General features: G+C 47.4%; 4 protein-coding genes and 1 pseudogene across 4 annotated transcripts in view; 3 read left to right on the plus strand and 2 right to left on the minus strand.

Annotated features, from left to right (window-relative positions):
* The first annotated feature begins 13,878 nt into the window (after positions 1-13,878).
* LOC104837522 (olfactory receptor 52B2-like) lies at positions 13,879-17,989 on the plus strand. Its single transcript, XM_010576713.1, is given in 4 exon segments — positions 13,879-14,068; positions 16,442-16,591; positions 17,003-17,587; positions 17,589-17,989. Coding segments are annotated over 2 exon segments (930 nt in total). The 5' UTR covers positions 13,879-14,068; positions 16,442-16,591; positions 17,003-17,039; the 3' UTR covers positions 17,971-17,989.
* A 3,672-nt stretch (positions 17,990-21,661) lies between these two features.
* Positions 21,662-30,483, minus strand: LOC104837573 (olfactory receptor 51V1-like). The gene is given in 5 exon segments (XM_010576780.1): positions 21,662-21,786; positions 21,789-21,846; positions 21,848-22,142; positions 30,127-30,372; positions 30,374-30,483. Coding segments are annotated over 5 exon segments (810 nt in total). The 3' UTR covers positions 21,662-21,685.
* Positions 30,484-37,211: 6,728 nt separating this feature from the next.
* LOC104837574 (folate receptor gamma-like) lies at positions 37,212-39,399 on the plus strand. Its single transcript, XM_010576782.1, has 4 exons — positions 37,212-37,408; positions 38,053-38,241; positions 38,618-38,753; positions 39,026-39,399. Exons 1-4 carry the CDS (start codon positions 37,271-37,273, stop codon positions 39,397-39,399), a joined length of 837 nt encoding a protein of 278 aa, XP_010575084.1. The 5' UTR covers positions 37,212-37,270.
* Positions 39,400-45,245: 5,846 nt separating this feature from the next.
* LOC104837575 lies at positions 45,246-46,200 on the plus strand (annotated as a pseudogene).
* A 24,239-nt stretch (positions 46,201-70,439) lies between these two features.
* Positions 70,440-70,975, minus strand: part of LOC104837576 (olfactory receptor 52B2-like) — a 960-nt gene continuing 424 nt past the window's right edge. The window contains exon 1 of the mRNA XM_010576783.1: positions 70,440-70,975. This exon is cut by the window's right edge and continues 424 nt beyond it. Within this exon, the coding sequence (XP_010575085.1) occupies positions 70,440-70,975 (536 nt within the window).

A 70,975-nucleotide genomic window follows, 5' to 3' on the forward strand; every position in this document is an offset into this window, starting at 1 on the left:
TGTGACCAGGGATGTGATGAGTCTCCATCGCAAGCTTCGCTGCTGGACCGTGCTGCACCATTGCAGCACCACTTCTCCCTGCTCTGCCTTGCTTTGCCATGCTTGGGCTGGTGTAGCATCCCCGGCCGCAGCAATGTAGCATGACACCCAGCTATCAGCCTGACAGAGGCTGGTTGGGACCCCACCTCCCTGGCCATGCCCAGCTCCCCCTCTATCACCTGCGGGCAGCCCACTGCCGCCCACACCCTGCAAGCCCTGCACCAGATAGCTCTTCGCCACCCTCACTGCAACCCGAGATAAAAGCCAGCGCCCGGTTGTGCTCAAGATGTGACAGCCTGTTTTCTGCCCCTGGATTTAGCAGAAACGGGCTGCATTATTAGTGGGGCTGGGGTCCGGTTCTGCTGCATGCTGGTGTATGGACAGCTAGCTGTACAGGCATGCCTTCTCCACACATCGGCTGCTGCCGTTTGCTAGTCACGCCACTGTGCAGCCCTGCTATCTATGGGGTAAATTCAGTTTTCTTATCATTTTTTCTCTTAGGGCAGGTGAGAGGTGTTACAGGACAGGATTTCAGGATCTCCTTCATCAATGCCTAGTGCCCAGAGGCACTCTGGTTCATGCCAGAGCAAAGTGTGTACCAACAGAGCTGATCAGGAGGATGGGAACCGACTCTCAGTCATTGAGCCCTCCCCTTCTGCTCCTCTAGCGATGCGGGCATCCCTAAATGTGTGTCCCCCAGGGCCCCTGGGCAATGCCAGAGGAGGAGGTGAGCAGAGGAGAGAGGAAGGGATGGAAAATCAGACCCACAGAAAAGGTCCCTTCTGGGCTCTCCTGCCCAAGCAGATGAAATAAGTGATTTTAATAACACGGGATAACACAGTGCCATGAATTATAGTGCCCTGGTTAGGAAACCTACACAGCAAAAAGCCCTCAGGCATTGATGCAGCCCTGCCTGTGACACCGTGTCCCTGTGGTCACACACTAAAATCCTGCAGTGCAACTGCTCTGCTATGTCTTGCTGCTAATTCAGTTGAACTGTGGCTAATCCCAAAGTCCTGATCCTTGGTGGTTTGCATTATCCCTGTGGCTCTGTAGGCAGAAAGAGTGTCTGGAGTTGGGGGCTGTCCCGGTGTCTCTGCACTCTGACAAGTCAGCTGCAAATGCAGCTCTGCTGATGCAGGGCTTAAACTCACAGTTGTCAGTTCAGGAGAGCAGAAAGTGGCCAGAAAGACCAATTGCGCAGGGCTGGACCCTGGATGCTTTACAGGCCCAGGAAGGGAAGAGCCGAAGAGCTGGATAGGTGCTGGCACAGATGGTCAGGATCAGCCCACAGAGCACAGAGGGTCTGGGCTCACCTGCTGTGGGACAGGCTGGGGCAGGAAATCCCTGTGGGAGGGAGCCCAGACATGCCAGGCAGGTTGGAGACCATCCTCAGGACCTTAGAGAAGAGGCGTGAAACCTCTGCCTCTGAAAATCTTGGGGCTTTTGCAGTGTTCTCAAGGCACACGTGGCACCAAATCTCAAGAGCAGGCACCAGCTGCCTCCTTGGCTCCCTTAATCACAGACACCCCCCACCCCCCCACCCCCCGAAAAAAGCCCCCACCAGTAGATGGGAACCATGAGAGCTCTGTCCTAGATCTCACAGTCCCACGGCACTTGCTAATGAAAAATGTCCCTGTGAGCAAGCAAGGAGGGCTCCTATGGGACCAAGAAGTGCATTGCTGAGCTCAGACAAGGACTTTTCTCCTCCTGTTTGTGGCATAGGACCAGCTGGATCAGGAACACATTTTCTGTATGGGTTACATTCCCCTGATGCCTTTCAAGTAGTTAATGCTGGCAATGGACAGAGCCAGACCTGTTCCTGTGTTGGGACTTGGTTTTAGGAAGGCAGAAAGGGAGACCTCACTCTAGCTTGGCACCCACTACTTACGTAGCAAAAATGGCTCTGAAAATGGGACGGCACCTGAGTGGCCGTTTGAGGGCTGCCTATACTGTGTACCCCTCATGTGGGAGACCAGCCGCCTGCCCTGAGTGATGCACCAAAACCCCGTGCTTGGGGCAGCCCTTGGCAGAGCCTCTCTCCAGCTGCCCTGCCAGAGGCCCTGGTGTTCAGCAGCTCATCCCAGCACCTCTGTGGTCCCAGGACTTGTGGGTGAATCAGGGACTGGCCTGAAGGTTGTTACTAATTTTGCTCAGCTCTCCACAGCACCAAGCCATCATCCCAGCATTGTGCACTAGGCAGATCCCCTTTCTCCTAAGGAGTCCCAAATAACAGCCTCTCTGTGGGGCTAAGCTGAGGATGGAGGTCAGGGAACGCCCCACAGACCCTGTTTCACCCCAGTCCAGAGGGACACTTTATTTTGAGGGTCCTCTTCAGACATCCAGGCAGAAAGACAGCTCTGAAACCAGCATCGCCTGCCTGGCAGAGCCAGACAGGGCTGTCATTCCCGTGCCCAGGACTCAAGCCCGTTTTCTGCAGTGGGATGTTTTAGCTATTTCTGCTGTATTGCTGTGGCAGGCTCTCCCATCATAAATTGAGTGCAATGAGTTCGCACTGGCCCTGAGCACCCACAGCAGGGTGCTGAGTCACGGCAGCCTCTCCCAGCCCGGCTGCAGCACGGGGCTGCGGTGGGGCGATAACTCAGACGGCACAAACAGGAGCCCGGCTGTGCAGAGATAAGGCAGCCCTTGGCTGAGGAGCAAGCCTTCCACTTTATGCTGTGTCAGAGTTCTGACACGGCAGAAAATATTTCTGCTGAGGCAGAGTGGCAGCCAGCTGAAAAATACTTAGTTTATTTATTTATTTATTTTTCTTAGCAGTACCAGGAGAGAGAGGGCAGCCCTGGATTACTTGGAGAAGCGCAGGCTGCTCACCCCTGCGGCAGCGTGGGGTTTGTGACTGCCCTCCATCTCTGGGGCAGAGCTCATGGCAGGCTTAGCTGACTCCTATTCCCAAGGGACGGTAGGACATGTCCTAACAACCAGCCCCTCTTCTCCATCCTCCCCTCTTGTCTTGTTGCAAGCCTGTGTGTTGGCAGGGAGGAGTGAAATGTGCTGGCTGCTTTGGAAACCTTTCCTATTTCCACAGGAGAGGGAAACACACCGCCTTGCTCTCCCCCCTCCCCCACCAGAGAAAGGCTCTCAGGTCAGACAGCTCTCCTGCTTCCCCCAGCACTGGCCAGCAGGCAGAGCTCCTTGTGGGGAAACTGAGGCACCGAGCAGGGCAGCTGCACCCAAAGTGTCACGAAATGCTGATGGCAGGGCAGCATCCCCCTCAGGAAAGGGGGTCGTTTGCTGTCCCACACCCTGCTCCTACACCAGGGGTACAGCAAGATACAATCTTCCTTAGCCAGGCTTTCGATGGCATTCCGGCTGGGAATGGATGCCAGGCCTGGTTGGTGTTTGTGTAATGCCCTCCGACTGTGCTGAGCATGACGCCGTGCGGGTGGGCACTGAGCCTGCTGTGCTCGGGGCGAACTCTTGCATGTGCTGTAAAGCTGGCCTCTTTCACTGGGATTGAGGAGCTTTTGGGTAAATGTGGTTTAGGGTGATGCATTGCACAAAACCTTTGTGTTTGGGAGCATTAAGCTGTCCAGACTGAGCTCCTATGTATCATAAGGCACAAAATTCACCTGGGATCTCCTGTCATCACAGGAGCTGGTGTTTTGCACGAGCCCCTTCCTAACAGGCACACAGTCAGGGTATGAAGACCCCGTCACTGCCCTGGGAAGCGCCTTTTCCTTCGTGCTTGGCACTCCTTGGGGCAGCCTCTGTGCCGATTCACACACGCAGTGCTGGGAAGAGGACCGACAGACCTTCAGGCTGATGCAAATGAAAGCAAACCCTCTTTTCCAGGAGGGGAAACTGAGGCACGGGTTTAAGGAAGGGAAGGGGAAAGAAAAGCAAGGCTGGCCAAGCCATACTGCAAGAGTGGCTGGGGCAGACACAGCTTGTTCCCCCCGGGTCCCCCCTGCGGGTGCAATTTCGAAGGGCACAAACCTGCTGTCAGGGGGCCCCAGCGGGCATCCCACTGCCGTGGGAGGGTTCCTGCTCCCTCTAGTGTCGGTGAAACCCCGCGGCGTGCGGAGGCCACAGGATGGGGTGAGAGGGGAAACTGAGGCACAGCCCTGGACACCCGGTTGTGCTGCCAGCCTGCGAGCATTGGGCAGGGGGATGCCCAGCGGTACGTGGGCTCCCTCCGGACCGTGCTCCCATCAGTAACTGGGATTTCCAAAGCAGGTGCTGGGATTCAGATACCCCAAGCCCTTCCCCAGTTTGGGTGCTGGTTTTCCAGCTGGGCTGTGTTTGGTGCTAACCACTATTACTGTGGGGCCTGCTCCAAAGCTGCTCTCAGAAGTACCACCCAGGATTGGTTTCCTGTGTGATGAAGGGCAGAGGAGCCCAGAGCAGAGCTGGGGGTAAATGAACTGCCCCCCAGCTCCTCCAAGGCTTGATTTACCCCATTCTTTTCTAGAGATTTTTTTCCAAAGTGAAGCCAGAGCAGCAGCACGGCTGCTCTCCAGTGCTTTGCACTCTCATGTGCACACAAGCAAGGTGTGTGAAAATACCTTGCACCCACCACCTCAAGTCACCTGCTGCAGGTCTCCAGCCCACAGGATCGATCCTCTCATGGTGACAAAGCAGCATCAGAAACCACCGGCAGAGGCTGGAGAGGGAATGGAGAGCCTTGCGAGGGGCTCGCTGCTCCCTGTGCACCCAGCAGACCATCCCACTGGGGGTGAATTTTGCTCCTGAGCGGACCTTGGTGATAAAAAAAATGGACCTTGAGCATCAGTGTGAGGCAGGTGTGGATGGCCACCAGCCAAAGGGGCAAGGACAGCGTCTCCCTGTCCCGATAAATGCCCTATTCTGCACCGTTGCCTGCACAGCATGAAGCTGTGCTTCTCCAGTGAACCCCCTCCCCAATTCAGTAATTCTGCTAGCAAAACCCAGTTTTGCCTTCTCAGTGGCTGACTCCCGGGGGGAGGACCTCACCCTGTCTCCATCAAGAGCAAGGCATCTGGCTGCTGTATTTTCTGGGTTTTGTGGGCTGGGACCAAGTCCCTTCCCACACCTTCTGGGTCTGAGGGGATGCGCAAGGACAGACTTCGTGGGTCAGTTTCCTAGTTTCTTCCTTTTCCTCCTCTGTACCCTTTTCATCCTTTGTTCTGACCCTATAGCAGCACTCAGGGACTCTCCCATACACCTCTTTTTAATGGGAATTAGCCACGTGCACAAGCATTTGAGAGGCTGGTGCTTTCTCATTGCACGTTTGGGCACAGAGGCAGCAGACCCGTTTGGAGCTGGTCTGGACTGGGAAGGCTCTAACATCACCTCCAGGTGCCTGGGTTTACAGAAACGGGCTCAGCTCTGCTCTGCTGTGGGAAAACCCCTGTACCGGTTTTTTCCCCTGATGCAGGTGGGGTTGTGCCTGCAGAGAGTTTATCTGCCTGCCACCCCTAACCATCTCAGCTGGAGGAACTGGGAGCGAGGTCCATGCACTGGGCTGAGATCCTGGTTCTGTGTAGTAACCTGCTGCAGAAGTTACCAGTGCTGCAGCAAGTCTGCAGTCAGCCTGCACAGGCTGTGCCTCTGCTCGGTCAGGGCAGAGGGAAAGGGCTGCGAACGGCTTTGCTGTCCCCCGGGGTGTGCGAAGAGTCAGCGCTCTGAGCTAGCGGTGAGCAAAATTCCCTCCTGATAGTCCACGTTGACTGCAGCTTTTGTGCGTAGCTGTGGAAATTAAACCCAGGTATCCAGAACTGGAATATGGTCTGCTTATCTCAGTTCACTCTGAAAGTTAAGGCACCTGCCACCACTCCTGGGCCACCAGCCCAGGCAGGACTTGCTGTGATCCATCTCATGGTCTCGGAGAGCTCAAGCTTGGTGCTCAGCAGCAGAGCTGCTGCGGCTGCTGCCTCCAGCCCGGCTTGTTCCCTGTGGTCAGCCGGGGGGGTTGTGATGGCTGAAGTAACAAACCTCCATCAAAATGACTGCACAAACACAAATGGTTTAGGTCTTTAAGTTAACATTTCCCTAATGTAATTCCTCCTTGCAATAAAAATGCATTCACCATATCCCTGTGCACCATATTTCTTCATTACTGTTTTACCAGTGGGGGAAGACAGGACCCAAAGAATACAGTAATAAATATAACTGTAGATACTGAAATCTGACCATCTTCATCCACTCTGAGGCTCTTGAGCTACAATGTTCAGCACTAAATATTCCATTTCTCCCCCTCACCAACAATGGCCATTAAAGAATTTTGCTCTCATAATTTCCTCTAGTCAGATGAAATCCTCCAAGGGCATTTATTTTATTATTATGTCGTTTTTAAAACACTTCATCCATCAGTGCACCAAGTGCTGCAGTAAAATCCACTCCAAGATTTAGGAAGACCTCCATGAACCTTCTGCCTCTCACAAGAACCTTTCTGAGGGCTGAGAGGAGATTTAAATCATACCTAGACATGCTGCTAACCTTCTGAATTCAAGTATAATTGCAACACTGCAAGAGCGTCTGCCACCACACGATAAGGGCATAGCAACAGGCCTGTGCAGGGAAGACCCACAAAGAGCTGATGGGGATGGAGGTGGCTGTCCCAGAGCATCTCTTCTACTCCAGCCGAACTCAGCATGTCATCCAGGTGTGTGCTCATGCCCTGGCCCCCGAGGACCACCTCGCAGCACTCACTCGAATCCCATTTCTCTCTCACCGCTCCAGTGGCTACACTCAGCGGCTCAGATGCTTCACACCCCAAAGCATCCCAATGGGAGTACTAAAAGCTGGGTGAGTTGCCGCAGGACCTTGGAATGACCCAGGGCAGCTGGAGGGAGCTGGAATGCTAAGGGAGGCATTTTGGAGAGAGCAGAGAGTGGGAGGGGGAGGCTACTGAGTCCAGGCTCATCTGGCCTCACCTGCCAGAGCAGTGCTGGGCTCCAGGCTGCGCTGCTTCTAACAGAGCAAGCCAAACACCCATGCCCACATCTGCTTGGTCTTCACCCCATACCCAGTGAGGCTTATGGTCTGCATGGTCCAGGCTGGCCAGCAGGACATGGACAGGGTGGCAGATATTGGTCCTGAAATGGTGGGTAAAGAAGAAGAAATCTGGAAGGTGGAAGAGGACAGAGATGCAGATGTGGGACCATGCAGATGTGGGTCCCACGGGGACCAAAGAGCATGAGACAGATGTTCCTGAAAGGCAACCTCAGCACATCCCAGCAAACCAGGATGTATGACCTGACATTGAAGATGGCATGCAGCACTGGTCAGGAAGGCAGCTGTCACACCATGGACACTGCTTTTGGCTGTGTCAGCACAAGCCACCTTTGAATGGCTCTAAGATGGGTGACAGGGATCAAGTGTACACTGTCTCTTCTAATACATGAATTAGGAGTCCTCTAAAGAAGTGTTTTCGGAACAAGCATAAAGTGGTAACTCTAGATCTTCTTGCCATTGTGTGTTGCAGTTACCAAAATCCAAATTCAAATGAATAGTGGAATGAAAAAGTCCTTCCTAGGATATTTTGTATATATGAACCAATTTTGGCTCGGGAATCCCCTAGACCACAAACTGCTGAGGGCTGGGAAGGTGCCTGAGGAATTACTAAGCATTACTTACATTATTCTCTTGGCATCTGCCTAAGGCCACTTTTGGGGACCGGACACAAGGCCACATAGCTCTGGTCTGCTCCAGAGACCTGTTCCAGGGTTTCCTTCCAGTTCCATAGAACTGAAGTGGGGCTGGAAACAACCTTTAGGAATCATCTATCCATCACCCTGCCACAGAGCAGGAGCTCCTTTAACCCAACCATGTCTGGCCTGATCTCCGGGGAGAGGGAGGCCAGGAGGAAAAGGAGGGCATCTCTGGAAGGGGTCTCCAGGCTGCATCCCCTGCTGCCATCATGGTTCATGCCAGGGTGGACCTGGTGCTGTGGGGGTTAATACATCTACTCTAAGTGCTGAGAAACCAAGAGCTCTCCTGCTCCCATGGCAGGGGGGATTGCTCGGTGTTTTCTATAAATCCTCTGCTGCTGCAAGCCCTGATGGTCAGGAACAGGCTGCTTCCTTGCAGCGGAGCTGGTGGGAAGCTCAGGATGGTCGTGAGCGAGGCAAGTGAGTGGGCTCTTTGCTCTGTCATGGAAGATTGCACTGTGCCGCTGAGGAGGGCTCAGCCGGGTCCCGACTCCTCGCAGATGTGGACAGGGTCCATGATGCTTGCACCTGCAAACACCCCTGTCACCCTCCTGCGGGCCAGCTCATTTCAGCTACCGGAGGTGGGGGTTGCTCCAAGAAGCTGTGCTCTGTCCCCTTTCCAGAGGGCTGGCACAGAGATGGGAGACCTCTCAGAGACCCCCAACTCTCATGTTTCCCTGCTTGCAAAGGGGAATACGGAGCCCTGCATCTGCTCAGAGAACCACTCTTTATGCTAGAGAAGGGTGCAGCCTCTTTTCCACTCAGAGCTTTGTGAGAACACTCATTCCCAGTGAAATCCTAGGGTGCAGCTGTGGAATTTGTCATTTTCTGGAGTACATCAAGCTGTAAGAGTTAAAATGAGTCATCACTTAGAAAAGCAACCAAAAGGATTCACCCTTCTTTTCTGCTTTTCCTGACAGGCTGTGACAGGTGAGCACTCGGTATGGATGTGATCTCAAATTTGGGAGGGCCTTGTATTCTGCCAGCCCAGTCCCAGCTCACACTCTGCCTGCTTGAAGCAGACTGCTTGCTCCAGTGCGTGCTGCAGTGGGGAGCGTGCTGGTTTGCTGCATAAAAGGTGGATGAGACAGGGGACTCCCCCAGTTCTTCATGCATGCAACTGATGCATCTAGCACAGTATGTGTAAAGCATAGCCAGAGCTCTGGAGGAAGAGATGGGGCATACCAGAAATTTAGGGCAATTAAAAACGACCTCTGACAGTTCCTGTACTCTCAGGGTGGAGACTGAACTGGGAATTATGACTGCTTTAACTGATCCTGTCAGCTGTTTGTGTCTGAAGATAACTTTCTCCTGTAACTCCTCCTCCTTCCCCTCCATGCAATGTGGGGGGTGACCTTTGATAAGCTTCTTGTGAGGACTAGAGAAAACTCCCACACATTCAAGTCTGCAGCTTTGTGCGAGCCCAGGTCAATCCGTGGAACTTAGTCTGTCTTTGTAGTTATCCAAGGGTGCTGCATTGAGCCATAAACCTGTGTACTGAGACAGGGAAGGGCAAAGAGAGATGCTGTGGCTTAGAAGCCTCATGAATTTGAGGAAAGAATGGCAATATTTCTGCAATTTTCTGAACAGATAGATTAGATATTTTTAAAGGTAATGGTTTTACAGTTATTTAAGTAATTTCAAAAACTCTTCTAGACTTACAGGTGGATATTCCAGATAAGGTGACATAAACCTCTATAACAGATCTCACTTAGCTGTCAAAACCACTCATTTCCAGAGCATTTTCTTAAAAACCCTCTTATGCACTCTTTCAGTCCCACTGCCTCCCTCTCTCTTGCTTTCCATGGGATGTCCTTATAGGAGAGGGGGGGGAAACCTCTCTGGAAGATGTTAGAAAGCTGATGTGGACCACACTGAGCTGACCTGGGGCAGTGGAGACCTCACTGATACATGCTAAGGGTGCATTCACTGGCTTTGCTCCCTACAGCCCCTGAACAAGCACCCAGGGGAGCCTGGGAACCCCTGTGGTAGATGGTCCTTCAAAGCCAGACATGAGGACCAGAGTTAGGCACACAGAGAAGCCTGCAATTACCTTGGGGAGAGGACTCTAGAGATTACAGTCCTGGAGTCCTGTCCACATCTTTCTTGGCAGCATGAGGCAGCATGAGTTTACAGAAAGAAAACTTTCTGTAAAAGCAGTTCCGTCTTTCCTCCCTGTATTTCTAGTGGGAGGATGTTCAGAGACATTCTGCTTTTATATGATGTCCTTGTAATTTCCAGTTTACATTTATCCATGTACAATTTACACACGTTGCTTTGTGAGTAATCACTATCCTCCAGCTTAAGTAGATCTTTTTCCCTCCATGTGTTTGTAGATGGCCTGTGTTTTGTTGGTCTAAAAAGGCCAGGCTCTACTGGTCTCCATTCCTAAGAAAGTTGTGCTGTCCGTGATCCACCGGTTTGGCAAACACGTGTCCCCCCAGGCCTACGCTTTCATAGCCAACATCCATTTCATTGCCCCACTCATCCTGAATCCTATCGTTTACAGCATGAAAACCAAAACGATGAGGAGATGGATACTGAGGATGTTCTGCCAAAGAGGGGTCTGCAAGTCCAGGCCTGCCATTTGCCAGTAAAGCCAATGTGACGGTCACTGCCAACTGTCTTATGCAAGGTTCAAACCCCAAGAAGACCAGCCAGGAGAGGGTAACATGCCAAACACTTCTGCTGAGGTAAGGATATAAGGAAGGTAAAAGGTATATGGAAGGTAAAGAATACATAGATACCTGCGATGTAAGAACCATGGTTTATAAGAATATCTGGTTAAGGGCTCTTCAGCAGGTAAACAGAGGCCAAAGACAGGAAAAATAACAAATCATACCTAGATACACAAACCCAAAACCCCAGGAGATAACAGAGACAATAACACAGACCACAGCCTTCAGTCAGTGATCAAGGGGCGGCTGGAGGAATCAGGAGGAAAGAGGTTCAAGCAGAACTGCTGAGAAGAGGGAAAGAAAATGATCATGGGTCCTCTGGGAAAGGGCAAACTTAGTGCTGGATATTTGATGGGGCTTGTGTAAAATTTTAGGTGGGATGATTTAAGGGGCTTGTGGAAATGTGCAAAATATATTATGGACCAAAGGCAAAGGAAAGGAGGGATCTAGGTGTATCAGGAAGGAACCAGCCTGGGAAAATGTAGGGAGACTGGTAAAGGGGCTGATCAAGTGTAAACAAGTTGCTGGCCAATACGCTCTCCAGGCGATGCACCTGATCACCATAGCCTGTCCTGTCTGCTCATTAAACTCACTTCTGGCTCTTTTCTGAGTGACCTTACTGTCTGTGTACAGGGGTATTACAAACAAACATTAAGCTGGACTAACTGATGAATGGGAGGAGACCAGAACCGAGAAACACCCAAGGCTGGCACCGGAGAGTGGGCAAACAGGGCCCAGGGTCTGGGCATGGATCTGGACAGCCTTCTGGTCTGCTCCAGGGTTCAAGGGACCCACGGATGCAAGAGTGTCTGTGAACCAAGTGGGCGAGGGTCGTGTTTTGTCCTGACCATCCGTCGAGGAGGAATGGGGCTGGGGGGTGCTGGTCATGTCTACATGAGCACTGCTGGTGTCAGTGTGGGTGCCAGGGCAGGCACTGTTCTCTGTGACCACCCTTTTGCCCACCTGGGACACTCTGTGTGGCCCCAGGGAGACCAGGCTGGTCACTGGACATTCAGACTTGGTCCATTGTATGTGAGGCAGAGGACGAGGGCGATCAGGAGCAGGGGGGGCCGGGTCTGGCAAGGTTCAGCCCCTACAGACACAGCTGGACTGGTGTCCCAAACGGGGGGCTGATAATAGAAGCAGCCCCCCAGGTCTGCAAGGGGAACCCTTTCTATAAAGCAATGACTTTTGGACTCTCTGACATTAACTAGAAGTGTTGTCTTCTCTTTAAAACACAAGTGTTTTCCTCTCTAGGTTTTTCTTTGTTTCATCTGGAGCATTTTGCCTGGGTTAGGCTACAACACCAGATTTCTTGAAATAACTGTCATTCCTGAATTAGCATGCACTAATTAGTATGCTGGAGTTTCCATAAGGCACTGCAGCACAACGCCTCCTCAGACTGGCTCATTTAGACTTAGAAGATTGATTTCTTCCCACCTAAGCTGGTGGGGTAGAGCTGTTTCAAAAGGAGCTGTTCTCTTCCAGCTGACCCAGAGGTGCAGGCGCTGTGTAAACTATCTGTGGACGGACGTTTTAAAACAGTTCAAACATTTAAAAACTGGTTTTGTGTTTCCTGACAGTGTTTGTTATAAACTGTGCACCCAGCACTGTAACAAGTAAGATCATCATGTCCTTGGGAGCACTGTTATTGGGAACTATAAATATTTTTAAAAGTGGTCCAGTGGATTCCCCTGGCCTTTCCAGGCTCAGACCCCTTGGCACAGACCTATACAACCCATGAAGACACATATATGCGTCCTCCCATGTATAATGAAATTACAAGCCCCAGCTAAAGACCCTGGAGACCAGTAATTCTGCTTCTTCCAGTACTGAAGTTTTGGGTTGTTCTGGTGAGAGCTTCAGCCAGACAATCTTTGCCCAAGAGCTGCTCGGCAGAGCCAAATTTTTTCGCCAAAAAATTTCTCTGGTGGCAGTATCTTGTCCCCTCACCTATGACAGTCTGAGCAGAATGACTATTTCTTCTGGCTCCCCTCTCCAAGTAGACAAAAGGTAGTAAAGGAAGAACAAGGAAATGGGGAAAAGAACAAGGAATGATAGCAGACCACAAAGCCAGGCCAGGGGCTGCTTACTTAAACATCTGCTCTGCAAGAACTGGGCCTTGATGGCATGTGGCAAGCAGGTGTCAGGAGGACCACAAAGCTTCCTGGGGTGGTTTGCAGGGAAACTGCTGGACAAGGCTTTTCTGTGCAATGGGAGAGCACCGACTGACGGGGCCAGGCTCCCCTTTGCCAAAAAGTGGCATGTGTTTTTATGTGGCATGGAAGGAGTTCTCCACTCCTCTTTTCTTCCACGGAAGGGAGCAGCTTTCACACAGCACATGTCAGGAGAGGACAGGAGATAAAGCCAGGACCACCACGCATTGCAGCATAGCCCTATCCATAGCTAAGCGGGGCCGCATCCATTGGGTCCATCTCACGGGTGAGACCCGCTGCCCTCAGCCTCAGGGCTGTCCTCAGACCCTCCCCCTCGGCTGAGAGCTCTGCAGCATGTTGTGGATGGCAAAGGCTTCTACAAGCTCAAAAGGCAGCGAGATGAATTCACAGGACAGCAACCCTTTGAGACCAAACCAGCCTCTCTGGCTGAGGAGCCCCGCTGCTTTTCTGCGTCGAGGAGCACCACGGCACGTTTGCCTTGTGCTTAAGCTCTTCCCCAGGGACCTGCTGGTGGTCAGGCTGTTGGGATGCTCAGAGCTCGGCCGGGCTCCTTCCAGCGCTCCCACGCTGGCGCAGGCCGAGCCCAGCCCCGCGGCCCCGGAGGGATTCCATCCATCGCGGCGGGGGAGGGAGCCCGGGGGCATCGGCTGGGGCCGGGCCCCGTCCCGCCGGCTGGGAGCGTCGCCAGCAGCACCGGGCAGCTGCCAGCTCGGGATCCCGCGGACTTCCATCCCCCCTTTCCGCGGGGGGTTCTGCCGCGGCTGGGGCTGGGTACCCCGGGGAGGCGGCGGGCGGGCGGAGCGCGGCTCGTTGCTTCCCTCTGCTGGCTGCTGCGGGAGGTGGGATGCGGTATGCGGGAGGTGGGATGCGGCATACGAGATGCTCCCGGCCCCCGCCGCTCCCGGGCCCCGCTGGCCTCAGCCCACGGTGGGGAGCTCCTCATGTTAAACAAGGACGGGGGGGGGGCATATCTCTGCTTTGGGGACCACAGATGAGAAAGCAAATCCCTGGGGTCACACAGGTTGCCCCATTCCAGATGCACCCCATAGGTTCTTTATCCCATGTCAGGACCTTCACTGAAAGGTTGTTTCTCCTTTTGTTCTTCCTTTTCTCATTTTCCTCCTTTTTCTGAAGCAGGGAGACAGTCCAGAAGTAAAGTCTCTATGACAGGGTCCTCACCTGAGTGGCTTACTGAAGGCCTTTTGCAGAGGATCCCCAATTAAGCCTCTGTCAGAGAAAGGATGCATGCGCACAGAGACCTGCACACCACACACACCCCGAATACAGCTGCTGCATTCAAAAAGTGGCTGTGCTTTGATTTTGAGACTTTCAGGTTGAAAACCCAAAAGCTGAGGAACTTAAACCCTATGCCTGCTTTCCAGACCTGAGCTGAAGCTTGCCACCAGCGTGGCACAGGAGAGAAGAATCCCTGAAAGCTGCTGGGCAAAGACAAAACCTGCTGTCCTGGGGACTGCTCTAGGTCCAGGTGCCTGCGTGCAGGGTGAGAGAGAGAAATGAGGTGAGACCAGCCCCCCCCCCCCGAGACCCCGTGAGATCTATGTGCCACTGACTCACCCACAGGGAGGGATACCCAAGTTAGGTGTGGGCCATAGATAATTCCAACTTTACCAGTATAAAATTCATTTTCAGGCATTAGAAAGCAAGTGTTTGTCTGCATATGCCACAGATATGTCAAGTGGGCGACTGAGGCTTGGGGACCTTATTTAATTAAAACCATGAATACTTACACTAGAGTCAATCTGAGCCAGGGGTTATATGTGCTACAATATCTGTGCTGGCGCTGGACAACCATAAGGCATGCACATGCCAACAGCTGGTGACAATGACTTTTTGCAAATAACCCAATTTTGGGGAGCTTGAAAAATCTAATCTTGAAACATTGATTCCCAAGATGTCAGGTCACAATTTTCCTGAGAAAGAAAAGGAAAAAAGAAAAAAAGGAAGAAGAAAAGGAAAAGAAAGTATCTGGCTGAAAAAGAAAATATCTGGCTAAAGTCAATCTGTCTGGGTTCATTTCAGCAACTAAATCTAGATTTATTGCTTAATTTAAGGTACCCAACTTTTATTTTCTTCACAGTTTTATTAGTTTCCATTCCCTCATGACCTTTCTCTCTGCTCACCCACTTGTTGACCATTCCTATTCTTTGTTAATATTGTATTTTCTTTTTATGCCCCCAAAGAGAGTCCTAACAGAGTACAAGCCAATGCTGACCACTCAGGCCAGGAATGGCAATGAAAGCCTGCTGCAGAGAGCAGACACATTTACTGTATTAATCACCTTGGTGCTTGAAGCAGCAGAGCCTGAACACCCACAGAAGCAGGCAGAGCAAGGATAGAGGCAGTGATGGCAGCAGATCCTGTGTCATCTCAGTAGGGTTGGCTGGAGGAGGTTAGCATCACTCATCTGTGTGTCTTCAGCCATCCCACCTCATCCCAACCCCACTGTGAAGGGGATGATGATACAGCACTCCAAAGGCTTTGTGCGCTCCGTCCCACGCCATAATCTGCAGAGGCAATGGAAGGTAATCTCTCACCAGGCAGCTCACATTAAAGGAGTTCCACTCAAACCCCCATTAATTTTGTATGCTTTCCATGACACTTGTCCAAGCAGCACAGACCAGAACTCTGCCACTCCCAGCTGCATGTGAGCCCCATGGGGACTCAGGGGGAGCGTGTAAATATCACCACCTCCCTGCTGGTGTTCCCTCAGGTTCAGAGGCAGATATCCTCATTCCTGGCTGTCATGGGAGCTGGTGAGTTATTCGCAGTAGCTGTCATTCGGCAGGTTTCTGTGGCTGAGGTGCCTGCTTTGATCTAGAAGGTAAAATTCTGCGGTTGGGAGAAACACCCCTGGACCACTCCAGTCTGCAGCTTTAGGGTCTGAGATGAAAAACACCATTTTCCAGGCAGGGTTTGTCATGTAAATGCTGCTACTTTGGCTCCAGGGTCCTTCTCTGACCTGAAGGGTGTGCTACCTGCAGCATCTACCTGCAGGAGAGTTTCCCAGGCTCCACCTGAATTAACATTTCATGCAGGAAATCACAGCCTGGCTCTAAAAACCTGATATCTACCTCATAACCTCATGCTGCCTTTCACGTATAATTCCCAATAAGGGGACTGAGATGTGCATTCAAAGAAGCAAAAGACTATCAGCAAAGGTTTCCGCTGTCATCACCAGACAGGTTATTGCCAGTCAAAGCAGCTGGAGACCGAGCCCTGACCACCCGTTGTCTGCGAAGGGTTCATGGCTCTTCTTCACATTTCGACTAGTTTGGCTGATGCTGCCCTCACGGGTGGCTTTGCTATTTCTCTGGAAATACTGCAAATCACCTTCTGTGTCAGGCTGAGCAACTTGCAGAGGAAGGGGAAGCACAGACAAGAGTCCCAAAGTAGCACCAAGGAGGAAGGCTGCAGCAGTCCCTGGCATGCACAGAGACGACTCTGCATGCACAAACTCTGCGCATGTTGGGTCTGGAGCATTTGGGTTGGTTTGGTGCGCGTCTGGTGGCAGATGTGGCCAGCTGAGACCAGAATAGGAAGACGTGACACAGTGTGGGGCAGATTATGCTAGGGCAGCACTCTTGGGTTCTATTTCACCCAGCTGCAGTGCAAATGGCCCCCCCACCCCATTATGCAGCGGGGCAATCCTTGGGCTCTGGCATGAGCAAACACTGAGGGTCCTGAGCTCCTCTGTGCAAACTCTGCCAGGATTGCACAGCTTTCCTACCAACAGCTGTGCTCTGCCTTAGACCTTTGCTTCTGACTTTGCTTTAAAATTCAGTGGCTGTTCTGCCTCTCTGGCACATGGTTGTTCCCTGAGATCACCTACTCTGCGGGGTGCTGATCTTCCATGCTGCTTTGTTTTGCACAGGTTCATGGATCATCCTTCCATATTGATGTGATGCAGCCAACAGTAAACAGCCCTGTTGACCTGGATGCTGTGCAAGCCTTCCCTGCCTTGCAGGGATCCTAGTCTGCCGTCATGCAAAATGTGGTGTGAATTAGTGAGGAGAGAGGTGAGGTAGGTACTGAAAGAAATAGCATGTCATATAAAATCAGTGTCAGTCAGTCCTGACTTGTCTCCTGCCTCATATGCTTTTGGGTGCTACAGAACAAAAGCACAATAAATAACAGCAATTGGAGCTGGAGGGGCTGGATTCCTGGGTGCTTTGCCAAGCTTTTGCACCAACTTGTGAACTTTGGTAAATCACTTTGCTGGATTTCAATATCTGAGGCTACAAAATACACTTTTAAATTTAATTTATTACTTGATTTGTAGTCAGTATCTCAAGCATGCTTCCCTGGCATGCGGGGGAGTGTTTTTTTAAAACACTTTGGGATCTAGAGAAATAAAGTGCTCTAGGGAAACTTAGGTAGGTTTTTCTGTATTATGAACTGTGCTCCCTACCTCTTCCCCTATTTTCACTTACAGGGAAAGGAGCCCAAACTAATTCAGTTATCAACCCACCATGGTGGCTGTCAATCAAACCAGCTTACAGCCTGCCTCATTCCTTCTGCTGGGCATGGCAGGCCTGGAGGACCTGCACATCTGGCTCTCCGTCCCCTTCTGCTTGGTGTACATCGCAGTGCTCCTTGAGAACGTCATCCTCTTGTTTGTCATTGTGACAGAGCAAAGCCTCCACAAGCCGATGTACCTCTTCCTGGCCATGTTAGCGGTGGCAGATCTCATATTATCCTCCTCCACAGTGCCCAAAGCCCTGAGCATATTCTGGTCCCTTTCCAAGGAGATGTCTTTCCACGCCTGTCTTACCCAGATGTTCTTCACACACCTGAGCTTCATTGCAGAGTCGACCATTCTGATGGCCATGGTGTTTGACCAGTACGTGGCCATCTGCAACCCCCTGCGATATGCCACAGTGTTCACGCACTCGGTGATAGCCAAGATAGGGCTGGCTGGAATAGCCAAGAGCTTTTGTGTGATGTTCCCAACAATATTCCTCCTTCAGAGGCTGCCATGCTGTGGACACAGCATCATGCCACACACCTACTGTGAGCACCTGTGCCGACATCTCTGTTAACATCTGGTACGGCTTTGCCACCACCCTTCTGTCCCCAGGCCTGGATATTGTGCTCATTGGGGTATCGTACGTCCTCATTCTCCAGGCTGTCTTCAGGCTCTCATCCAAGGATGCCCAGCTCAAGGCAGTTGGCACCTGCAGCTCTCATGCCTTCATTATATTAATGTTCTACACACCAGCATTTTTCTCATTTTTCACTCATTGGTTTGGCCACAACATCCCCCATCGTGTTCACATCCTGTTGGCCAATCTCTATGTGCTCCTGCCACCTATGCTAAACCCCATCATCTATGCTATGAAAAACAAACTAATTCGAGAAAAGGTGTCCCAGGTACTCTTCAGGACTGGGCAAGTGCAGTGACAGGGATGCTTTTCCTTTGAAAGGAAAGCACAGAGAAATGCTCTGGACCAAAGAAGCAGGGCATATGCATGTGAAATAACACAGTTTCCTACCTTTTTTAGACTCAGCCCAACATCACTGCTGATCAGATTTCCTGCTAGATGTTTCCTCAGACTAAATTGCAACACTAATGAAAAAGGAGAAGTTAGTGGGGAACCACAGACCAGAATTTGGGCTGATGCAATCTGGTGTTATACCATTACCATCAGAGCTTTATCGATAGGTTTGGTTGGACCTACATGGTGATGAGATGCATGTTTTCTGCTTGGACTCTGCCACGGCCAGCTCCCCATTCAGTGCATGTTTCTGTATCTTGTATTTCCATGTTTTCAGAAAATATCAAACATTTTCCTAGGTATAAGCTGAGAAAAACATATTGTATTGTATTAAATGCAGGAACTACTGTTCAAGTTTCTCTGACCTCTTCAGTGCAAGCTAGATAAACATAATCAATCATTTCAATTTCCTACTGCCAAGAGTCAGCGCTGCTGCCTCTGCATCACTGAATTTTTGCTAATTTGTAATGGTTGGAGATCTGCCCCCAAATGAGATCTTTTTCAGGAAAACAAAACCAAACCCAGAAGTTTTTATAAGTGGGGTGAATCATTACAAAATGGTTTGTGGCTCAAAGTTCTGCATCTTCCCAAGAGCCACATTCAAGACCACACAGGTGAGCAGGTCACTCCCCGTGCAATGGCAGCATTGATGTCTGTCCTCCCCTGCTCTGCATCCCATGTAGCTCATGATGCTGAGCAGTGGCTTAAGCTGCCCCTCCAGACCCTTCCCTCCTGCCTGCCACTGGCGGGATCTCCCTTCTCCAGTGACCTGGTTGTTCTCATTAAACCTGGAAGCTCTTGATATCCCCATGATTGTTCTGTCTCTGTCAGACTTGGTAGAAAATAACCAGAAAATTAAGAGTTTATGTGGAAGCTGACAGACAGACACAGATGCATGCACCTTGTTTTCTTTGATTTACACAGGAAGGTGAATCAGATGTAAAAAAATATGAAAACTGGAAGAAAGAGGAGATTGATAGGGATTGGTATGAATACTAATGTAGGAAGTGTGGGAAATTCATACAGGGTTGTTTGGGTTTTTTTCACACAGAAAAATCCATAACCAGGAGAAAGAAGGACTTTAAGAGAGTTGTTTTCTAAGCAATAACTGAAAAAAGAGAATTAAGAAATTACTCAGTCACCATATGGACAGTGAAACTGTCAGTCAGGGTGGAAATGCTCAGGAAATGTTTGGCTTGAGGAAAAAGCCAGGTGCTAAAGCTTTACCATGTGCAAATGATGAAATATTCTCCCTCCAGGAGTCTCAAAGAAGACATTAAAACAATAAATACAGGAACTTTCTCAGATCTGTGGCTGCAGATGATTGCTGTTTAAGAATTTGAAAAGATCTTGGTGATTTTGCTGCCATGCAATGTGTACACATTTCTACTTGCAGGATGACCCACACAGTCAGTCCACAGCTCCATCACTGCAGGGACCAGCCAGAGCCAGCCAGGGGCTTTGCCACTGGGACGTGGTCCTTACCTGTCCCAAACCCCAGGACCCCAATGCTGCCAAGGGACAAGGATCACTCACACATGACTGAGTGCAGGCTCGTGTCAGAAAGAATACTTGCTTTCCTGCTCAGCAGGTCCCCCTGGTCCCTGTTGGTTTCTGATTTGATTGCAATATTGCTAAGCAGAGACATTGTCCAACAAGCAAAAAAAAAGGAAAAAAACCCAGTATAAATTCCTCCTATTTGTGGGGCAGGAGCTGAAGCAGAGAATTACAGAGAAGTGCATCATGTCTGCAGGTAACGGGAGAGCTTCTGGGAAAGAGGGCAGCTCTGGCAACTTTCTGGAGGAGCTGCAGCCTGGGGCTGGGTAGGTGGAAAGGAGAAGATGGACCAGTGGGTCACAGGGCTAGGAGAAGCAGCTGGAGCAGAGTGTTGGGAGGGGAAGGTGGGAAGCCCACACGTGGGACTACCAAGCATTCCTGGGCAGCCCAGATTTCCCAGAGACATTTTTGAAGCTCTGCTGGGATGGGGAAGGGCTGGGGCCAGATCCCACTTTAGTCTGGAAGTCTCTTCCACTTGTGGACCAGAAAATCCTTCATTTCACCATCCCCAACAGAAGCAGATACAAGAAACTCCCCATCGGTATGGTAATGAGAAATCTCATGGTCCTAGGACAAGCAGCATTGGTCACGCAAGGCAGGGCCATGTGATGAGTAGGGCTAGAACACAGCAGGGACTCAGGGTGATAAAACAACTCTCTGAAATTCATCAGTCCATGAGGATCAGCGAGAGACCTCTGTGTGTTAATCCACCTCTGCCTTCAGCATCCAGTGTGAAACAAATGAAAATGCCTCTGAGCAACCAGAGCCAGAGGAATTCCTCTTTCCCTCGAAGGCATGCAATTAGTAGACCACTAATGCTCTTCAAGGATGGGTCTTGACCATGTATGTCTTGTCCTTACTACTATCTCTGTCCCACAAAGCTGTGCATCAGCTCATCCTTTCAGGGTCTTCAAGGAAAAAACAGTGTGAAGTATGGTTCAGCCTTCCCATGGCACATTCCAGGAGATGGCAGATGCAGAGCCTTTGCTCAGAAAGGTGTCTGGAGGCAAAACTTGTTGAGCTCACACCATAGCATAATGGGTATTAAATACTGGTGAAATGGGACATTTGAGTGCCAGGCAGAAAAAAGAACTCCTCTCTGCTCCAAATCCTGTTTGTTTGTTTACATGGAAATAGAAATACATGATAAATTCATGGCTTAATCATACAGGCATTACTAAGAAAGGAAACACCCCAGTTCTCTCTGTTCGTGGGCTGACAGCCCATCCTGCACACAGGTAGCAGGGTTTGACATGCCCTGGGAACACTGGGCTCACAGTGCAGACATATACTTGTACTTTTGTGCATGAAACCCCAGGGAGACCTATGGCAAACCCATCCTCATGGTGGGTCTCACAGCTTACCCAGTCTGTCTGAGATGATTCATCCAGCGGGAATCCCACCTCGAGGACCTCCCTTGTCAGCTCCTCTGCAGACCCACAGACCTGGTTCTTAAAACTGCCTATCTCGTGATAGCCTGCATTTGCTTTTGCTGGTTAATCTTTAACTCTCCTTTATACCCACTGAGAATAACTGTTCTTACTGATAACCCCTTTCTGATCCTTGTGATGGCTGTGTTCCCTAATTAACTGATACAAATTGCTGATATTCCTAGCATAGTATTGGTGGATATATCCAGTAGTCTGCTGCAACATTTTAAACTTTATTGAAGTATTTATTCTTTCCTTTTTTTTTTACCAAAGAAAGCTGACAGAACATCATTTTCCATTAGACATTATTGTAAGAGGAAAATCAATAGAGAAAATTATGTTTGGTTAAAATATTTACGCAATTACGTCACTCAGTTATATGCATTTCTTCTACTTAATATCTTATGTGTGCAATGCAAGAAGCCGCATCTGACCATAAAAATGGCACATTTTTTAACTGGGATTTTATTGCTCAAGTCTGAGCAGTTATTCAAGTTGGCACCAGGTGATGAGTTTGCCCTTAAACTTTTAACCTAATTCTCATTGCCTTTCTGAGCTGTGTGACTCCTCTGCCACCTGCAAGGCTTTACTCACCCATGCAATCATGGTCAGACCACTCAGCTCTGATGCAGCTCACAGCATGACTGTGGAGTCACATCTGGCTTCTTGAAGCTTTCTGGTGGTTCGGGTACAGATCTGTTTGGTTTTCACACTGTACACGATCAGGCTCATCATGGTGGGACCAGCAAGCAGATGTTAGCGATGAGGATGTGAGCAGTGGGAGAAGCACTTTTTTCCAGACTTGTGAATCATGGACAGACTGATCACTGTGATGTCAAAGATTAGGATAGCACAGACGTGGGAAGTGCAAGTGTTCAAGGCCCTGGACTGCTCCTTCTTGGATGCAATACTCAAGACAGTCTTAAGGATCATGATGTACAACAGAACAAGTAACAGTGAGTCTAAAGCCATTGAGGAAAGAGCAAACACTTGAGCCATAAATGCCGCAGTCTCATAAATGTCACATAAATGTGACTGAGCCACCCTGATGATATCCTGGTGTAGACAAGAAAGCGTGCAAGAGACCATTTACTCAGCAATATTGCAGCACCTTCAGAAGAAAGGAGGCCAGGAACACCAGAAATACCACCTGGATGGTCAACCCCACACCAGTCTTGGTGCCACTGAGATTGTCAGGAGCGATGTATGCTTCAGGGGCTGCAGATCACAGCAGAGGTCAAAAGCCACAGCCATCAGCACAGCATATTCGATGGTGGAGGTGTGGATGAAATACATCTAGTTGAGGTATGCATCAAAGTGGATGGCTTGGTAATAAAACCCACACAGCCCAGGCTCCAGCATCTCCAGCCTGCCCCTGTCTGCTGTACTGGGAGACCCAAACTGGACCTAGTGCCCAGATCTGGTCTCAGCAGTGCTGAACTGTTGGGGAACCGCTGCCCTGCAGAGCCTGCGTGCCCCAGCACCCCCAAAGACCCACCACTGGCCACCTCTGCTGCAAGGTCTCCTGGTGATGTTGGGGTAACTTGTACCCACCGGGACCCCAGGCCCTTTTCCACAGATCTCCTTTCTAGCCAGACAGTCCCCATCTAGAATAAAAGCACACATTAAAACGAAATTTAAACCAAAATCTGTGGGACAAATCTATTCAGACCCAAGGCCCCCTGTGGCAACAGCACACTACGTCCTCAAGCACTGCTTTTATTTGTGCTAATTATCATTAATAATAACAACTGACTGTTATGACTCAGTTGTATATTTGAACTCTGTGGGATTTACTTTCTAGAAACCTCACATTTCATAATCCCTGAACCATTCTGATTTCAGTAAGATTATCAATTCACAACCACTTGTATTTACAATCCTACTATCTCAGCCGTCCCAAATAGCTTTGATGCCCACTTACAGCCTCCTCTTCAGGAGCTGTGATCAGCGTAAGTCACAGCTAGCAACCCTCTCATAGAAATACCTCCCCCACTTCAGTTGGGAGTCCCTCTGTTACATATAGTAAAGTGATTTTTTTTTTTTTTTCTTTTCTGGAATTTCCCATGGAAGAACAAAAAAAAAAAGTCTCCTGCTAGGCTTGATTGTCAATCTCGAAAGCCTTTTTGTCAGAAGTGTGATATCCATACTTCCCAGAGACAGACAGAGATAACCATTCATAAAACACCTCGCATTTCTAGCAGCACTCACAAAATTAATACAGCCAGCTGCTGTATTTTTCACCAAATCATACAGTTTACACCTGAAGGGGAGCTGAAATCTAAATACTCAGAGTTGAGTTTATCTTACAATTCATGAGAAAGTAAAAATGGAAAGGCTCAAGAGGCCAAATTGGTCAGTGATCAGATCACATCTCTCGTACAGCAATCGCACACGTCCCACAGGCAACCTGGCTCTGGATGCATCCCCACACAATGTCCCTTCTCTCAGTACCACATCACCCATGACTGCTCTTCAGTTTATAAACACCACTATAAACTCTCCAGTCTTTTCTGCTATCTACTTGTGTTTTTCCCATCCTGAATGTGAATTTTATTCTATTTGTGGTTTGGTTTTGGTTTTTTTTCTGACCATTCCTTCAGTTTTTCAGAATTACCCTGGGCACTAATATTTCTTTTTTCTGTGCTTCTGGAGAGGCTGTGGATTTAATAAGTATTTCTTTGCTCTCCTACCCAGGCTAATATAAGGTCCAGGATGCTCATTTAGATTCTCATTTCATCTTTCTTCGCAGCAGCACAAGAAATGGGATTTGAAACTTCCCCATAATGGTTCAAGCTCAGCAATATTCTCTGGCTCGTTTATGAAAATACTATATCATATGCATGCTAATTCATCTCAAAAATTAAGAGAGATATTCTTTTCCCCTATGTACAAACTTCGTTACCCTTCCACACAAGAGAAACGATCTGATTGATGCAGTTTGTATCTGATAAATCCATAAAAGTTTCTGATTGTCTCATTATTTGCCAAAAATCATTATTTGATCATTCATTTATGTATAAATTTTCTAAGGATTGTGACTAAATTTTAATCTACAGTCTAGGTGCAAGGGTACAAACATCTGAGGGAGTCCCTAGCCGGTGAATTGCTGGCAGCTGGGAGGTTTTTCCAGCAGCATCATGAAGTTTGGTGGTATGAGGACCTGCGCCCTGTCCCCAGGGCGAGTGGTGCAGCCCAGACTCCTCCGGGCTGTTAAACTGTGCACGACTCCAAAGATAGTGACCATGACCAGCCCCCCAGCCAAAGATGCCCCGAGATGGTCCCCACAGCTCCACACATCCGACACCTGGGCTCCAGCCCCTGCCCAGGGCAGTTTGCTTGTACAGACTTCGCTTGTGCTGGCCCCCTTCCTGTACTTTCCTACTGGCTGCTATTAGAGTGTTCAGACCTCCTTTTTTTTCCAATTTTAAAGACTTTTTTCCTCCACCTTTTTCCATGTTTCTGCTCTTTCCTCCCTCCATCCCCCTGATATCTGAACAGCAGTGATGAGATAAAATTGCTTTCTTTAGTAATACTTGAGGCCAAGATGAGGCCAGTCATCAACCTCAGTATATTACTGTGAAATAGAAATGGGACCATTGCCTTTAGCAGAGTTTCTCCAGATTCATGCTAGCTTCACTGAAGAATATCAGGGTCTAAATTCAAATAAGGGAGGACAGGCTATGTATGTCACTTCAGGTCCCACCATGCACAAATGAGAGAGTGCACCCCAAACTCTTAGAGTAATTGGAAAAAGTTTCAAGAGCAATATATTACTTAGTTTTCTATTGATGACTAAGAGCAAAGTGAAGAATCTGAAAGACAAGACCCATCAATAGAGTGATTTTTAAGCAAACATCTGGATAGATGGATGCCTAGACAGATGTTTTCTTACACAAGAAAATGGAGCATCTGCTGTGGCCAGTGCAGCAGAATCAAAGCATTCTGCTTGTCATGATCTTTGTGTAGCACTAAAAATCCCTTAAATGCATTTTATATGAGAGGTGTATGGGCTCCTGAGGGAGGATTTATCATGGAGCCTGGCGATCCCCGTAGTGATTTACTCAGCTGGGAGTCTCAGCTGATATTTATCTCTTTAAACTGCAGATCACCTTTAACATTGCACAAGCAGTGAAACACTCCTGTGTGTTTATTCAGTCTAGAACAGTCTTTGCCTGTTTCAACTTCTGTGCTTAATTTACTTTCAGTATCTCAGATTGTAAAAGACAGAAATGGAAGAATTCACTACAACAGACTGCCGGTGGTTCACAAGTATGCTCCTGCTGAAGGGGGGGGCTGTGGCAAGGCAAGCCAGGCACTGGCCCTGTTTAAACAGAATAGCAAACATTGTTATACACTTACACATCTTCCCAATACAAACCTCCCACGGTAACAGCATCAATAACTAGTAAATCCAAGGAGTGCAGACTTCACATCTTCTGAGCCTTTTATATACATATATGGAAATGTAGTACTCAGATCACCACCAAAAATTCTATTCTTTATGGTATTTACAGATACAGCCCTTCTGCTGGACCTTGGATCACCACCACAGAGGCCAGGTTCCACTCTTAAAGCCACAGATATAAACTATTTGGCCTCTATATTTGCGGTTTACGGCAAGCAGACTGCTCCTGCCCGCACATCAGGAGGTTGCTTTGCTGCACGCACGAGCTCTCTTCCCCATGCCCCCTCCATCCCCTGGGGTGGATATCCACCAGCCTCCCTCCTCCTGCCTTTTGGGGGAACCAGCAACTGGCCAAATACTGGGGTCTCCAAACATTTGCTTCCCAAGTTAAGATCAAAGCAATCTTTAAATCCAAATACAGGTTGAGTAGAACTACGCTGAGATGAGCGCCTGGGTCTGTTGCCCCCTTCCTGCCCCATGGTGGGCTGTCAGCACTCCGCGGGCTGAACACCTTGCTCCAGAGGGGTCCCCGAGCTGGTCCCACAACTGTCCCATGCTCCCAAGGTGCAGCAGGCAGCTGGACCCCATCACGGCATATAGCATTAACAGCCCAAGTGACCCACAGTGACCGAGATGGGACAGAGTACATCTTAAGTTGTCTAAAAGGGAGAGGGACAGACACAGGGCTGCAGGCTGTGCCTGGGAAGGACGCATAGATTGCAGATCCAGATGCCAGGCTTTGGCCACTTGCTGCAACATCTGTATGGGGATTTGCACAGCTGTCCCATGGGCCAGGCTAGGTGTCTAGTGTGGGAGACTGGATCAGCCACGAGGGTACTGGTCACCCAGTACCTCTGCTGGAGGAGCCCCCCCCCCAGTTCGGTGGCACTGGAAGGAGGGAGAGGATCAGAGCTGCTGGACTCGTCACGCTCCTCAACCTCCTGCTCTGCCAGTCTGACACTCACCACTGCCACGCCATGCTGACGGCTCACATGGGGATCAGCACCAGCCTGACCACAGCCATCCCCTGCGCCTGCCTGTCTTTCTGCAGCCAGCACTGAGAAAAGCAAAGGTGGAGAACTCAGTGCTGCACATGTCCCCAGGGAGGTGGATGGGTCTTGCACCACAGGAGACTTCCCCAGGCCCTGCTCACCCCTGCCATCCTTTGCTGATGGCTCTGGGGCAGTGAGACAGGTAGACATGCTCCTTTTTGTGCATGTTGGGGTGTGGAAAGAAGATGAGGCAGAGCCTGTCCAGGGGGGGAGGGAGGAATGTTTCTGCCATTGCATTTCAACAGGTAATCACCTTGTGTTCAAAGCAAACAGAAAACATCCAGCTCTAGCGGTTGGCAGGCACTGCAGTGTTTCAGCACGCAGCCCCACAGCCACACCAGTGCCTGCAAACTCAGCGCATTCAGGGTGGAGAAGGATCCCAGTCACGCATGAGTTACAGACACCAAAGGGTCTGCACAGTCACATCCCACTGCACTCCCAGATCACTTGGACACAGCACTGAGCCAGGCTCTTGGGGTGGCCGGTTGCTGATTTAGGCAGCTGCTGCACTGAAGATTTCTCCTACAGCTCCTGCCTTGGTGATGGTTAATAAAGACACAGCATCCCTCCTGCACTGACAATGCACATCTGTCCCCGAGGGTAGGATCCCAGTGGTGGTCTCTGTCAACAGCCCTTCATACCACCAAGGATGAGCAGAAAAAGCTTTACTGGGTTGGAGCTGGGACCACTGGGGAGGACAGTGTGGCACCCTGGGAGGGCTCCTCAGCCAGCTCCTGGGACATGGCCAGAGACCGCAGGGCAACTGTGTCCTCCAGAGCCGCCCACCCGTGTGCACCAGGGTCTGGAGGATGGAGAGCCCAGAGCTCCCCAGGAGCGGTGGGGGCACACATCTGCCCTGCAGCCCCAAAGGCAGCTGTCCCAAACAAACATGGGAAAACGAAGGAAACCTCACCTCATCTCAGGGCTGGATTTCATGGCAACCAGCAGAACGCCATAAAAGTGAAAACTCCCGATTCCACTGGATGCTAAAAACAGGCATTAAACAGAAATGTGAGATATGTGCCATAAATCTCAGAGCCATTCTTCTTAAGCTATATTTAGCTGTGAAGATTGCTACCCTTCAGACTGGAAGAACAGCTTGCAAGTTTGAAAGATTTTTATAGTTTTTCTGACTGTAAGTTCATCTAGTAAGAGACAGCACCTCTCACCACAAACTATATTTGTCTGACATATTTGCAGCTACATACTTACAGTAGCTATGTATTTATATTTTTGTAGCTACAACACACACTACCTCTGCTAGCTCTTCCCTCAGTTTCTGCAGTCTTGACTGGTACAGCTGCCAGCCGTCCTGCCCATAGTCTCCTCATGGCCCCAGATTATTTCTCAGGGACTTATGTCCAGCAGTTTGCTTTGCACTTACTGGAGCAGGATGCTTTGGCTGGCATCAAGGATAAAGCCTGTTGACTGATGCTCAGGAAAGAGTCAGATGTGTTTCACATTCATTTCAGTTAAGGACTGTTAGTGAGGGAAGGGATGTGCATCTTTTATTTCTCAAATTCCTCCTCGCTTGGGATGTGTGGCCTTCTTGTGCAACAGGATTGAAGACCTGAGCAAAAGGAGGAGGTGAGGTTTCAAATCTTGTTCGCAATTCTGCCCAAAGATGCAGGGATTTCATTTTGCTTTAAAACGCTGTGCTGAAAAATACTATTAATCAGTATACAGGCTTTTCTTGGTGCATATGTTTTTTAAACAGCTAAAAGTGTCTAACAATGAGTTAGAACTATTTAAAAAAAATAAGTATTGGTAGAAAAAGACAGTATGGCTGAAGAATAAGACCTCAGATTGAAATGAGGACATATGTGATGGTGAAAGCATTTCCAGTGGGCAGTGATGCTTTGTCCCTCGTGATTTTATCAAGTGAATAATTTTTCAATAAAGTGTAATGAAAAAGTCCATGTATTATTCAAAATGTTGTACTGCCATTTCAATGTGGCTTTAATAAGTGAACAAAGTATAGCAATCGGGTATTTCTCCTTCTCAAATGTGAGCTAGGGGTCACAGCCCCACACAACAGAGACACACTGACCTCTTCCTCCATGCCCTTGGCCCCCCCAAGGATAATGGTTTCTGTCTCCGGTCCATACCAAAAAACACAGGCTGGGAAAATAGGGACCTTCAGAGTCCAGGCAGGGTACCAAAGTCAGACAGGAGGTTCCTTGTCCTGGTGAGGCTCCTGCTATTTCAAGGAAAGAAGAAACACCAATCTGTATCTGTGGGCATGAGGAAACTCCTCGTTGAGTTCGCAGCAGCAGGGGAAAGGAGCAATGATACATGATCATTGTTGTGTCAGGGGTTGCACAAGAAACTCAAGGGACCCTTAAATCTGAAATTCTCTCCAAAATGAGCTGCAAGATGCAGGGGTGATACAGAAAGTGCTTTACGCAGCCCTGAACCACCATCACCCTGAGACAGGCAGAATGGAGAATCAGAGCAAGGTGCCCTCAGAAGCATTGTCTGACACACAGGTTTCCCTTGTGCTTTGAGCCTTTGCACATTGAACAGAGCAGGTCTGCTAATTTTTTTTTTTTTTTTTTTTTTTACACCTAAGGGCTAGTGCCCATTTGCATGCAAGATGGCATTTTAACATTGCCTGTTGGCAAATCCAAAATGGCTTTAGGATTTACCTTTCAAGGTAAAACATGGTGTGGTTTTTAACCGTGACTATAACTCACCGCTGGAACAAGTGACAACAGATGGTAGTGAATGCTCTCCCTGAAGGCGTTTCATCCAGAGCCTTCCTAAAAGATCTCTGTGCCACAAAATAGTTTGTGTGGAACACAGAGTCTTTGAGGGAAATGTTAGAGCTGAGGTAACAGATGACATCAGACCCATCCTTTCAGCTGTCTTTAAAAGCTGCGTCCTGCAAGTCAGAAAGAAAAAGCATATCTAATACAGAGGAAAAGGAACAGAAAGAGGGGAGATTGCTGGAAAACGCCTACCCTGGGAACCCTCCCAGCCCTGACTCTTCTGAAGCTCACAGTGGATGTGTTATTGATAGGAAAAGTTTCCTGATTCCATTGGCTGAATTTTAGAGATAGTGATAGTGTTTTGCAGCTGGCTGCACACAAGCTACACAGTGTGTCTACCGCAGCTATGAAACACATACGATGATAAATATAGTTGTCTTCTACTCAGTAATTCAGTATTTCTAGAAGCCCTTTGCTATGGTTTGACACTGGGGGGCAGCTCAGCCCCACACACCCACTCGCTCATTCACCCCTTGATGGGATGGAGAGAGAGTCGGAAAGGTAAAAGTGCAAAAATTCATGAGTTGAGATAAAGACAATTTAATAGGTAAACTAAACCCACCTTCCTTCTTCCCCACTCTTTTATTGCTGAGCACATCCTATGGTCTGGGATATCTCTTCAGTCAGTTGGGGTCAGCTGTCCCAGCTGTGCCCCCTCCCAGCTCCTTGTGCACCCCAAGGCTATTCGCTGGTGGGGCAGCGTGAGGAGCAGAAAAGGCACTGAAGTTGAATGTCAGAAAGACAATGGCTACAGCAAAGCCATACCAGTTATTGAATGCAATGTCTGCACATCTGCTTGATCAGACAGCAGGCGATGGCAGCCTTCATAAGAGGCATCTGCACAGAGCAGCCAGACCAATCCTGCCTATCCTGGCACTGGTGAGGACAGAGGAGTATCTCAGCAGGTAGCAGATGGCCGCACAGTGATGAAAGGGCATGACCAGAAGCACAGAGGACTCCATGAAGGAGAAGGAATTAAAGTAAAGCTGAACAAAACAGGCTCTGAAACTTGAGAGAGACAAACCCAAATCAGTGATGGACAGGAAACAGCATACGAGCTCGTGGGAGCTCAGATCAGTCCCGATGACAGAGGATTGTGCAGTTCCCTACAAGTGATGCAATGTAGACGTGAGTAAAAGGGATAGAGAGCCAGACATGGGAAACCTCCAGCCCCCAGATGGCTGTTGGGCTGAACAGCATGAGAGGAATGAGAGAAATCGGTTCTGCTGCAAGATGACATGATGAGCTAAAGCACAAAAAGGCAAGGTAATCCTGTAACCAGTGAACCAAATAAAAAAGCATGAACTAGATGTGATCCAGTATCATAATCTGCCAAATCTAAGCAAACAGATATACGTTAGGCACTCTGGCTCTTTGAGAGTGCTGCAGTACAAGCTCTTATTTAAATGAGAGCTTGATGATACAGAAACATACCATTAAAGATGTAAACATTGCACTTCGCTGTGGCAAGAATAAATACCACATACCTACAAGCCCAGTAACTTCTTCATTTGCCTGTTACTGTGATAGATATCAACATGGAATGTTACTGTTGTTGTAAACATCATTAATCTAAGGAAAAGGGAGGAAAGTTTGCAGTTGTTCCCCAGATAAATAATGACTAATCAAATGTACTGGGTGAAGCAAAGCCATTTGTGCCGATTTTATGTGCATCCATGGCATTTCAGGGCTTCTGCTTTATGGAATTGAGAGACCTTGTGTCACTGATCCATGTTCTTACTCCAGAAATAAATAGGAGCTCTCTTTACATGAAGAATTTGGCAGTGCTGCCAAGTTGTCTAGACTCTGCCCTGGCTGCTTCCAGTCCTGCCGCTGGAAGAGATGCAGTTTCACACCAGCTGTGGCTTCGCTCTCCTCTCCTCCCACACAACACAGGCTCCAATGCATTGGTTTCAAGGAGCTCTGAGAACTCAGCTGAGGAACCACATCTCCAGGTGCTGATATATCACCCACCCCTCCCTTGCCTAAACACAGCCAGGGAATATACTCCAAGTCTTTACACAGATTGCCCATACTTTACAACAGACGCTTGGAGAAACAGCTGACAGGAGAGCTGTATTGCTTTTATAAATATGTAGTGCATCCACACTGGGACAGCACAGAAATGCTCCATGTTCGTTTTATCCATGGAGAATTTCCTAAGCACCCGGAAGGTGCACAGGACTTCTAATCTGAATATCTTTCAAAGAGCAGTAAAGCATAATGAGACATCACAATATAAATCTGAATAATTCATACTAGACATGAGGTTCTGATTTTATGCTGGGCAGGTAAAACTGACTTGAGAGGATTTGCCATTGTAGTTGGGAAGCAGGTTTCTGAAAACACAGCATGCTTTGAGGTAGCAGGGGAGACACAAGAAGTTTTAGCTGCTGAAGGCAGAAAAGTTTGGTAGCTCAATTAAAACCAGGAGCACATTTTTAGTCATGATTTTTGCATCATCCACTGCCTGTTACCAATGTACTAACACAAGGCTTCAGCCCAGGGTCTCTTACCTGAGTTGAAGTCTGAGTGCTGTCTCTTGGTGCACATGAAATGCTGTGGAGCACAACAGGAGACTGCAAAGCAGGGCCAGGGTTTGCAAGTTGAACCTTTTGTTTCCGTCCCTGCTCAGCAGCTCCATGGTTAGCACTCAGAAGGATTTAAAAGAAAAAATGCAAACTGACAAGACACAGGAACAACCCCTGCCATTCTTCAGTGCACATCCAGATAACATCATCATGCTAACACAAATGTACTGCAGAAGAGTCAAAATAGAGACCCCATAGCCCAGTACCACAGCAGGGCCACTGCTGGCCACAGGCTTTGTACTGAGTTTGCAAGGTCTTAGGAACGAGGCATGCCAGGTTTGCTCTCTTTGAACTTGTCCTGACCTGTCTGGAATTATGTTTTACCAGATTTAGCACTAATGGCAATTTTTATTATGGCTATGGCTTTTGCTTACCATTGTATAATACAACCACAGTTTCAGTTTTATGCAGACAGTAGCAAAAAGTAGCTATTCTGTGCTGAAGGACACACATTTATAACTTCAACATAATGGTATAGTGCTGAGAAATACATATCTGGCAGGATGGCAGGGGCCTTGAGAAGTGGGAACACAGGATGTGGCAGAGGAGTGCAGGCATGAGGTGATAAGAGTGGGGCACAGGCTGATACTGGGGACCTCATGGCTATAAACAATTCAGGGATGGTCAGTTAAAGAAATGCAAGCTCAGAGCTGGACAAAAATGGTTTTGAGGTGACAAAGAGAACAAATAAGTATCTACTGCATAAAATGCACCATATTTAGGAAATCTGCATGTATCATGGACTTGGAGACCAATGAAGAGAAAGAAAGGTGTAAAAACACGTTATCAAACATAAAAAAAAGACACAAAATGGACCTAGAGTGAGGAAGAAGCCATGAATATCAATATCATATTCCCTGTAAAGGACTCCAGATTTTGATAACTTGATGTAACATCCACCACCACCACCACACTGAAGTCACCAACCTTAGGACCTAGAGGAACAGTGACAGGGTGAGCACGACCGCAGGGAAAAGGCAGAAATTGGGAAGTGTATGTATAACAATCTTATTTTTTTTTATAATTATTATTACTACTACCACCACACTACTCCTTCCATAGAGAAATATTAATTTTTCTTTTTTCTGTAATAAGTGGATCTGGACTAACAATGATTCATTTATTAGCCTGTTTTCAATGACACTAACAATGAATTCTTGGCTTTATACATAAAGTGCATTTGCTTCTTGCCCATAAGTGAGATTCTGATCATAACACACAAGACCCTTCGCAGCAGTGGGAAGCCACATGGGACACCATCAAGCATCTCCAATGAGATCTTCTCCAGTGGCACTAAGCAACAATGTGTAGGCAAGTGCATTAAGCTCCTGGGTAATGCAGACCCTGGGGTGCCAAGAGGCACTCAGCAGACCCTAACGCAGTTACCCAGCAGCTGCTCACCCAAATCTGACCCCAGGGAAGAAGCATCCAAAGCAACTCCATCCCACACCCTGGAGATAGGCTGCACAAGGCAAGTCAGCTGGATGGAGCAAATGCAGATGCACCCAGCCACCCACCCACCCATCCATCCCATTAAGTATGAGGATATGAGCAGCACTACAGTGAGAGGGAGAGAGTTTCCCCATTTTCTGCACTGTCATGTGTACAGGTAACCCCTGCAAGGACAAGGTCTACCCATTCACATGGGACACCTTAAATGGCTTTCTGCAGAGATCGAGGGATCTGCACAGCCACGAACACGGTATCTGCATGGGAAAAGGTTGCAGAAAACGTAATGAAGGGCTGAATCCATAGGCACATAGATTATGGCATATGGGGAAAGGGTCAGTATGGCTCTTCTAACATACAGACAAGACTCCCTAACATATTGCATGTCTTCCAAGGGCTGGAAAGGATTCTGGCTGGGGCGGATCCAGGTGATAAGAGTCTACCTGGATTCCCAAGGGCTCAGAGCAAGGTCCTCACCAAAGGTCATCAAATAAGCCGCCATGAAATGAGAGTAAAGTTCCACACACCACTCAATAATTGAATCATAAACTAAAGGTGCATGGCTATCCTTTACAGTGAACCCCTACAGGAATCTGTACTGGGATTTCTGCTTTTCAACAAATTTTGTCTGGGAAAGGGAGGGGAAAACAGCAAGGCAACCAAGTTTCTGATCATATTAAATTACTCCAGGAACAGGAGGACCAGCTGCGAAAATCTGCAGAAGACCCTGAGAAGAATGAGTCACTGAACAATAAAACAACAGATTAAAAAAAAAAAGCAGTTGAGATAAACATACAGTGATGCACTTGGGGAAAAATTGAACACTTCAGATAGAAAATGACAGGCTGGCGGCTAACAATTATCTCTCAGGAACAAGCTGTCACAGTTACCATAGTGTTACAACAACACAGCTCAGTGATCAGCCGTTCCAAAACCAAACTAGATATTAGAAATTCCTAGGCAAAGACCAGAAAACAAGGCCAGGACAGCGTTGTGCATCCGAAATACTGCCACAGTCCTGATGCCTCGGGGAGCAAAACACTTGTCACGGGAAATGAGCGAGCAGACCATGGCTTTCAGTTGGAAAGAGGCAATGGAGGGGAGATATGATAGAGGTGGCAAAGGCTCACAGATGAGTAGGGGAAGATCTGCTCACTGTCACTTCCAGTACAAGAGCTAGAAGCATGAGAAATTAAAACAGCACACAACTGGTTCAGAACAAACACACAGAGGTCATTATTCATGCAGCATATCATTAGACTGTGGAAATCGCTAAAGCGGAGTCTCCTAGAGCCTCATGTGTTCATGCATCAAATTTAGGAAAATTAGCTCCTTCGGCAAGTGGGTTCATCACCAAAACAGTGCTGTGATTGAAGGAAAGAGCAGAAGAGCCCCAAAGCCTGTGCTGTTCCAGGAGGAAGAGTCTGCCCCTTTGCTGAGGGTGAGGGATTTCCAGGAGGTCTTGTGAGCAAATCCTAGCTTTTAGCTTCAATTATTTTTCTCAGGTTTTTGCACCAAGGTGCCCTGTTTCCCCTTGTCACACCCCAATTTCTCAGGACGATGACTCAGGTTTGCTGATTCCCAGGTCAGGATTAAGGTGAAACGACCCCAGGGATCCTTTAACTCACAAAACTCAACTTTTATTTGCTCACAACAACTAGCATGCTCACCACAAAAATTGGCACGAAACTATGCCAGTAAACTGTGTAACACGTGCTAATCATACATCACCAAACGTATACTACAGGCCTTGCTTATTTTTGGGTCAGTTCAGGGAAGACAATAAGGCAAGCCCTCCCGTTGGGTCAGGAGGTTCAGAGAAGCCCCCCCCGCTTTCTAGACTCCTTCTCAGAGAGGAGCCCAGGGGCGGCTGGGTCCGCTCCCAGGCCCAGACTTGGTCAACGGTTTACGTCTAAAGGGACAAGGGGTAGGGATTACGAAAGAGCAAAGAGGGAAAAAAAAAGATTTCACCAGTCCCGGGTCCAGCATTAGTCCACTGGGCTTGCACACATGGGGCTTCAGTTCGTGCCCTTTTACCATCCTTGCCCCTCCTTCGGGCGGGCACTCGAACTCATTAGGCTAATTAGGTGTCCTGAGCAGTTTGGGCTGGGGGGTCGTTTGGGGAGTAACTTCCCCTGCCCTGCAGACGTGACCAGTGTGCTCTTTGGCCGTGCATGGTGAGCTGCCCTGCTCAGCACATCAGTCCGGCACATCGGAGCAGGGAGCTGCGCTCCCCCCGGCACGGCCTCCCCCGCCCGTTGCTGATGGGCTGCCTTTCACCTGGGGTGCCTTTCACCTGGGGTGCCTTGCTAGGCAGGGTTCCTTGTTATGCAGAGTGCGTCGTTAAGCAGCACTTGACCCACCACAATGTTTGAGACATTAACTCCTTCAGTCCCTCGCACCCCTCATCAGCTAGCATTTATTTTTTGTGTTGGGAGTTATTATTCTTACTTCCGAGACAATAGCACTTATTCCTGCATGCCATTTTTCTTCGTGATGAGCCTTAGCCCTTTTGTATTTCTTCTTGGTGCATGGCAGAATCCTGGATCTGCCCCTCCCTCGGTTTTTTGTCTCATGCAATGGTGCACATCAAAACTGCCTGGTGTAAGGCGAGCAGAGGAAAAAGGGCTTGTTAAGAATGGCCAGGGCTGGTAAGAGACCTGCCTTTTGAAAAAAACCCACTAGATTGTTTCCCAGGCAAGAGGGTGGTGCCTGTGAAAGAGGCTGGACAAGCTGGTTGTCACCAAAACAGCTGCTTCTAAGGTAGTAAATGCTGGCAGAAGTTACACCTCATTAAATACACTAGGAGGGTACTGTCAAATGCCAGCACCTGTGTTAGAAGGCGGTCCTATTAAAGCTGACCCCAGGAGGTTCCTGTGCTGAGTGTTTTTAGGGTGTTGCAAAGGGTTTAGAGGCTGTCTAGGCTGGTAAGGTTGATCTGTTTTTTCTTTTTAGGGTTTTTTGTTGGTTATGTATATATATAGTTATGATACAAGTTAGTTACTTCCTAGTCCTTAGATTTATGTGTCTGCTTCCTTAGGTCTGTAATTACTGTCTTTTCTGTTGTTGTATGCTATTTTAATGCTGTAAATAGTTTGTCTTGCTCCTCTGTTTTGCAAAGTGCTTCTTAAAAGGCTATTGTTTTAGACCCTTATACTGAATTGATAAGGAATGTGAGGGAGTACTGTGGTGTGTTTATTGTTTGGGTTTGGGGGTTTTCTTGTTTGTTTGAGGACTTTTTTTTTTTCTAGTAAATTACTATAAAAGTTCTATCAGCCCCCAGGTGGGCAGAAGAGACTAAAGCATGATTATGTGAGGTGTCTTTTATTGCTCATGTCAGGTCACCTCGGGGGTGGGTCTTCAAAGGCCCAGATGCAGATAAACCAAAGAAAATGCCTTCCTCTCTTAACATGCTCCTGAAAGCAAGGTGGGCCTCCTGCAGTTCATGGTCTGCCCAAGATGTTAGTGTGCTAGTCCATTTAACTACCTTCTCTGGCTACCATTTAACTACCACTGGCTAAAGAGATCCCTTAACTAGCAATGCCTACCTGCAGAAGGTTTGGGAGCTGAAAGCTCTGCACTGAAACAGTTGGGTGGCTTAATGCAAAAGGACCTTAATTTGAATGGGTCTCGCACAGTATCCCTTTTCCAATCAGGGAAGTTTGAGGTTAACTGTTGAACAGCCCAGGCACTAAATAGGCTGTTTATTTCTGCGGCGTTGTCCAGAGCACATCGTGTAGCTGACCTTGCAGCCGTGCTTGTTGGGGCTGCACTTGCGTCCTTGGTGCTGTGAGTTGCTGATAATCTGCTTGCGTGTCCTCAGGAGTGCCTGGCCCCCACAGCACCTTGTTTACTGACACTTGTGGCAAAACCCTTCCTGTGCTGTTCCCTTTCTGTACAGCAACGTCACCTCCCAGGTCCCTGATCCAACTGGGCTGGCTGTGGGGATGGCAGTGGGGCAGGTACTGCTTGTGCTGTTGGCTGCCTGTGCAGTGATGCCTGTGAAGGACCCGTTGCTGAACATCTGTATGGATGCCAAACACCACAAAACCAAGCCTGGCCCAGAGGACATGCTGCATGACCAGGTATGACTGCTGATGGGTTAAGTGGGATTGTCAGGGTCCCCCGTAACTCCCTCCCCAGGTAATACAAGCTGGTTTGTGCTTTGGACTTAGCATCCACTTGCCTGAGGAAGAAAGCCTGTGCTGGGTATGAGGTCTGTCTATTTGATGTTTTCTTCTACCTAGCAAATGGCTAGGGAAGATGTGGTGGTGTGAGGATTTCTGTCAGCTGTGTCACCCCTCTTTTACCAGGAGGCTTCCTCTTTCCAAAGCTTAGTTAACCAGAACAGAACAAGATAAAGGATGTCAAGAAAAAATACTGTTTTCTGTTCCCTCTCCCAGTGCTAGAGCCTCTTCTTGCTAATTGACCCCAGGTCCTTGGTGGGGATGGGGCTAAGAGCAAGTCAGGGTGCAAAAGAAGGGAGTTTGTTCCTATTCCTCAGGTTGGCACTATTTCCTGGTGAGCATCTAACAGAGTCCTCCTCCTGCTCTTCTTCCAACTCCCATCTTGCTGCAACCCTGAACTCTTCAGTCCAAAGTACCTGAAGGTTTGCTGCTGAAGGGTTATTCCTGTAGGCTATGCAGGGAGAGGGCACCTGCAGCATCCTCTGACTCCTTCAAGCTGCTACCAGTCATCCCTGACCAGCCTGCCTCTTGCTCTGTTGCAGTGTGCTCCCTGGAAGGACAATGCCTGCTGCACAGCCAACACCAGTTTGGAAGCCCACAAGGACCAATCCAACCTGTACAACTTCAACTGGAACCATTGTGGGCTGATGCCACCCAAGTGCAAGCACCACTTCATACAGGACACATGCTTGTATGAGTGCTCACCCAACCTGGGGCCCTGGATTGACCAGGTAGGATCAGATCTGCTGTGATTAAGACAACAGGGCTTGTCCTGGCCACATGATATGTTATATGCTGGTCCCCCATATGGTATACCCCTGGCATGTATGGAAGTGTGCTTTCCAGGGATGCTGCAAACTTTCCTTCTGGGTGGAAAGATTCAGAGGACTTTGCTAGCCTCTGTTTAGGTAGTCAGACAGGCTGATGGAAGAACTGCTTGTTGTCCAGGCATGTCTTTGCTGGGGCTGAAAATCTTCCAAGATTAGCTTGAGCTAACTGGGCTGGAGCCTGCTGAAAGGGGCTGGGGGGGGACTCTGGGTTCTGGCAGATCCTGCCACTTAGCTTTCAAGGGCCACCACCAGTGTGCACGGTCCTGTTCCCTTGCAGGTTGACAGCAGCTGGCGTCGGGAGAGGATTCTTCATGTGCCACTCTGCAAAGAGGACTGCGATGAGTGGTGGGAGGATTGCAAGGACTATGTCACATGCAAAGAGAACTGGCACAAGGGCTGGAACTGGGCAACAGGTTGGTGGGCTCTGTGGAGCAAGCCTTTCCTCACCCCTGCAGGCAAGCCCCTGATAGTGTCACTGCTGCCTGCCTGGTGGCTGGAGCCAAGACCCCTAATTGTTCCTGCCTGTCTGTGGGGTTGCTGATTAGAAGGTGGCCAAGCCACCATCCATCTGCTAAGATGCAGTGATGGGCTGTGGGCAGGTTGCCAGAGCTGCTCCTCCCAGGTGAAAAGACGTGAGTGAAGTGTGCTAGCTCATGTTTTCTTTTGTGATGCTGTCTGTGTTCAGGAACGAACCGCTGTCCTTGGGGCTCCATGTGCAGACCCTTCAGCCATGTCTTCCCCCGACCAAAAGACCTGTGTGAGAAAATCTGGTCCAACTCCTACAAATACACCACAGAGCACCGGGGCAGTGGACGCTGCATCCAGATGTGGTTTGACCCTACCCAGGGAAACCCCAATGTGGCTGTAGCGAAGTACTATGCTTGGAAAAAGAGATCCTCCTCTGCTCAGATGGAGCATGCGACTCCTGAGACCAACGAAGCTGTGGGTGTTCTGCTGTGGCCTGCCCTGGTCCTGCTGCCTCTGGCCCTTGTGGTGGTCCCTGAGGGAGCTGGGGGCTGTGGATCCCAATGGATGAGGGTCCCTGTGATTGCTCCCTGAAGGGACATGGCTTGGACTGCTCCAGCTGTCCTACAAGAGGAGCTGGCGTAGGTAACTTGGGTCTGTCTGTTTAAGCTGGTCAAGCACCCCAGAAAGTGTTCTGTATGAGTTATGTTGTTGGACCTTGATACCTGCCTCTACTTTCACCTGCTGACAAAGGCAGTTATTTCCTTGCTATCCTAGAAAGGCCAATACCATGTGTCTTTGCTCTGATGTAGGGAGCTCCTTCACATCTGGCTGTATGCTAGGTTAGCAGTACTTGTTCAAGGTCCTTGGCTAAGCTCTAGTCTTTCAGACTGCTCTGACTCCATGGAGGGTGGGGATGACAATAAAATACTCTTCTGAATCAGCCTTGCTGTACTGAAGTTAATTACTTTCGAGGAGGTAGAGGTGCTCTGGGGGGTGAACAAGACTGCTGGACCCAGTGGTGGTGAGTGTGGGGATCTGTACCTGTGGGACTTTGCCTGGGGGGTAGGAAAGGTGTAGCCTTCTGGGTCCAGAGGGCTCCTTAGCTGCTGTGCTGTGCTCCATCCTGCTGGATGAGGTGCAGAGTTGCCTGTGTGTCCACACTGGAACTCCTGCAGCAGACCACAGCTAGCCTTGAGAAGCACCTGTAATGTCTCCTTCCTTGTCACAGCCTTTTCTGTGCTTCTTCCTCTTCCCTCTGAGCCAGCCCTCTCAAAGCTGGGTGCAGGAGCAGTCTGACCTTCTGTGCATGGATTGCTGGACCTCAATGCAAATTGCTGCTGCAGCCTGGTGCAAGTGGCACCTGCTTTTCCAGCTGAGCAAGTGTCTCTGAGGAGCATCTTGGCAGAACTGTCCTTGTCCTGCAGCTGTCCAGAGATTGTATGTGGAAAGCTCCCTCTCCTTTGCTACAGCTGTGCAGTTCAGGTTGACTGGTGCAGCTTTCCTCCTCCTGCCTATGACCTGGTTTTGGGTGTATATCTGTGTTTCTCCAAAACTTTCTCTTCCCCCGGGGGCAATGTTTCACAGCCCTCTGCATGGGACTTGCAGATGTTATAAGTAGCTGTGCAAAGGCTGACTGCTGTGCTTACTCTGTTTCCTTCCTTGGAAGTGAAAACAAGCCTCTAACAAAGCTTCAGCAACTTTTGTAAAGGAATGGCAAAGGGGAGAGCAAGGATGAAATGCACAGGGCTACTCGGGTTAGGCAAAGTCTGCAGCTGTCCAGTCTGCAGAGCTTTATAGTCTTTCAAATACTTAAAGGAGTCTTTAGATCAAAGCAGCTATTCCAAGAAGTTTTTCTGGTTTATTGAATTTTTAAAATGCTCCTAATGATACAGCCTCTATTGTAGCTGGTTCCTTGTTCCTTGCTTTTATATGAACACAGAAGCACTTTTTTTCTTTCCCTCTCTAACTTCAATGTGTTTCTGCAAAAGCTGAAGCTATCCTAGGACTGATGCTGGCTTAAAGTAAAAAAAAAAAAAAAATCTTTAGCCCATGTGTGGGGTATGGGTTTGCTGGGCCTGACCCAGGTAGGGACAGGGAAGAGGAAACACCTGGAGCTGATTCCTGTGATGGTGATCTCCATAAAGGACAAAAATAAAAACTCTAAATGCAAGGCTGCTTGAGTTTAAGGAAGATTCCATTCAGGCAGCTCCCACTGGCTATGGACTTGTTGTCTAGGCAGGTTCTGATCAGCTCTGCCACTGCGCCTAAATAATGCTCAGGTACTTGTCTTTTAGAAGCATACTGGGATCCCCTTCAGGGCTGGTGTAAAGTCTTCCTATTCCACACCAGTGTGAGAACCCTGCCTGCAGGCCTGTCCCTGGAGGGAGATCTGACCTCATTGTTTCCAACCACTCATAGTTTTATCCTTTGGAAGTTGCTTTGGCATTAGCTGCAAGTGATACTGCAGCCAGCATCTCATCTTTATGAGAAACTTCTAGTTGTAGAGACTTGCTCCCTGGACACTTAACTGGTCCTGTTAGTACTCTTCCCATGCTTGGCAATGGTAGGATAACTTTGCCTATTGCAAGCTACTGCATGAGATCTGGGCAAACTGGTCTGCACCTACAATTAGTTCGTCTTTCTGTCCATTGATTCATTGCTGGAAGAGGATCATGTTGCTGAGACTGCGAACACCAGCATAATTGTTCTTGCTTCCCAGGCTAGGCTACACCCTCAAATTCTTTCTGTCAGGTAGAGAGAGGTTATCTTCATTTAAAACACCCTGTAGTGATGCACTGCAGAGCATCCATGTTAGTGTGACATTATGGAACAGCAGTGGCTTGCAATCAGTCAGTGTTAATCCTGACTGGCATTGCTGGGATGGAAGGTGGTTGCAGCTTGCTGCTTATCCCCTTTATTTCTGCTTACCTTCTGTCACTTGGGGGGAACTGCACAACCTGTTTGTCACCAGGACTGACTTAAGCTCCCTGAGCCCCTGTATCAATTCCTACCTGTGCTGTTGTCACCTATTTGGGTTTGTCTCTAATATGTAATGAGTGTTTTGTGGTTTGATGCCAGGCAGGTTAGTCTTAATGCTTGGTTTGCTCAATCTTTTTTAATTCATTCCTTCTCCTTCATGGAGTCCTCTGTGCTTCCAGCCATGACCTCTGATCACTATGTGGACATTTACCTGCTGAGATACTCCTCCATGCTCACCAGTGCCAGGATAGGCAGGATCAGGCTGGTGTCCTGGGCTGGTCCAGATGCCTCATTAAGCATTCCTCCACTTCTGGAATTAAGGTTACCATTACTGTCTGCATCAGGACCTGATTGAGCTGGTGTGTATAGACATCATATTCAATAACTGGTATGGTTTTGCTGTAGGTGTTCTCTTTCTGACTTTTGACCTCATCCTTATTTTCATGCCATATATTGCTAAGGCCATTCTGAGCATTCTCATCCCAGACGGAGTATCTTAAGGCTTTGAACAACTGCCTGTCCTGGATCCTGGTTGTCTTGTCCATGTTTCGGCAGTATGGCCAGCATGCTTCCCCTCTCATTCACATCATGGACAATGTTTACCTGCTGGTCCCCCCTGTGCTGAACCCCATCATCTATAGCATAAACACTAAACATTGACAGGATCTGCCTCTCAGAGGCAGCTCTGCCTGAGACAGCAACATCTGACTGAGGGAGGTTTTGAGGGATGGGATGACTGCAGGCTAGAGGCAGCTCATCTGTGTCATTGCTTTAGCATTTCCTTGCCTTGGGGATATTTTGGATGGGAACTTCAGTTATCATGTGGTATCTTTTGGGCTATAGTGATTTGTTGTGTCTGATGAGCAGAGTCAATAACTTAATGTTATTACTTGAGCTGGGATCATTCATTGTGTACTATAGAAAGGTTTTGTTTTATGAACCTATTCTAGAAAAAGGCAGCCTTGCAGAGAAGAGGCTGATTAGATCAGCTGTCCATCTCTTATCACTGTCTAAGTTCATCTGCTTAGCCTTGAGCTGAGCTAAAAGGGTCAAATGTTTCACCTGTGCTATTCTCTGTATTTGATTGTTTCTTGTGATAGACTTTATGACCCTGCAATCATTTGTGCACTAATCCTAGCATGCTAAATACCACTGTTCACTCATTTCAATGATACTGTTTTCAAAGAAAATATCTTGAAGCCCAGAAATGGAAAGAACTGAAGAGAATTTTATGAATAGCAAAACCACACTCTGTTCCTAGCATCAGGCAAGAAGTAGGAGCTCTTCCTACCACACCTTCATGCTGGATCCTGCTGCTCTGTCTTTTGGCATTCTCCTCACCACAGACAGGCTGCGTGAGCAAACTCCTGAAGGAGCTTCTCCCCACTTTGGATGCTTTTACTGATTCCTGTTATCGGCAGTAGTGTTTCCATCATCAGAAAGGTGGAGAATGTACATCTGCAGGGGCTTCAGGTACCTGCCTGCTCTGCATGACCATAGTCAAGGCTGTGGGGTGTTGACAAGTCAAGCTTTCTGTGTGTCCCCTCATTTTCCTGGAGGGGGATCTGATCTTGGGGACAGATTTCCAGTCCTGACCAAAATGTCCCCACTTACAGGGAAGTCACCCTGCTATTCAGACAGGGACCCTGTAAGTGTGTTCCTGAAACCACTAAAAATTAGCTCTGCAATTTGAGGGTCAATCTGTTAAACTTCATGCTCCAGTCATGACCCTTTGTCGCTGTTGCTGCTGCTGCATCCTGAGGCTGGGAATCTCCTCTTTTCCACACAGCTGTTCAGGACCATGATTTCTTACACGGGGTAAGGTAAACTGCCTGCACTATCCAGTGCCTTGATCCAGGCCATGAGGAGCCCAGACTCCCCTCAGTCCAAGAGCACAGCAGCAGCATCCCACTTTCCTGTCTGCTCTTGCTGTGTCACAGGATGCTTCCAAGCTGGCTGCAGGTTTGTTTCTGCTCATTTATATGGAGTTTTGGATGCGTGTATGTAACTGATTGCTGCAGCCCGAGAGGTCCCCCCTGTGGTTACCTACAAGCCAAGATCACCTGGAAGGAGGGTTCTGCATTGGATGTGATTCCTGGGTCTCAGGAGCTATCTGCAAGAGCTGGAAAACAGAGGAGGGACATCAGCCAGCGGGGGATGTTTGACTCCTTTTGCTCTCCAGCCAACAGAGAAGGTAACCAGTAGAATTGACAAGGTACTGTTGTAGCTGTAGCTATGATGGTCTGCTACAAGTTTATAACATCTCATTTTGTCCTCCTAATATAGGATAGAATAGGATATTTCAGTTGGAAGGGACCTACAGTGATCATCTAGTCCAACTTCTATTCAGAAAAGAAAGCCATGCTCTGGGGCACACAAAGCTTTCTGCATGTCTCATAGAGAAGCCAGATTCTCGAGCTGGGGAGTAGAGGCAGAACAAGGTTTGGAGGAGTCCAGTGCACAGCAAGACAGCACAGAGCTGCAAATGAGGAGCCCCAGCACAGCATAGGCTTTCAGTCCTGAGCATCAAATCCCAGGTTAGCACTTGCACACCAAGTGGCTGGCAGTGCCCGTTCCACTGCAAGGTTAGCTTGCAGATTGGGAATCCCACCAGCTTTACACGTGGACATTTGTCTGTAGGGCTCCTGGTCAGAGACACTGCTGGAGGGGCTGGCCTCTGACCAAACGAGCCCTCTTTCTCACAGCCTACATGCAAGGCACAGGGGGAAAATAACTCTCCTGTGAGCCCTCTGCCAGAGGACCTTATCAGCACCCTGGGCAGTTGGCACAGAGAGGCCTGTTGCTCTGCCTGGCTCTGCAGCAAGTGCTGGCCAGAGCAGGGGAGACGAAGGGTGGGTCAGCTGTGCTGGTAGGAAGCTCTGCGGGTGCTGCTGGCGCTCCCCAGGGACTCCAAGGGCTGCTCTGTGCCACCAGACCAATGTGTAAAAGGGAACTTTTCTCACCCAGCTGCAGACTATAGACCTACTGCCAAGATTGTAGTCTTTGTTCAAATGCTTAGAGCAAGAAAACTGCAAGAGCTCTTTGGTGCCGATCACTGAACTAAGGTTTTTGTAAAATAGTGAAATGGCACAGGTACGTTTTTCAAATCTCCCATATTTAGTGTGTGCAGAACTATTTCTATAAGCAGCATGCACTCTCTGAAAACTATATTACAATGCTGCATCTCATGTGATGTAGAGAAGGAGAACCCCAAAATATGCTGGTTTATAGACGTCTTTTGTGTATGACCTTACCTTAAGATAACTGAACATCCACCTGCTGGGCTTTCCACGACCTGAAGTTTGTGGCATCTGGTCCATGTCCCTACTTGACATCTGTGTTCTTTCAGCTTTGGCTTCACATTTGTGATATTTACAAGTGTTTGCTATGTCCTCTTAGACTCACTACTTTGTTTTCTTTGGTGTTTCTTTTTCACAGCAGGCCATCTCTGGTACATCATGTCTCTCAAGAAGTCCATCTCCACACCAGTCACACTTATCCTTATGGGCATCTGAGGGCTGGAAACTGTCAGCATCTGGCTCTCTCCCCTTCACCTTCATTTGTGTTGTGTCACTTCTGGGGAACATCACAATCTTGTTTGTTACCAGGACTGATCTGAGCCTCCATGAGCCCATGTACCAATTCCCCTCCATGCTGGCCACCACCACCAGTTTGGGTTTGTCTCTGTCTACAATGCCAACTGTGATGAGTGTATTCTGGTTTGATGCCAGGCAGGTTAGTCTTGATATTTGTTTTGCTCAATATTTTTTAATTCATTCATCCTCATTCTTGGAATCCTTGGTGCTTCTGGCCATGGCCTTTGATCTTTATGTGGCTGTCAGCTACCTGCAGAAATACTCCTACATCCTCAGCAGTGCCAGGACAGGCAAGATCGGGCTGGCTGCCCTGTGCAGATGTGCCTTACCAACTGTCTGCCCATTTGTGGTATTGAAAGGATTGCCCTTCTGCCAGTCCCATGTACCTTCCCACGCTGACTGCATCAGGACCTGACCTGATCAAGCTGGTGTGTGCAGACATCATGTTCGATAACAAGTATGGCTTTGCTTTAGCCAGTCTCTTTCTGACATTAGTCCTAATCCTCATCTTTGTGTCATATGTACTGATTGCTAGGGCCATTCTGAGCATCACATCCCAGAGGGAACATCTCAAGCTTTGAAAAACTGCCTGTCCAGTATCCTTGCAGTCCTGATCCTGTACCTCCCCATGGCTGGCTTGTCCATGGTTCACCGGTATAGCCAATGTCCATGCTTGCCTCCCATTCATGTCTTCATGGCCAACGTCCATGTGATGGTCCTTCCCATTCTGAACCCCATCATCTACAGGATAAAAACTAAATAGATCTGCAGGGGCATTCTCATGGTCCTCTTGCCCAGGTATCCCTGTATGAGGTAGGGACAGGTCTCAGCTGTGGGACGAGACCTGGTATGATGTACCTGTGTGCCATGGGCCAAGTCAACATCTTAAATGCGCACACATCTTCCCACTGCACATCCTCTGGGTGAAAATGCTTTGTATGTTAATGGTACCCTGTGATTCATTAGGGGCTCTGCTGAATGAGTCCACATGGCAAGGATAGTTGACAGCATCTGCTCAAGTGACCATAAAGGCCGGGCAGAGATCGGGGGGGCAGTGATAAGGTGGGAAAAACCAGCTAGGCTCATTCCTCTACATCTGCTTCTGCTCCTAAGACCATCAGAGATGAATGGTTCAGCCATTGTCCCTGTTAGGAAACTAGAGCAATTCATCAGAAGAAACTCTCGAGGACACTATGCAAATTCCTGCATTATTGCCTGAATGGGTATACGATTTTTGTGGGGTGCCTGCAGAAGAATTTGAGGATTGAACAAGAGAATTATGGAACTGTACAGTATTTATCACAGGATGTTTAGCGGAAGGGCTGGCAGCAGGAATTATTGGGAATTATTAAGGAATTATCAAAGGAATATGTGTGTTTGTGGGTGTGTGCAATCCACTAGTGAACTTCTGGACGAAGCAGGGAGGGTGAGGGGTCTGGGGTTTGGGGTCTGAGGTCTGGATCAGAGGGACCAGGGGTCTGGGAGATGGGTACAGGAGAGACTGAGGGTTGGGAGCAGCTTCCAGAGAGACCCCCTGTAGTGGGGTCCCTGAACTGTTCTCTGTGGAAACAGGTCTGAGCAATTCCTGCTGTCAGTGCGGGTCCACCCCAGTACACCACGTCGGGGCACCCTGAACATAAGCACCAAACAGGGTCTGAAAATCCCAGCCTGGAAAATCCGTGAGCTGGTGGTCAGGCTTGAGTTGGATATTTTTTTGATAGTGAGCTCAGATGAAAAGGAAAAAGAAAACCTCCATTCAAGGCAGTAAGACCATGTCTCAGGAGGGCAGGCGGGCAGCAAGTGGGTGTCAGGACAAGGTGGATGGGGGGGGTCAGGAAAATGGGGACTGCTTTTGCACACTGACTCCTTTGTAAATGTCAAGATATTCAGGGAAATGCCAGTGCAGCGGAGATGTCAAAGAAGGGTTTGCCAAGGGTGAGGGAGAATTTGGTAGCAAGATGAAGAGAAACTGTTTGGTCTCAGCCCTGTCCCAAAATACCTTTCTCTCCCCTATGATTTGACTTTTGTCCGGGGCTTATGGCTTTGCCCAAACAACAGCTCTATAGGCATGCACAGGAATATTAAATTTCCCATGCTGTCCATGGTAATTATTTCAAGGAAAGCAGCAGTGCTACTGAACAGAACTACAACTTTTAAATGATCTTTATTCTGTAGGGGGGGTTATTTGCTTTTGTTGTTTGTTTGTCGTAGTTGAAAGCACTAGACGTCAGCAAAGTGGACTTGGTAAAACTGAGACATAGCAATATCTCATGAGGAAAATGTCTAGGAGAATATTTTTCAGGAAGCTATGCAGTTCATTAAAGATGCAATAAAAAGAGCATTTTTTTTTTTTCAAACCCCACCAATAGAATGAATAAGCAAGAAGGACACTAAAAATCATCATGCATAAATCACCACCTTTGCAGTGATCCCTAGCCTGAGAAAAAAAAACATGAGCATTTGAGCTTGGTCAAACCTGTAATGATTTACAGAAATAAACAGTAAGAGCATATAAAGCAAGAACAGAAAGGAAGGGGAAGGCGAAAAGCAATTTGCATTTAGTTAGACACATAGATTAATGTAAGAATTGCTTTGTTATTCAAATGCTAGGAAAGCATATTGAATGATGAATGATATGAACATGCATGACTTTTTTTTTAATCATAAATAATTTTTTCCCTGAAACAGTCTAACATCAGTAGCAAAGTAAGAAAGCAGGGGAAACGGGGAATAAAAGTTAAGAAGTTAAGAAAACAGATGGCTTTAAATTACAAGGGCAGTGTAAGGGCAGGATGGTATTCCCCTTAGAGTACTTAGAGAGGGGGCAGGAGCAGTCCAAAGGTTGTTGGCAGATATCTTTGAGAATGAACAGAAGATAAATGAGAATGAAAACCAGACTGGAAGAAGGTAACCCTAGGGCCTGACCTCAGAAAGGTGGAAAGGGGTGAAGAAGCCCTCTGGGAATTAGAAACCAGTCAGATTAACATTTATTTCCTGAAAAATACTGAAACAGACAAACCAAGTATTTATGGAGCATGCAAGGCATATCAGGGAAATAAGCAGCAGTGACCATGAATTTCCTAGGAACAAATTGTGACAAAGCGATCTAATTTTTCCTTTAGATGGGGTAACATGACTTGCTGACAGGGAAGAAACAGAAAATTAAATCTGCCTTGACTGTAATTATGCTTTTGACACATTTCACATAACATATTCAGAAACAAGAAAGGGGAGAATGATCTAAATGAAACTACCACAAAGTGAAGGCAAAACTCATTGGAAAAAAGATTTTTTTCAAAGAAAAGTTATCAATTATTCATTGTCAAAGATGAAGCAAACAGGGCTTTGAAGGAAGCTATCTTATTTCTGCAGTTATTCACTATCTTCATTAATGAGCTTTTAAGGAAATAGTGGTTTCTTTGGGTCTGAATGTAGCCATTGTCATGTCATTTTGGGTACATAGATCTGATCTTGCTTAAAAGATCTGGCCTTTAATCAGTGTATTCCATGTGAATGCACCAGACTGATGTCATCTTTATTATTTTGCCTGAATATTTAAAATTTTTGGTGTAACTCCAGCATCCTTCTGGTGATTGGATAGGGAGCCTGCTTATTAATTTGTCAGTGAGAACAAGGCAGAAGGACTGAAAGTACAACAGGGAGAAGTCTGACATTCAGAACTGGCCTGACACGCTGGATATGAAACTAGAAATGTAGTTCACACCTTTGGGCTGGTAGGAATGGGAGGATTTATATCAGTAAACACTAGTATCAGACTGGTTAGTCTGGAAGTAATCTTTTCTTTTTATATTTTTTTTTCAAAATAGAAATAGAGTAGGCAGCACCTCTACAACAAAGCTTTGGGAAGTACCAGAGATGACAAGGCAAACATTAGTCAACAATGCCACGGTTAGAAAAAATAAACAATAAAATAAAACCCAAAGTGAAGACTATGTCAGAAAGTGTAAGTAGGAGTGTTGTACCCAGGGCATGTGGAGTAACCTTCCCGTTCTTCTCAGCACCAAACCCACAGGTGGGGCACTTTCTGTAAAGGAACACAAAGACCCATTAGCAAAAGGAGAGAAACAAAATAATTGAAAGTCCGCAGAATATGAAGCATGAGGACTCCTTTCAGTCATGAGATTTTTTTGGAGAGGTGTGGAAGTGCCATCCAGGAATGTTAGAACAGGTTTACTAAATACCTGTCTGGATTGGTTTGGGTACGATGTTGCCTTTTAGGGTGGCAGATGGACTATAAGATCTCTTGAGGTTCCTTCTATTCCTACTTTTCATGTTTCCATCAAAAATTTCACATTAGATGTATAATTTCTACCACTGTCCTATGCATCTCCTTTGTTGTATGTGTGTTTTGATATTCCTTATCTACATATAGGATAGCATCTTCTGCCTAGTGATATGTTGATCTTCACTAAGCAGTGATATGGGGGTTTGAACTCCTTGCTATTATTTCAGTAATAATAAATACTTCAGTCTTGGTAGAGACCTGCCATTACTCTTGACCTTCCTGTATTTTGGTCAGCAAATTGCATAGGCAGACTGGATTTCTCAGCTGTTAAACATAAAGGTGTATGTGTTTGTTTTTCTTGAACATCCTGGATTTAAGCCAGACTTTGCACCCCTTGAGTCTCTCATCCAGGTTCAGTCTGAGGACATGACTGACTTGGAGCAGAAATGTTATTACAGTAATACTGTGTGTTATTACCAGATGCAAACAGAGTTTCCTGTCAGAAACCCCCATGCAGACAAGGTTTCCCCTTCTGACCCCTCTCTGTGTGAAGCCACAAGGACCCCTAAAAGCACAAATGATAAAGCAGAGAGTGGTAGCAGCTATGTGTGATCAGAGGCTGTTGTTTACATCAGCACATTTTATAGAAAGAAGGCTCTTCTGCAAGCTTCATCTTCCAACTACATCCTTTGGGCTAATAAAAGAAATTATCTCTCTTCTGAAACAAAAGGCAGGGTTAGCCAGCTAACATCTGATAAAACCACATTTTTCAGAAAAATGCGTCATTAATGGTTGTTGTTTGCTGGAGGTAAAAATGGCCCAGCATTAAAGGGATTAGCTTTTAAAAAAATTATACATGACCATTTTCTAATACTGAATGCATGGTTCCCAATAGCAAAATGGTGTCCTTCTGACAAATGAAGATGAAATAATTACTGATGTGGAAGCTATCCTTTTGTAATGGGTGAGTCACCTTAATCTAACGACTGTCAGTGTCAGGGGCACTGCAGAAGTCAGCAATAAATGTCATTGGGGCCCCACAAGGGTTTATTTCCTAGAATTTGGGGTAATTATGAGATAAGTTGGATAACAAAATCCCACATCATGCTGACCACTTGGACACAAATCATTCTTCAGCTGGATATGTCATCGCACCTGGAAGGACAGGCAAAAATAGCAGTTAAGCATTCAATTTGAAAGCAGGTTTTCTATACACAAGGAAGTGCTGCAGAAAACATCCCACTATCTTAGATGTGATCTTACTGTCCAATACCTCTTCTGTTTTCTCATCATATTGGTTTGCTTCAGCACTGCCTATTTCTTGACAGATACAACACGTAGCAGGGAAATTTGTCCCTTGGTTCTGTCAACTAGCACTAGCAGCCCCCAGCCTAGCTGTCAGAGCAAATTACACCAAGCACTCAGGTTGTTGAATATGACCCAAATCTTAGTATCCCATATGCAAAACAACTGGCATTCATTGCTCCAGGAGGAGCAATATGCTCTGCAACTACCCAGTTTAGAATGGGTCACAGAACAACCTTAAAGGGTATGAATTCCAGCCCAGAAAAAGTGAAGGTTTTGATTTCCAAAATGGGAACATGGTTAAAAAGAAAAGCCTGGAAACAATGTAAATGTGCCCTGTTTTTGAGATTCTTCCCTTGTGCCAGGTGCCATCTGGGATTTTCCTGGAGGCTTCCCTAGTCCTGGATGCTGAGAGTCCAACTCTGCTGTGCTCTGCTTCCAGTTTCTGCTTTTTAGAGTGGCTCTTCTCCTGGGTTACACTGGGGGGCTTACTTATCCAGTCGCAGCTGAATGCACCTTGGGCAGATTGTAAAAGTCACCAATTTGAACTAACTGGCTGAAAACAGGACCAAACACGTTCATGGTGCATAGATCCACCGATGTCTATTAACTGTGCTTGGGATGAAAAGGCCAGCTTGTGAGGCTTCTGCATCATAGTGTGGCAGGTCCTGTACTCTCATTTTCCTGTCAATAAATTATGCTAGAAATAACAATCAGAGCACAAAATGGAAAAAAAGGGTTTGGGAAAAACTCACTTGTTTGGGGCAAAATGCCATAAGCCTCTAAAAGATGTCAATCTAGTTGCATATAGTCACCTTCCTTATCCAGTGGAGACTCAGACACTGCCAGGAGCTCACCTGGTTCATGTTATGCATCTTAGGATGGGACAAACAATCCCTCAGCAATGGTTATTTCTCCCCCATAAGTATAAAGGAAGCAGTGACCCCAATGTCAGAAGAGTAATGTGGTTGATGCTGTGTTTTTCAGAGAGATGTCATCTATGCTAAAAGAATGCATATAAGATACTAATATCCTTCCTGCCCTGGTGACATGATAGCAGTTCAAGGTGAAGGAGTTCCTAAACATAATAGCTACCCAAAAGAGCAACTCTGGACCGAGACACCAGGTCCCAAACTGCCCCATCTCTGCCCAAGAGATGGCTGCAGCAGGCACAGACCTGACCTGGCATCTCGCCTGCTCGATGTGCTTCAAATGCTCAAAAGGGTGCCCAGGAGAGGCCCCATGCTGACGACTGGCAGCCTCAAAGCCACCCTGTCTACCTCTGCTCTTTCGACATGAAGATGTGTCTGTCACCTCTGTCTGCATGCCCATGCCTGCACACACACTCAGATCTAGCCGAGACTCTCCGTGCAGCCTGGAAAACACCTTGGCTGAGCTGAAATCCCCGGCGCCTGGGGAGTTGAGCTGCTGTCTGGACACTAATGCCTGTGCACCAGATCTCCAGCTGCAGCTTAGGCACCCAGGGCACTTCTTGGACACCATAGGTGGGTTTCTATAATCTGCAGGTGTATCTACTCCCAGTGACGGGGATCCCGAGGAGGCTCAGCACCTCCTCCAGCATCCAGCCAGTCCTCAGTCTCCTGCTGCATATCCAATGCTCGGGGCAGCCTGGGGAAACGAAGGGAAGGTCTGCAGGGTGACTTGCAGGACATGATGTGAGCAGACGTGAGCTCCGTGCTCCACGCTGTGCCACGGATGCCATGTAAGTGTGTGTGCAGGACATCAGTGACACAGGACACGTGCCCTGCGAGGAGGGGGCGCTGCAGGTGTGTTTACAGCACTGGCGCGGCTGTCACTGCGGCTTAGCACAGGCATGGCTGAACAGCTTTCCAGCTAGCGTTTGGCATGTTGTGACAGCACAGAGTTCACTGCCGGCAGAGAGTGTCTCCCAAGAACCTGGGAGCACTCAGGCAGTCAGCTCCAGTGAGCTACATTTCATCAAGGCTAGACTTGCCATGGTACCCAAGCTGTCTCATTTCTTCCATCTGTGCAGCACAGAAGTTGCTCTCAGGCAGAAAAACACACGAACTAAGGGTGAAAGGGCTCAGGGGAATGGGAATCTGATTTTTTTTTGTCTAGTTTCAGCCACAAAGTTCACTCATTCCTCTGCACAAGGGACAAGATGTTTTTTCTTGGAATGCATCATGCTAAACCCAAATGCTTCTCTCTTTCACATCACTGCGACACCCAAACCCCAGCAGCCACATTAATTTCACTCTGTATTTATACCCATGCTGCAGAGATCAGCACAACAGCTCACTACCTTCCCTGCAGAGTTCAACAGGGACCCCACTGGGGAGGAATTTCGCTGGGTGAGTTTGTTTCCACCCGCTTCCAGCATAATGAGCGAGTCCCAGAGTAGAGACCAAAAAGCAGCTTTCTTTGGAGTCCAGGTAAGCAGGTGCACATTTTGCAGTGGTGATATTTAATCACTGGAATAAGTTAGTGGAAACATTAGGAACACACTGAAGTCTCCAGTTTTTTAGAATCTGACTGAATAACTTCTTGGAAGACGGCTTGGAGAAAAACAAGCTGCTAGGTTCAATACAATGTATGTTAATGGTTGGAGAGAGCATATGGGGTAATGACCAGTCTAGAAAGATTTCTAGCATATAACAAATGTAGTTTCTGCCTGTTTCCTTTTATGACTTTAAGCCAAAGTCCACCGAAAAACAATATTGAAAGTGTCTTTGGATGGGGGCCCAGGGCTTACATGTGGCTTTTAACAACAAAAGGAATGCTCAAGGAAATATTTCAGTAATGGCATGTCAAGGGTATGTTACCAGTAAGTTAAGGAGTAGCATTGTAAGTATTCTCAGTGCTTTCTCCCAGATCTGATTGGTTTTCATCCCAGAAACAATCAGGTTTAGTGCAGGTGGAAGCTGCACACACAGGTTGTCCAGGAAAATGTGAGCAGGCTGAGGAACATTCTGCCCAAACCAATGGATGGAAAAGGAGAAGGCGACTGGTCTGCAAAAGACTGCTGTGACCCAGGTCATTGGATAAGCAATGTTTTGGGGATGTTGTTGGAGCTGAGGATGCAACTGTCAGCACGGAGGAGATGACGTACATGAAACAGTGTATGCTCTCAACATGCTCAGACAGAAAACAGTGAGCTCGCAGGACTCTTGCTCTGACCCGTAGCTCACTTTCCATGGTCCTTTGCAGCCTTCAGCCCAAAGACTTTATTGCCCACAGCAGGGCGTCACTGCCACCGGTGGGTGCCAGTCACGTGCTGAACGGGTCTCGGGTGCCACCGAGCTGCCACCGCTGCCATCAGACCGCTGCTGCCTACCACCTCTGGGCTGCACTGCTGAAACATGGGGCAGGCCAGATCCTGCAGTCTGCTCCAGTGTTTGACCTCTATGCAGCAGCAATCAGCCCCTTTTATATCCCATCTCTCCATTTCCCCCCACCCTGTCCTCCCCAAAACCCCTCTCCCACCTTTGACCCTTGCCCTGAGGGTTCCTTTATCAGTTTTGCAGAGTCCCACAGGACCCTCAGATATCCGGAATCCTCAGATCCATCATTTCCCCCTTCTTATCAGCTACCAAGGGCAGGCTGACCCTCCCCAAAGCTGAGCTTGGAGTTTCTTAAGCGCCTGTCAATTAATGGCTAAAGAGTTTTAGCCTTTGCTATTGTCTCCATTATCTATCATCAGGTTTGTTCCTCTGTGTGTTTTCTGTCTTTCCCTGTTACTTTTCCCTTTGAGCTGCAAAGGTCATGATCTGACAACCTCAATGAAGTAGATGCTCTCACCTTCCACATACCCTCATGGGGACTAGAACGATTTTGAGAAGAGGCAACAAAAACAACTAAAAGCCTAAAATAATTTCCATGCAAGGAAGAGCTGGGTGAACCAGGACTCTCCAGTCTGGAAGAGGGATGACTGAAGGGGTTGGGAAGGGCTCTGTAAAATCTTGAGTGACTTGGAGAGGACATTCGGGTGTAATTGTGTCGTGGTTTACCCCCAGCCAGCAACTAAGCACCACGCAGCCGCTCACTCACTCCCCCCCATGCAGTGGGATGGGGGAGAAAATCAGGAAAAGAAGTAAAACTCCTGGGTTGAGATAAGAACGGTTTAATAGAACAGAAAAGAAGAAACTAATAAGGATAATGATAACACTAATAAAATGACAACAGTAGTAATAAAAGGATTGGAATGTACAAATGATGCACAGGGCAATTGCTCACCACCCGCCGACCGACACCCAGCCAGTCCCCGAGCCGCGATCCCCTGCCCCCCCCTTCCCAGTTCCTATACTAGATGGGACGTCCCATGGTATGGCATACACTGTTGGCCAGTTTGGGTCAGGTGCCCTGGCTGCGTCCTGTGCCAACTTCTTGTGCCCCTCCAGCTTTCTCGCTGGCTGGGCATGAGAAGCTGAAAAATCCTTGACTTTAGTCTAAACACTACTTAGCAACAACTGAAAACATCAGTGTTATCAACATTCTTCACATACTGAACTCAAAACATAGCACTGTACCAGCTACTAGGAAGACAGTTAACTCTATCCCAGCTGAAACCAGGACAAATTGCTCACTGTCTCTTTTAATACAAGAACTAAGATGCATTAAATAAAATAGCAGGTGGCAAATTCAAAACCAATTACAGGAGGTGTTTTTCACTCAAAAGGATTAAGCTTTGGAACATTTTGTCAGAGTACTGCAGACGCCAAAAGTCTGCAGGGGCTCAACCGAGCGGTAAGACAAATCCACAGGAAAAAAATCCATTAAAGAATATTCAACATGAAACACTGCTCTTGGGTTCAGGAAGTGCTGGAGCCTCAGATCGATAGAGGTTAGCAGAGAAATGATCCCCCTGCGCTTGCCATGGGCTTATTCCTTTCCTGAACACTGCCCAGGTCACAACATTGGCCAGTCAGACCTTCGAGCTCTCCCCAACAAGCACAGAACTTCCTCAGGGACTGTTCACCTCCCCAAAGAGCAGCAGATCATTCTGCAACCACAGCACCTCCCATCCCAAACTGAGGACAGTCAGAGAAGCTACCTGGAGCCTGGAGGGGGGGGCAGCCCCATGGAGCATCACTCTGTGTGGCAAGGAGACAGGACATCGGACAGGGAGAGTCCATGGAATTTGAAAGGTGGGAGTCCTTCACTGTCATCTCATCCTGGTCAACCATGGTGAAGCAACTTCTTAGCTGCTGCATCGTCCCACCTTACAGGGAGGAGTTTTGCACCAGGAGCTGCTGCTCCAAGGTGATCACAGTGCCAGAAGGCACTCAGACCCTGTAAAGCATCATTTAAAATGCCATTTATTAGAGTTAACACTATAAAGAAAGAGAGGACAGTATAGATAATCTGATGTCCTTGCAGATGCTGGGAACCCCAAGTTGTCCTGGCATGCAGCTGACTTGCAGGTGATCAGAACAGTTAAATACACCGGTCTCACCTGGCCACAACACATGAATGAACTTTAAATGCCTTGAAAATCCAAGAACAGATTGGACTAGTCATAGCTCTGCCCACCCCAGACTTCAGCTCCTGACCCTCAGCAGGTCAGGAACCTGCTGCTTGGCATCACAGATCTGCAGGGGTATCCTCAAGGTCCTCATTCCAAGGAAGAGCTTCTCCCCATGGCACCACAGCACATAAAGTACCTTTGCCAACTGCTCAATATAAACTAGTGGGATGAACTCATTGTGCTATGTACGTCATTGTTACCAATTGAATGTATACTTCCAGGTGATGACAGAAGCAATTAATATTCATATTAATTTAAATCATTGCTCTTTTATTCTATGATTTATCACATAATTTTCTCCATTCTGTGAAGTGTCTTGTATTTCCACTGCCCACTGAAGGAGTTCAAGCTTCAGAAAAACTTAAATATGCATGATTTTTTTTCTCTTGGCCACTGAGTTTGTAACATATCTCGCTCAAGTATTTCTAAAGAGTACTCTAATAAAGAATTAAACCCCAGTCTAGGAAATAATTCAACATGTGATTAAACCTATGTGATTAGTTACATTGTTTGCATTCACCAAGTAAGAAGCCATTGAGTCACCAGTTATGAAGCCATCAGGAACCAAATAAAGCACAAGTCTTAAACTCCTTTGTACCCTACCTAAACATAGGCGATTATAACAGTCTTGGATGAATATTTGCCCAGTTGTTATTCACTGATGCTGAAGGTCTACCTTGGGGAGTACAGTCTTACCAGGCAAGCAGTACCTAGGTAACCTCATCAGTAATACCATGTAAGGTCAAGATGACAAAGGTAATGTTATCAGAAATATCAAATTTGGACAGTGATGTAGCAGAACTGGGGCCAATGTAGACAAAAGTAATGAGAGGCAACTTGTTTACCTGGGAGAAGATTGGAGTGGAGAAAGGAAATGTCAAAGGCAGTGAAAAGGAGGGTCAAGAAATGCTAAAAGAGATAATAAGGCATGCAAGTCATGTGTTTGGTGCCATCCAGAGTAGCAGCTAGGCCACACTGCACATGACCCCTATGCCTGGAGCAGAACCAAAAACCAAAAACCATGCCACGGGAGTCAAAGCTGTTCCTGTGCTCAGGAGGACTGGGGGAGGCAGGATGCTTTCCCTGGCCAATGGAGAATACCTGGGTGAATGGATCAGGTATCCTGGTATCACCTTGTCAACATCTACCCAACACTTCCAAACAGAGTGGCTGCTGTATGGCTTCTTTACTGGTACGCCATAAATACTCTCAAATCATGAAGCTATGATGGCCGTGTTATAAAGCCATGCAGATGTGCACTCACTCTCCCCATGTAATGAGCACACCTTCCATCGCTCCTGCCTCCACATGTCTGATACACACTTTAGCAGGATGAAATACTGTGCAGCATACTTTAGATGGTTAATTCTCCAAAGAATGCCCTATCTGGTAAAACCTATAAGGCATATGTGTTCCTGCTTTTAAATTATTTTAATGACGTAGCTAATACCTTTGTATACTTTAAGCAAGAAAACCAGATTAAGTGTCTCTGAGATGCCATCCCAGCGATGGCAGATATATGAGAAGGGTTGTACTGAAGCAGTTACCAACCTTGATTGTCAAGGATAGAAAGTTAAAATGGAAAACAAGTTTTTATAGTTGAAACCTGTAATGTCCTTAAGAGTAAACATGCTTCCAGTCTGAAGAATGAGCACTGGGTGTATCCAGCGTCCTGCACCTGAAGTATGTAACTGCACAAATTTATCCTAGACTTGTAACCTAATAAAAGAGTTTCTTCTGGAAAGCTGTGCATACTCATTAATACAGCTGGGAGTTGTGGTAGTGTTGCCATGAGTCCCCTGAAGCAGACAGACTCCCTGATGTCTGTGGCATTATGCAGGGGCACATCCATGAGTGTCTGGATGAGGGCTTGACTCCATACGTGTTTTGTTGGAGAACTGTCTCCCTTTATTCAGTCTCCCTCAGCACGTTAAATGTGCCAGTGCAGAATGAATTTACACAGTTCAGCTAACTGGCTCAGAGCCTTAATGTCTACTTATATCAGGTTTCTCCAGCCCTTGTCCCATGGAGTTTTTAAAATTTCCAAGGACTGAGGTCCCACCCCCCATGAGGAAGAATTTTTCCTTTATTGTCAGTTGTACCCATCCTCTTGTCTTTTCATCTCTGATGAGTTTGACTCTATTTTATCTGTAATCTCTTTCAGGTATTGGAAGACTTTAATTAGAAACCTCTTTTGCTGCCTTTTCTTCTGGTTAACAAACCCCAGTTGCTTCAGCCTCTCCTTGTGTGTTGTGAGCTCCAGCCACCTGACCATCTTAGTGGTCTCACCTGGACTTGCTCCAGTTTATCATTACTTTTGCCTGTATGGAAGGATCCATAGCTGGACAAAGTACTCCAGATGCAGTCACACACTTGCTGATTAAAGGGAAAAATCTCTTGCCTTGACCTGGTGGTTGCATTCTCACAAATGCAGTTCAGTCTACAGTTGATCTTCATTGCTGCAAGGGCACACCGAGGACTCATGTCCAACCTGCCAGCCAGGCAGTCCCAGACAGGACCAATGCAGGGGCTGTTCAATCCCACATGCAGCAATTTGCAACTTTTTTATGAATCTCATGGGATGCAGTTGAGAATTTCCAGGTGCATTTTTTCACTGTTTTGACAGGGCTCAACCCCATGAAGCGCTAGGTGCCCAGACATCACTCAGTGGCTCATGAACGCCCCATCAGAGTTAGGTGAGTGTCAAAGCACTTTAAACAACCCACCTCTCCAGCCCACACCTCTTTCCACACTTCACATGTCCAGGTAATGAAGTCCCTCTGAAGTGGAGCAAAGTCAAATCATGTGAGGCTCACTGTGCCCTGGGGAGGGGAGATGCTGAAACTGGCTCTGACTCCAGCTGCTCCTCTGTAGGGAGCACATATTTCAGGCATCTCTTGGGCACACAGACATGCATATATGCCTTAGTCACGATGACTCACACTTGATACAGAATCAAAAATGAGCAAATCTTAATTCTGGAAGAAATGATTCATTAGCATAAGATCATTATTTATTGCTATCATGATGTTGCCTAAAAGGAATGCGACAGGGTCTATTTCAATGTGTGTTTGCTCTCTACTTGCACCTGAACTGGGGAAGTTTAATAAGGTCTATTGCCCAGCAGCCAGCAGAATGAAAAGCTTGGCACCTCAACTCCATTAAACACCTCTGAAAATCTCTGTCTAAAATGTGAAAGCCACAACATTGTTAATTGGTAAGCTTCAGGCACAAAGGGGAAATGTCTCAAAGAATACTGCAAGCCGTTCTCTAGTTCTTGCATCCATTTCAATTAAACTGGCTTTGAAATTAATAGAAGACATCTGTCTGCTTCCCTTGTATAGGCAAAATGCAGTCCTCTTGAGTGGTCACGATTTAAGCTTTCTCAGACTAAGACATCCTTGAGCTGAAGGTGGTAGCTCAAACCCCCAGGGAAAAAAAAAAAAAAAAAAAAAAGAATAGTTAAAGGTTTGTGAGCTGCACCCACCCTACCCATCCATGTGCTGGGGAACTCCTTTGGGAACAAGCCCAGAGACCTGAGCTTACAGCCTGAAGAAGTGGCTGGAGACTGATCTGTCCCATTTGAATCCATTTCCTAGGAGAGCTTGCCCTTTTCACTCTGCGCTTTTCTGACTGTGATTCTGTGGTTTTACACATCTTCCCCCTTTTCTAATGGCAGCTTGACCTGTGTATGTGTTTTGTTTCCACAGAGCAGCTTTTGCAACCACTGCTTATCGTGACAGCCCTCAGCATCACCATCTTCCAGCCTACCCAGCTGCACCTCTGATGGATGGAGCAGTGTGTAAGAATGACAGCAGAGACATGCCTCAGTTTAAACAGCATCTTCTTTTCTAAGTACCTAGGCTGATGAACAGATTAACTCTTATCTTCGAAGTGCAGAAATTCCTGGTGATTTAGGGTGGATTAATGTTATGGTACTCAAACAGAAACACTGCTCAGTGATCCAAAGCTGAAGACAGACCCGAGTGCTTTTTTGAAAACCAGCATTATGAAAACTTTTCAAGCTGAGTACCAAAACAATGAGGTAGTAAACATTTCTAGTAACTTTTGAACATTTAGGCCATTATATGACCGCAGAGAGCATTAAAACTCAGCAATAATAACAAAATCTGGGACATCAGGAGATGAATTCTGTACCTTCTGTGCTTTGCCTGACACAGGGGCTGCTAAGTTCAAACATACAGCTGCTGTATGCTCACGTTATCTTCAGTTTCTCCACACATAATATCACTGGAAATAAAGTCAGAATACACCAAGATAACAGGTAGAGACAACCTCCAGTTACTGCAGTGTCTGGAGACTGCGATGTCTATAGGGTGAGCCTAGAGTCCAGGCTTACAGAATGACAGGTACCCAAGGGAAAAGACCCAGAATGGGTTAACACCTGTTCTGGGACTAGATTCATGGGAAGGGGGGGATTTTACACATGGAAACACCAGGCTCTCCCAGAGTTCCCATTAGACTCCAGTCCCCAAGGTGTTGTTGCAAGGATGTTATGAATGTGAGAGTCACCAACCTGAGCAATGGTGTCTGAGAGGCCAGGTCAGCTGGTTACTCAGGTTTATTTCTTGCGTAATGACTGCAACAGCCAAATCACCTACGGTAGGTGAGACAGGGAGCTTGATTTATTGGCACTTCTAATTCTGGCTTCTAACAGGAGTTAGGAGCACTCCAGCTGTGAGATGGTCTTTCTTTGTTTTTAAAGCTTATAACCAGGGCACAACAAAATGGGTTTACCTTTCATCAGGAAACTTTTTCCTAGTCCAAACTGCAGGTGGGTGCCTTGCTTTCATTTCTCTGGGAGGGTTTGTTTAAATCTAACTATTCTCCCCTCTTTTCAGCTTTTTAGTGTCTGCCAGGTGAACCATCCTGGGAAAATGCAGTGCAGCCTTGCAAAGCCAGCAAACCTCTCCAGTCCTTTTAGACTGAAAAAACAGAGGTCAGTTTGCAGAAGAGGCATGGTCTACCCAGTACAACGCTTCCTCATCCAAGGAATTAGAAGTCAGGTTATGCTCCAGGGTCTTTTCCCCTCCCTGCTCTTGAGAGCTACACTGCTGGACTGTTTTCATGGTCACGTGAAGGACGGACAGAGTTGGGTGGAGAGCAGGCACTTGTGGTGCAGCAGAAGGGTGGGAGCAGAGGCCCCAGCTCCTCTTTTAAGGGTATCCTCAGAATGATCTCCAGGCAACAGACCTAAACCGCCTGGGGTTTAGGAGTGCAACTTTGGAGGGGTTTAGGTAATTCAGCCCAGACCCTTTCTGTCACAGAGAACCACAGACCATAAGAACGAGATTGAATCCCACCTTGCGATTTTTGCCCCTACTACTCCACTGGGACGCTGTCCCTAAACAAGAGAGGAGAGAGAGTTTGTGATTCTCACTTACAACAGTCCCGTCAGTCAATAGTTTTGTACTGCTCCTGCCTGGGTGGGTAAGTGGTGAGCAGACAGGGTCTATGCATCTTCATGCAGAGTTCGTCTTACAGAGACGTAAACCCCGTCGCGCTGTCCTGAACTCCTCTGGCCGGCCATGGAAGGGGCAGGAGGCACATGGCTGAGCAGTGCAGGTCATGCTCAGGACCCCGACCCCCAACTCCTTGCGCGGTGTTAAGCAGCAGAATTGGAGGAGCCCGTCAAATGCCCGTGGGTGTCATCAGCCCTTGAGACACAGATGACCCGCGCAGCCCCACGTGCTGCACCCAGCCGGAGCTGCCTGTGAGGAGGGGCTGCACGAGCCAGGGGCTGCAGGCAGGCGTCCTGCCGGGGGGGCAGCGGCGGCGGCTGGGTGGGAGCGGGGGTCTCGCCCCTCTCCCCGTCCCACCGGGAGGAGGTCGCATCCTTAAGAGCAGCCACCCTCGAGACTTGGATGACTTCACTGTGCTGCAGTTTGCAGTCATCCCTCTAATTGGGCTTCCAGTAAACCCTTGTTTCTAACCAGCCTGAAAACTTCTCTTGGTCTTTAGACTCAGCCATTAGACAATAGCATTATCTGCATTTCTTTCTATATTGCAGGGATCATTCGGTTTTAATGTGTATTTTATCACTACTTTATACTCTTGAATACTGGGAGATTTGAAATACTACAGCTGCCTTGCACATCAAATCAATGTAAACGCAATGAGAATATGACAAGAGAAGATGAATGTTGGTAGTAAGTTATTAAACAATATTTCCTGTATGATTTCTAGAGCCAGAATGTATTTGTTTATGTAATTTTATTACATTACCTGAGAGGCTGCATTTAAAAATTCAGAGTGGCATACTACCCAGGAAATTGATATCTGTTGCACACCATTTTCTCCTCCTCAGTGGAAGAAATTTCTTATTTTGTTGCTCAAGATGTTGAATGTGTGATGCCAGTTTTTATGTCTTTCCTTTACACAGTGTGTAAAGTGCATTAAACATACAACATATAAAATGTGTTAAAAAAGAGAAAAGAAGGAAAAATGAAAAATATTGTTACATTGCCTATTAGGTAGCAGATCTGAAGGAAAAATTGGCTTTTCACTTCATAGAGCAGAATTTTGTAATTTGACAAAATATAAACTAAAATAGTTTAACACAAAGCTTGTTTGGACTTCATTTTCTGAAAACAAGAACTCTGGAAACATTTAAAGTAGCCCAAAATACTTGATTTCACTTGCACTTACAAGAAATTGCAGCATCATAAATAATGTAAGTAGGAGAACTTCTTAAGGTGGTCTGTAGTAAGTGATTTCAGCCTTCTTCCCTTAACCATTTAATATACTTTGAAGGATACTTGGATCAACTTCCTACGATTCCTAGAGACTGCAGAGAAGTAAACTGCTGCACAGTGCGCACAACAGTGCTCATTATCAGCACCATTTGTGAATTGCTCTGGTCTTATGTCCTTGATCTATGGTATCTAATCTAGTCTTCACAATGAGCAAGGCAGTTGTTGCTTTTGCATTTGGCATGCACGGTGTCCCACCTTCCTGAAATAGCAGGAAACTCTGTCCCTGCCCACCTCACAGTCATTTACATCCTGGCATCAGCTTATACTACCATATGGTCCATAGAAAGAAAAACAGCCTTTTACATTTGTGAGGAAATGTTCAAAATCTGCAGGACACCTTTGTGAGAAGAAAGTCAAAATGCTGATGCTGCTCAGCCAGACCTGCTGGATGTCACCTGTCCCTCCAAAAGCACAAGACCAGAGGTAGCTGTTGTAAATTATAAATGGTCTTTACAAATAAGCAGTTTGCTTTACTTCTGCATTAAGACTGCTTCTCTTTCCTAGGGATCCAGCGTCTGGCACCTTGGGATGGTAATGTCCTAAATCACTCAGACCTTTTGTGCAACTGAAGTGCTCCAGGAGCCACAAGTACCAAGGAAGGCTCCTCCAAGCAGCAGACAGCACAGCCTGGACCACTTACCTGCAGTGCCAAGCCCACTGGATACCATGTGCACTAACAAAAGCATCATTTCCTTGATATTTGAGTCATCAATCCTTGTTCCTGAGCTGGCTCAATCCAATTGCAAACCGCTTTCTGCAGTAGGTATTCATATTTGCAACAATGACCGTGTCAGATTTACACAAGAGCGTTGCACTGATTTTCAAAAGCATTCCTTGGGATTACTGTGCCTCCCCATTGCTGCCACAGCAGAGCCTCGTGTCTAAATAATGAGCTGCCGGGTTTTGCAGTGTTGTGTGCCACTGTTCCACCTGCAGTCAAACACAGATCACCAAGGATATTACGCTTTCCCTGCCAGCACTTGGTAATTAAACAATATATGACTGTCTTGTTTGCAATTAATTTCTCCAGCTTTCTTTGTGTCAAGGGCTGGGAAACCTAAGGATTAAATGTCCCTATGCCTGATATAAAGTCCTGAAAACCGCAATATTTTTTCCAATAAACTGCATGAAGGAAATCCCTCTTCCATATGGCACCTCAGAAGACAGTTTGACCTTTTCTGTGTCCTTTAGCAGATAGTAAACTGGACCACCTCAGGGTTATATTTGTTATTGTGCCGTTGAAGTTGTGGGCACAGAGGTAAAGATGCAGACCCAGAAGCATAGATGTGAATCAAATTACTCGCTTGCTTGCATACAAAGCAGGAGGCAACTCATTGAAAAGCAGACTTTTCCAACTATGGCAAATTAAGCCCTACTGAGGCAGACTAAGACTGCTGACAGAAATTGCACTGTGTATTCAGCCTTTCTAAAATCAGGAAAGCTTCTTTTGCAATGGGTTAATTCATCCACGTTCGAGGCAACCTCTCCGCTCTGCAGCTAAGTCTGTGCACATGGATAAAAGGGCCAAGTTTTCAGGCAGAGGCTTTCCTCTCCAAACCTGAAGACAGGCAGTTCAGTTAGTATGTCTCTTACTAGCACAGCTTTTTTGATGGTTTTCTAATCATGTTTCAATCTCAGTCTTGCAGCCCGTTGCACAGCACCTGAAGTTCTGAACTTTGTGTCCTGCGTTTGCTCTCTGCTCCCTCCATGCCCAACAGTCACTGGTAACTCTGCATTTACAGTCACATTATCTTTTTGTTCCTCCATTGCTAAACCCCATCATTTACACCAATGAAACAAGGGAAATTCATAAGGAAATCATCAGGATAATATCCCAAAACAACATCTGGGCTTGCCCCGACCAGCCTCAATCGGCTGCCCCGCCCCCGTTCTTGGGGCGGGGGGGGGCTGCGAACCCCACGAGCTGTACCTGGACAGCTGCTTGATGGTGAAAGCTGCTTTCTTGTGGGTGCTCTGGAGATGTCAGCAACAGTTCACAGACCCATATGATCCCATCCCGTCCCTGTAGGTTTTTCTCAGTTTCTGATTTCAGTGGATGTCTCTGCCCATATTCCCTGTACCAGCAACCCAGTCCTCCCCTTCCCACCAAGAGGCTTTGTGCATTCCTTCACTCCAAGGGCTCAGTGATGGTCTGAAGTCTTCCTTATAACCTGGACCTGGCCACCTAATGTTGGTGTAACACAGGATCTTGCCCTTTTGTCTCTCTGGGCTCCCACTACATTTAGGATCTTGTCCGCTGTAAAGCACGGTGGTCCTTCCCCCTCCTTTGAGTATTGGCACTAGCAAAATCTTCAGTGTTTGCAACACTCGCATCTCCTTCCCTAAGCATCAGCACATGCTGCCTGCTGGCTTGCACTACCCTGTATGGCCTTTTGACAAAAGCACTTTGTGCTGCAGGTCTGGTTATCCCCAGTTCCATCATCAACAGCCAAGAGGAATTCACACCCAGCATGGCAATGACTAAAGGCTGATTCCTGCAAGAGGATTTGCATGAGAGAGGGGAGCTTTCTCAGGAGAAGGCTTGCCAAAGGGTCAGAGCTGCTAGCGCTGCCCAGTGCAATGCATCCTCCAAGTGCAGAACAAGTGCCACATGCTGCTTCTTGCAGGCACATCCACTGCCCTTGGACAGCAGCCCCAGGCTTTCTGTGCTCTTCCCATGGCTCTCAGCATTTCCTTAAGGGTTTTAAGTTTACCCGATGGTGACAGGGCCATTTCTGTCTGCAGTGTGCAGATGACGTGCAGTGCAGAGTTGTTGTTCTGTCCCTCCTGGACCAAATGTCCACAGTAAGTTTTGTGGTGACCTGGGGTGGGCGAGTGGGATGTGATGGGAGCCGGGTGCAGTGAGCAAGGTGGTCCTTCCTGAGCTGTGCCCCAGAGAAGAAACTTGTTGACTTCCCAGCACACTAGTGAATAGTTCAAAGCTGTGCCAGGGGAAGTTTAGACTGGACATTAGCATTTCTTTACCAAGAGGGTGGTCAAACACTAGAACAGGCTTCCTAGAGAGGTGGTCGATGCCCCAAGCCTGTCAGTGTTTAAGAGGCATTTGGTCAATGCCCTTAACAACATGCTTTAAATTTTGGTCAGCCCTGAAGTGGTCAGGCAGTTGGGACTAGATGATCATTGCAGGTCCCTTCCAACTGAAACTCTCTGTTCTATTCTATTCTAGTAAAACCCAGGAGATAGCAGAGTGGTCTGCTAGGACTATGATGCTGAGAGCCCAGCATCATACCAGCAGAGTCTTTAGAATCATAGAATCATAGAATGGTTTGGGTTGGAAGGGACCTTTCAAGGCCATCTAGTCCAACCCCCGCTGCAAGAAGCAGGGACATCTTCTACCAGATCAGGTTGCTCAGAGCCCTGTCCAACCTGACCTTGAATGTGTCCAGGGATGGGGCATCGACCACCTCTCTAGGCAAGCTGGGCCAGTGTTTCACCACCCTCAGCATAAAAAAATCTCTTCCTTGTATCCAGTCTGAATCTCCCCTCTTTTAGTTTAAAACTATTACCCCTTTTCCTATCACTACAGACCCTACTAAAAAGTCTGTCCCCAAAATGAGCATCTGGCAATGAGCCTCTGTGATTGATGTATCCTTAGTCTTGTTTCGAGTCCAAGACAAAACTAATGGAGATAACAAAACAAAATCATATTTTACTTTTTATAAGCACTTCCATTTGCAGCATCACTTTCCAATCAGGCTGTTCCGATGTTGCCTGCCCTGTGTGCTCCCTGGAAGATGAACTGAACCAGAGGCAGGCACTCCCAGGGCTAAACTGTCCGATATCCACAGCCAAGCCAGGCTGATGTAAACCTGGCTTTGGTTAGACACAGCCCAGAGCTGTGAGCAGAAGTATGCTGCATGACACATGTAAACTGAAACACGTCTACAGTTTGGTAACAGCTACAGAAAGTAATTATGGACTAAGTAGAAATAGGGCATCATTTATCTTAGTGTTGGCTCCAGACCTATTCCAATTTAGCAGGCATCTGGATGAGCAAGATTGCTCTCCCATGCACAGAGCTACGCACCTCACTGAGGGAGCTGGGATTGGTGTTTCTTGAAGTGTCAATAGCGTTGCAAATTAAGGGCCAGGGTTTGATTTCACCTGAGTTTTGACCTCTATTGATTCAAACCACTAGTAGAGTGGAGATGGGAGTGGATTTGCATTAATTTGCTGAAGCAGTGCTGGTCACCCAGGGACCCCAGTGATGTTTCATCACGTTGCTCCATAGGTCCAGGATCAGTGGGATCGCGCTGGTGACACCCTGCCAGGCCACCCACATACTTCACTCACTCGGGAAATGCAGGAAAACATTCCTCCTGAACATTTCTGCAGGGGCTGTTTGGTCAGTGACACAGCTGTATCTGCTGGCAATTAGACTGCCGCAGGTTCACCAGCTGAATTTAAAGGAGTTTATTGATCAGCAAAGTGTTGTTTATTCAATTTTCCAGCCATCCGGGAAAATGGGACCTTTATTATTCTCCAAAGGAGCAATCTTCAGGACAGGACACGTGTTCCTAAAACAAATCTACTGCAAAATATCAGCCCAGATTTGACACATACATGCAAAGAGATTATTGTGTTTTATATGAAGATGGCAGACATGCAGAATTTTCAGCACAAATTAAACCCAAATTAGTGGTTTGACCTAATGCAGCTCAAACATTAGAAACCAAAGCCAAACTTAGATTTGTTTTTTACCTCAAAACTATATAGAATCAGTGATTCCTGGCAAAAAGAAATTCATCATCTGTTTTACGCAGGAACCGGCAACAATGCTGTAAATGTGCCATTCATTGAGTGTTGTAGCACTAGTTTCTTTCTCCCTGGCAGCTTTTGTGACTGTCCTGGATCATCTTCACAGCAATTTCGCAAGGTTAGGAACCAAGTGAGACTTGATTGGTTTTGGAACTGAGATGGTTTCTTTTTTAATTATTTGTTGGGGATTTGTTGAGAGATACGTAGCAAAACAAGGAATGTCAAGATCTGCACCAACAGAAAAGATATTAAGTGCTAAAACAAGAGTTTGGGGACAGTTTTCATTACAACAAATCAGGCTTAAGGCAGCTGCTGGATTTAGATGGTTTCTCAGCCACTTGTTTAGCACTGACTATCCCTTGTGCTGTAGAAAATTTTCAGAAAAAAAGCATTTCTGTGCAGTGAAGCAAGACCTAGGCAGCAGAACAGATGCACTTTAAAGGCTCTTTAGATATCTTTCTTCAACAGCCAAGATCTGAGGTGCCTTCAGAGACTTTTGAGGATCTAAGTCAATCTACATTAGCTGTGGTTTTGGTCCTTCCTATTTTGTATATGACCACTGACTGCCAGTTGTCTGATCCACTCTGTGGGCATCAGAGGCAAGTGCATCACAGCTTCAGACTAGTTGAGGCAGAAAGGCACCTCTGGAGGTCATCTGGGCCAACTCCTGCTCAAGCAAGACCACCCAGAGTCAGTTGCCCAGGACCATGTCCAGACAGAGTTTGAATATCTCCAAAGATGGAGACTCCACAACCTCCCTGGGAAACCTGTGCCAGTGCTTGACAAGCCTCACAGTAAAAAGTTGTTTAGTTGTGTTTAAAAGGAATTTCCTGTATTTCAGTTTGTGCCCACGTCGTTCTACTGTATCATTGGACACCACTGGAAAGAGTCTGGTGCCCTCATCTTCATTCCTTCCTATCAAGTATTTATTTATACACATTGATAAGATTCCCCAAGCCTTTTCCTCTCCAGGCTGAACAGTCCCAGCGCTCTCAGCCTCTACTCACAGGAGAGGTACTCCAGTCCCTTCATCATCTTGGTGGCCCTTTGCTGGACTCAGTCCAGTATGTCCATGTGTCTCTTGTACTGGGAAGCCCAGAAATGGACACGGTACTCCAGGCATGGCCTCACCAGTGCTGAGCAAAGGGGAAGGATCCTCTCCATCACTGGTCTTCCTGTTTGCAACCACAGCAGAGACTGACACTTCTAGAGCCAAACGTACAGCTGGAATGCCTGATCTGATGCCTCTGAAGAATCCCCCCCTCTATTATAACCTATCATTTTATTAAAAAATAAATGATTTCAGGTGTACTTTCGGGAATAGTTTTTCACCTGCATGTTTACTCAAAGTATGGTGTCGTGGTTTAACCCCAGCCAGCAACTAAGCACCACGCAGCCACTCACTCACTCCCCCCCCATCCAGTGGGATGGGGGAGAAAATCAGGAAAAGAAGTAAAACTCCTGGGTTGAGATAAGAACGATTTAATAGAACAGAAAAGAAGAGACTAATAATGATAATGATAACACTAATAAAATGACAACAGTAGTAATAAAAGGATTGAAATGTACAAATGATGCGCAGGGCAACTGCTCACCACCCGCCGACTGACACCCAGCCAGTCCCCAAGCGGCGAAAAACCCTGCCCCCCCCTTCCCAGTTCCTAAACTAGATGGGACGTCACATGGTATGGAATACACTGTTGGCCAGTTTGGGTCAGGTGCCCTGGCTGGGCCTGAGAAGCTGAAAAATCCTTGACTCTAGTCTAAACACTACTGAGCAACAACTGAAAACATCAGTGTTATCAACATTCTTCACATACTGAACTCAAAACATAGCACTGTACCAGCTACTAGTAAGACAGTTAACTACATCCCAGCTGAAACCAGGACATATGGTCAAATAATATAGTTAAGAAATAAAGAGACCCCATGCATGCTAACATGCAACACTTGCTTTTATTTCTGTGTTATTCCTTTTGGAGACTTTTTCAATACTATGAATTTTAATAAAGAAACAATTCCAAAATGAACTCCATTACACACCTGTGATTCAGAAGAACCAGTTGATTACATTTCTTTTCACCTGACTACAGAGAAAACTGCTGAGATGTAGATTTATTGTCACATTACAGTGAAAGCTGCCTGCCTCCACCTTGTAGGGGATTTCCCACAAGTGACCCCACAAGTTCCCACAAGGGGTAGGTTCTCCTTTCTTTGATCACTCTCCTTCCACCGCCCATTAGAGATCCTGACTTTTGTCTTTGTCTTACATTTTCTACAAAGTGTTGGGGAAAGTGATGCGGGGATGTTGGGTGTTCTGTATTTGACTGTGATAGCAGAAGACTTAGGCATGCTGCGTGAAACAGTACAAAGAGACTATTTGGGGTGGGGAGGTTGGAGTCCCACCAAGGTGTTCATCACTTTCTGATAGCGACATCTCACTCTTATCCTTGCAGCAAATGACTCTTGGGGCAGATGAACACTTTCACGACCTTCTTTTTTATCTGTTGTGTCCGCGCACCATACACCACAGGGTTCAGCAGCGGGGGGAAGAGCACATACAGGTTGGCCAGTATAATGTGGACATGGTGGGGGATTTCTTGACCAAAGCGGTGTGTTAGAACAGTGAAGAAAGCAGGAATATAAAAAAGTAATATAACACAGACATGAGAGCCACAGGTGTTGAAAGCCTTGTGACGGGCAGTCCTAGAAGGGAGTCTGAATAATGCCAGAAGAATTAAGATGTAGGAGACAGCAATGAGTACAACATCTACCACTACTGCTGCAAAAGGCACTGCAAGGCCATACAAAATATTGATGGAGATGTCGGCACAGGCCAGCCGGGCGATGCCCATGTGCTCGCAGTAGGTGTGCGGGATGACGTTGTGCCCACAGAATGGCAGCCTTTTCAGAAGAAATATACACGGGAAAATGATGCAGAAACTTCTCAGCAAAGCCACCAGCCCAGTTTTGACAACGG

Source organism: Haliaeetus leucocephalus, unplaced genomic scaffold, assembly GCF_000737465.1.
Source record: "Haliaeetus leucocephalus isolate CR32 unplaced genomic scaffold, Haliaeetus_leucocephalus-4.0 Scaffold536, whole genome shotgun sequence".
Lineage (NCBI taxonomy): Eukaryota > Metazoa > Chordata > Aves > Accipitriformes > Accipitridae > Haliaeetus > Haliaeetus leucocephalus.

Bases quoted from the DNA above. Each gene is read 5' to 3' on its own strand.
- LOC104837574 (XM_010576782.1), top strand. From the start codon at position 37,271: ATGGCAGTGGGGCAGGTACTGCTTGTGCTGTTGGCTGCCTGTGCAGTG. The intron at 37,409-38,052 runs GTATGACTGCTG...GCTCTGTTGCAG, and splicing joins AGGACATGCTGCATGACCAG to TGTGCTCCCTGGAAGGACAA. The intron at 38,242-38,617 runs GTAGGATCAGAT...GTTCCCTTGCAG, and splicing joins TGGGGCCCTGGATTGACCAG to GTTGACAGCAGCTGGCGTCG.